This window comes from Gigantopelta aegis, chromosome 3, assembly GCF_016097555.1.
Source record: "Gigantopelta aegis isolate Gae_Host chromosome 3, Gae_host_genome, whole genome shotgun sequence".
NCBI classification, from domain to species: domain Eukaryota; kingdom Metazoa; phylum Mollusca; class Gastropoda; order Neomphalida; family Peltospiridae; genus Gigantopelta; species Gigantopelta aegis.
This window is the reverse complement of record NC_054701.1, coordinates 63,549,377-63,621,465: the sequence shown is the minus strand read 5'-3', so window position 1 is coordinate 63,621,465 and position 72,089 is coordinate 63,549,377. Positions and strand designations below refer to the sequence as shown.

Sequence of the window (72,089 nt, the reverse complement as noted above, 5' to 3'; positions counted from 1 at the left end):
GTATAAATACTATTGGATGTTTTGGTGGGGGTTTTTAACAGAATAAAAACAAATAAAAAATATATTGTAATGTTTTTTCATTTATAACATGAATATCTCATCCAGTTTCCCTTATTTTTTTAATCGAGAAAACAGGTCACTTCCTTGTTCAATTTTTAAAACGATCACCGAACTGGGTCATTGGGCTTCTCGCCCATCCAGCTAATAATAATTCCAATCGATCTTGGTCTTCCGTGATGACGTATTTTTATGAGGTTTATGGAAGGATAACGCTTGGTTTTTTAGTGACGTCAGCCAATCAGAATACAGTAAATCGTATAAATTCGGAAAGTTTGTAATTATATATATATATATATATATATATATATATATATATATATATATATATATATATATATATATATATATATATATATATATACACATACATATATACATACATACATACATACATACATACACACACACACACACACACACACACACATACATACATACATACATACATACATACATACATACATACATACATACATACATACATACAATAAATACAATAAATACATGTATTATTTAAAATTCATCTGAGTAAGCTCTTTCTTTTGTTATTTACAAAATGAATGTACCATTGTCGCCGGATGATGGGGAGGGGTGAACCTGTTTGTTATATATTCGCCTTATAATTGGAAACGCAAACGTTCCATACTTTGGGAGGGGGTGGGAAATGTTGTTGTTTTTTGTTGTTTACAATATTAAACGAAATCATCCACCTGCAACGCAGTTTCAGTTTTCAGGTGTGCTATACGAAACTCCCTGAAACTCGAACTATTTCGAGTTCGAGTTTAATGATATAAGTCGGATTAATTAATATTACTCTTGACTTCTTGTGATTAATAAATCAATGTCCTCTAATGGCGTTGTTAACCAGAACAAACTTTAACTTTAACTTTAACTTTAACTTTAACTTTAACTTTCTTGTATTTCTGAATCGCCTAACATACGTGTACTTGTATTTCTGAATCGCCTAACACACGTGTACTTGTATTTCTGAATCGCCTAACACACGTGTACTTGTATTTCTGAATCGCCTAACACACGTGTACTTGTATTTCTGAATCGCCTAACACACGTGTTCTTGTATTTCTGAATCGCCTAACACACGTGTACTTGTATTTCTGAATCGCCTAACACACGTGTACTTGTATTTCTGAATCGCCTAACACACATGTACTTGTATTTCTGAATCGCCTAACACACATGTACTTGTATTTTAGGTGTATGTGTGACACGGAACTGTCTCGCCAACAGCACAATGACTAATACGTCAGCTGTAATTTATATTCCGAGGTAAATATTACCCATCGAAAGGGGCGAGACGTAGCCCAGTGGTAAAGCCCATGTGGGCCCATTAGGGTGGGCCCAATAGGCTATTTCTCCTTCCAGCAGCCAGTGCACCACAACTGGTATATCAAAGGCTGTGGTATGTGCTATCCTGTCTGTGGAATAGTGCATATAAAAGATCCCTTGCTACTAATGGAAAAAAATGTAGTGGGTTTTCTCTCTAAGACTATATGTTGCAATTACCGAATGTTTGACATCCAGATGCCGATGATTAATAAATCAATGTGTTCTAGTGGTGTCGTTAAACGAAACAAACTTTAACTTTACCCGTTGAAATGCATTGGAGTGTCCTTTATAATGATAATTATAATTTATTAATCATCGGCCATTGGATGTCAAACATTTGGTAATTTTGACATATAGTACCCACTACATTTTGCCATTAGTACCAAGGGATCTTTTATATGCACCACCCCACAGACATGATAGCATATACCACGGCCTTTAATATACCAGTTGTGGTGCACTGCCTGGAACGAGAAATAGCCCAATGGGCCCACTGACGGGGATCGATCCAAGACCGACCGCGCATCAAGCGAGCGCTTTACCGCTGGGCTACATCCCGCCACAAGTCATTTGAATTCGGCAAACTCAAATTGATTTTTTAGAATGTTGTGAATATTACCATTGCATATAGTGCAATGGTTAGAGCGCCTATCCAATAATACAGTGCTCAATAATTAACTGTTAAATAATGATCCAACTTCTTGGCCGATTCTGTGAATTATACCTCGGACGTACGACAGTCGGCGACATGTTGAATCCATTTTATTTTTAATACCGAAGACTTGTTTACCGACACCACAGGAACACATTGATTTATATGTGGCTAAAACTCCTACATGTAGCGTATCAATCGACCATGGATATAAATACTGCCACCCCTCACCCTTAAAGTAAATCAGAAACAAATTGGGGGTAAAGCTGCTCATTTCAGAGATAACGGGTAGCGTCTATGACTACCTTAGTTCCACACAAAAAAATGTCATGTGCTATTTTTAGTAGTACCCCAAACATGTTTGAAGCACAATGGTAGCTGGCCCCGTGCTTATAAACCTTAAAGTTTAGACTTTAATAAAGCCCAGACTTTAACGTCATGGCAACGCCATTCAAATAGCATTACGTTAAATTCTGGACTTTATTAAAGTCTAGACTTTAAGTTTTATAAGCACGGCCCTGGTAACATGACACTAGTTCCAATTAAATTACAGGAATGTACTGGCCAGATGAACCAACATTTTATCACAACGAACACGGTCACATTTATCACCAATGACAGGACACATGGTATTAACTGCTCTATCAAAAGTTAGGTACACCTCGAACTTTGACCCAGCCGGATGTTATTTGGTTTAGTACTACCTACAAAAGTTATAATCACAGTTTTGTTTGTTTATATTGTATATAATTTATGACAAAACCTGAAAACTGTATCATCATTATGATTACCTGTTACTATAGAGACGCGTTGAACATAAGAAGGTTGTCCTTTTAAAGATGAATAATTATAATTTTGACATATTAATTGCATTGAAACACTTGAAATTTTGAAATAGGCCTAGACTAAATAAAATCGATTATGATAACACTTGTCACGTGTAATGGTATCATTTTTAGTACAGACTGTTTCAAATTGTCTGTGCAAATTGTTTGTGTATGAATATATTGTCAAAATTAAATGGAGAATAATACATGAGTGGCGTTAGATACTATTTATCTCACAACGAGTTGTTTTAAAATGTATCTAACGAGCGAAAGCGAGTTTCATACGTTTTTAAACAACGAGTTGTGAGATAAATGGTATCTAACGGACATGAATGTATTATTCTATTTCTTACATATCCTCAAAAACCAGGTTTTAAGCAAATTTTAACATCTGTTTCTACTAAAAGTTAGTTACAGCCGTTGCACTTGTAGCTAACTTACACGTCACAGACACATGATTGCCAGGTTAACTATTATACGTCACAGTGTAATCTATTTCCACCGTGTTGTTTTTTATTGGATGCATGGCACTGGTGACCTGGTCATCACCTAGGAGTAGCCAGTCGTATGTCTTAAAATTGTTAACACACGTACGTGTGTAAACAACTCATGTGTTATCAAAAACAGCGCATGATGTTCTCACCAACGGGTGTGTAAGAAAACTTTTTATCCTACAAAATCCGACTTTTGGAAGTTTATCATATAGTAATAGGTTATTAAAATGCCGATAACGTTTTCATATTTTTTTTATTTCATAGTTTCATGAGTGAAACAAAAGATGTTGGGTATAATTTTGATCAGGACTTTTGTTTTAAAGTAACTAATACTTTTTATTTTAAAACACAACTGTTGATAACAATTTCAAAAGAAGTTCTTGTTTTTGTTTTTCAGTTCCTAACCGGTACCATACAAAGAGGACACCTTCATTATCGGTTGATGTCATCCGTTTGCGCCCATGTCTTAAGTGGCCATCACTTCCCTGTGACAACTATCAAAGTAGACAAGATATGTCTATATAGAAACTCATTAAAACATGATCTTGTTTTATCTAAAGTTGTATTTGTTTGTTGTTATTGGTGTTTTCTGGGAATATTGAGTTTTGTTTAACTGATTTTTTTGTCACTAGGTCAAAAACAAATATATAGTCCACCTCTAGTCAGAACAGTTTCAAAACTTATGCGGTGATGCGTGTGTGGTTTTTATTTTTTTATTAATATTTTATTGTATTTTATTTTTAAATCATGGATTGGACAGAAAAGGTGGTATATACATATGAAGATGTTGATTAATAGATTCTATCACCGTTGTGGGGTGTAGATAAGGCAATTGCAACCCAAGGGACAACAATAATTATTAATGTTTTACTACTATCATTTTGTCTCATGGGTTCGAATTGCATTCGCGTAGGAAACGGGGAGCAAGGCATGTGCCCCCCCCCCCCCCCACACACACACGCACACGCACTTTTCGGATATTTTGCTTCATATTTGCTTTATAATAGTGTAAAAGTGTGTAAATATAAAGGTGTGCCCCCCCCCCCCCCCACACACACACACACTTTTTGGCACCTTCCTACGCTCGTGAATTGTCGTATCTATACCACAAAACGGTGATTTGTTCTTTTATTTGCCCACTTAATTACAACAAAACATTTGTTAAGAAAAGGTCTTTTTTTCTTGACCCATTCCTAAATTCTTCAACCACAAACTCATTTAATTATACGTGAACAAAATATAATCCACATTATCGACATAAAAATGTAATAACTTGACAATAAATATCAAGTTGAAAATATTATTTTTAAATTTGTTTTTAAACAAAGATTCCTTACAGAATCAGCATTTTTTATTTACATATTCAGCAGGGGCGGGATTTTAAAACAAGAAAAAGGTGGGGGGGGGGGGGGTCTTAGGTCTTTAATGGTAACCACGTGAACAATAGAACCAGGTATCTGGTGTCGTGGTTAAGCCATCGGACATAGGGCTGGTAGATACTGAGTTCGCAGCCCGCAGTTTTAACGACTAGGTGGCTAGGTTTAAGGCCACTACACCCTCTTCTCTCTCACTAACAACTAACCCACTGTCCTGGACAGACAGCTCAGATAGCTGAGGTGTGTGCCCAGGACAGCGTGCTTGAACCTTAATTGGATATAAGCATGAGAATGAGTTGAAATGAAAAAAAAAAGTCACACAACATATACAAAAGAAGGAAGGAAATGTTTTATTTAATGACGCACTCAGCACATCTTATTTACGGTTATATGGCGTCGTCATATGGTTAAGGACCTCACAGATATTGAGAGAGGAAACCCGCTGTCGCCACTTCATGAGCTACTATTTTCAATTAGCAGCAAGGGATCTTTTATATGCACCATCATATACAAAGATTGCTATCATTGTCGAAGTTAAATAGACTCAGTCTAACAGGGATTTTTACGATTCCCAACGCACAAGGGAACGTATCCATATTATGCAAAAACCGGATATACGTTTTCCATTAGACATTTCTGCGCTGTTACCTAGCTAAATGCTAAAAACCTTAATAATCTTGTAAACTTTAATTCAAGAAACAATCTGATGAAATATAGCTCTAGACTATATAAACAAACAAAATAATAATTAAGATAAACCACACACACACACACAAATGAACAAACAAACGAACAAAACACACACACACACACACTTCCACCATTCCTTTTACTGTTGCATACATAGATATTAAGTTAATTAACGCACTGGCGCGGGTATAATTAAATCCTTTCTGGCCTCACAAATTGTCCTATGGCACCGAATCGCCCGCAACTTTGCAGACTTGCCACGATACCTTTTGAGTTATTGAGACATCCATAAAAAGGATGCTATTTAACCCGTGTATGTATGTATGTAAGTATGCATGCATGTATGTATGTATGCATGTATGTTTATATACTGATACACAATGAAAACGCAAAAACAACTTTTCATTGCAAATAACGACAAACTATTAATGAATTGATGGATATTTAAGAATTGACCGCAATTATATATTGGTTCATGCAAGTATGAACCGAAAAAACGATTTGCACATTGTATGATCCCGCGTAGCGGGTCATACGAAAGTGTGCACATCATTTTTAGTAGGCGTGGCTTAAATTTGTTCGGTTCATCGAGATATGAACGAAAAAAAGTAAGCACCTCTGGACCAATCAAATTGCCGTAAAGTGTATAGACGCAAAGAAAATTTAATTATTGTAATATGTAATATTAATGGCTGGTATTCATGAGATACATTCACATGGAAACATGGCCAGTTATCACCAGTAATCGAGTTGCATTCGTAATCGAAAAGTTCAACGCACACACACACACACACACACACACACACACACACACACACACACAGACAAACACACACCTACACCCATATCAAGGTCAGTATCTGGTGTGTCCACCATTGGCCCGTGAGCAAGCGTGAAGACGACGGGGAAAGGATTGGCACAAACATCTCAAATAAGCCACAGGAACGTTCCTCCACTTTTCCTGCAACGCCTGTGCAAGCTCAGCGACGATACGCGGTGGTGGCTGGCGGTGACGTACACGACGTCCTAACTCATCCCACATGTGTTCAATTGGGTTCAAATCCGGTGAAACGGCGGGCCAGTTCATAACGGTGATACCGGCTTGTTGCAGGAATGTCTGGCTAATTATTGCAGTATGTGGACGGGCATTGTCTTGTCAAAACAGAAGGAGACCTCATGGTCTTCGGTGTCGGCGCAAAAGTGGCTGGAGAACTGGTCTTAGAATAACGTCAACATAACGCTGGGCTGTAAGGGCATCGTGGACAATGATGAGATCACTCCTGAAATCACAGTTGATTGCCCCCCATACCATCAGACAACCGCCGCCAAACCGATCACGTTCCCTCACACATCCGTCACGGTACCGTTCATGGAGTCTCCTGTACACACGTGCTCTTCCATCGGCAAAGGAGACAGAGAAACGGGACTCATCTGAGAAAACAATGCTCCGGTAAAAGGTTGGTGGATGATTACCATTCTGAAGAGCAAACTGTAGTCTCGCAGCACGATGTCGCGGTGTCATGATGTTACCGTTGTACGGGCGTCTGCATATGAGTCCAGCCGTTCTGAGTCGACGGATGACCGTCATCGGATGGATATGCCTTCCATGACGTCCTATCGTGTTGCTTGCTGTCATCGTCGCAGTTCTGAACCGGTCACGGAGGTGGTGTCATCGAATCTGCCGATCTTGGCGTGGGGTCGTAACGGGACGTTGACCAGGTCGAGGTCGATCACGGACACTCCCGGTATGTTGATGACGTTCAACAAGTCGTCCAATAGTTGATGGATGGACTCTGAAGGTTCTAGCAACTTGGATTTGCGAAGACCCCCTTGAACCATGCCCAACGCTCGCTCCCTTTGTTTTTCTCTGAGTCGTGGCATTCTTAATGTGACGAGGAATATGACACCGTTGCGTGACTTGTATGTGTCCACATACTGGCATTTCACGTGCATTGCATGCAGCATGATTGAGCATGTAGTGAACGCATTTCACACCATTTTGTGTGTTTCTGCTATTGTATGTGTAACGAGAATAAAACCAGGATTAAAACCCAGATAAAAGTACAAATCAATGGCTTCCTCTCATAAATTGTTATTTTAAGTCCAATAAATATATTTTTCATTAATCACAACAAAATATTGAAAAATATCTGTTCTGCGTTTTCATTGTATGTCAGTATATGTATGATGATGAGTTGTAAAAGTTACGGCATTAAAAACTTGTAACTTGGGTGTGGGTGGGATGGGCAGGTTTTCCAAATGTGTTGTCATTTCCACCCAGTGAACTATTTTAATATTAACACTGTTGAGAGGTGCTTTAGAACTAATTAATTCTGCATTATAATTTCAATTATAAACGGGTTTTTTCTATGCATACCAGTGTGTTTATTTTCCATCTTGTGGAAAGTAAAATCACTATCAGGGTTCGAAATTCATTTAATTGGCTGACATTCCTGCCGGACAATCGGTCCGGTAAACTTCAAATTCTACCTCACCGAACCACAGCCTGCCGTAACAAACATGATCATACAGTTTCTTACACTGATAGCACATGGTTGTTTACACACGTACGTGTGTTAACAATTTCAAGACATACGACTGGCTGTTCCTAGGTGATGACCAGGTCACAACTGCCATACATCCAATGAAAAACTACTCGATGGAAATCGATTATGACGTATAGTTAACCTGACAATCATGGGTCTGTGACGCGTACGTTAGCAAGTGCAAGTGCAACGGCTGTAAATAACTTTTAGTAAGAAAAAAGATGTTAAATTTTGCTTAAAATCTGGTTTTTGAGGATATGTAAGAAATATAATGATGCATTCGTGTCCGTTAGATACCATTTATCTCACAACTCGTTGTTTAAAAACGAACCCAACTCGTTTTCGCTCGTTAGGTACATTTTAAAACAACTCGTTGTGAGATAAATGGTATCTAACGGCCACTCATGTATTATTCTCTATATAAACGTAAAATAATTCACTGTCCGGCGGAACGACACGCAAAAATATATCAATGCTCGTGGTGATGTTGCCCGGCGATATTTCGAGCCCCGACTATAGTAATTACAAATAACTGAACACGGACTAATATTTTGGTTGACAACCTTTGTTTATCACGTGACATAAGCAGACATAGTTTAGTTAATCTACAAACCTGTAACACATTTGGATACAGTGACATTTGAGTGAAACATGAGTCTGTGACTTTGAAATGGTGAAATACCCTCTAAAAATAGACTAAAACTCGATTCCATAACTGTTACTTCTCAGACACACGTGCGTTTTTAAAAATATAAGAAATGCATTTTGTGATATTAAAAACACCACGATGACCAAAACCCCTTCGAATGCACGGAAATTGACAATCTAAACAAAATCTAACTAAAATATGATTTAAGTTATCACAAACGGTTATAATAGTCAAAAATATGCCTTAGTCTTTAAAAACTAGATATGTCTCTTTAATGCGAGTGACAGTGAGCAGACTATGTATATACCATGAATTGATTAACAGTACATATGTGAGAGAGTATGTCAGATTATTTGACTGCTGGCCAGACAATCCAGTATACTAGTACTCAACTATATTTTACCATTGTCTAACCATAATCCTTAATATCGTGAATGGCTGTAGATATAATTACTTCAAACTCGACAATCCGTCAATGGCTAGTGAAGTTAGCAAGTAATAACTGCTAGTTACAAGCTGAACTGAACTTCTGAACTGAACTTTATTTACACTCAGGCCGTATTCTACGGCATATGAGTACATGTTTACATAGAACAATTAATACATTGTGACAAGATGGTGAAAATACAATATCATACATAAATACAAAAACACACAGAAAATCAGCCAGAGGGTTTGAAAGTATCCATAACTAAGTTACAAAATATAGAAAAAAAATTAAGGACACCAGCTTTTTTGAGTTAAATAATTTATAAAATTTGTATATATTTGGTTTTGATTGACAGAAAGCGGGTAAATAGCGATTTCATTCTTAAAAAACATGCACGTAAATATATAATGAAACTCATCTCCGATGTCGTAATTTTTACATAATGGACATATTCGAATGTTTAGTGATACATTTGTCCATCTGCCAGTTTCAATAGGAAGATTATGATTTGAAAATCTGAATCGTAATAATGGACACCAGTGTTTTTTCTCTATAAGTGTGAGATATGTCTCAAATGCAACAGTATTTTTTAATAATTTATAATTTGAAGCTTTGGATGAGTTATTAACGTGGTGTACCATGATTGTAAGTATTGATCAGTAAGCCTTGTAGAAATAAATCTTTTCAACAAGGAACAACTAGTAATGCCGTTGCACTGTGAGGACCATATATATGTACAGCCAACATCATCTAAAATTGATTTTACAAACATAATCCATTTATAGACTAATAACGATAACTTGGACTGTTTTCCAGTGATTAATCGATACCAGAAAGAAATCATTCTTAATTGTACAGTGATATAAACTGCATAACGTCCCAAGTTCTCCATGGTGTTGATTTCCTTACAGGTAATAACAATTTTAAAAACTGGTTACATATTTTTTCCATTACAGGTCTGTTATTAACTTTTGCTAATGACGGATGCACAGGACAAGACTCTAATTAGGTGTTGTATTTCCTACGAACAATTTTCTGGTAAGGGGCCTTTAATGGGTGTAAAGCTTGACAGAATCCCGATATATGTATATGAGAGAGAGAGAGAGAGAGAGAGAGAGAGAGAGAGAGAGAGAGAGAGAGAGAGAGAGACGGATGCTAGTAATATTCTAATTTATTGTATGGTTTTCATACATGAATTTAATGGGGGTTTTAACAAACAACAAAACACGTGCTCTGTAACCCATACGCTTTCAGTTATATTCCTTCTGAATACCATATACACATGTGTATGTAGATAGATAGATAGACAGATAGATAGAATTTATATTATTTCTCGCTACCACCCTTACAACGAAGCTATTGTCACAACCGTGCTTTAATATTAAATGTAATTTATTATCGCTTATACCTGTAGTTCATTTGACTGGGTAGTATAACGCATATCAAGTGTTTGCAGTAGTGGTCTCTAAGTGTGTACAGATAACACAAGTCAGCGACGATTCTAAAGATATGGGAGAGTGTTATTGATTTCTTTGTGATAGATTGACGACGAACGTCAAAAGAGATGGCCATGCCGAGACCAAACAAACGGGCACCTAGGAGCCATAAAGTCAACAATTAAGCATTCTCTGCTTCTCCTAACTTCTCGTAAGACGGAGAATACATTTCGAAAAGAAAACTAAATTTGAAAATGCAGCAGACAAATAAAATATTCCTTTTCTTGGCTTTATTTGGAATGTTTATTGCTATTGCTGCAACAAGTCGAACAAAACGAGCCGTTCCCATCCTGTGTACGGTAAAACACGAAGATCCACTTTTCGACGCGACTTTAAAAAGTGAACTGGACAAATCGACGAAAATTGTGGAGTATGAATTAAAGTTCAAAGACTATTCGCCTGACTTTTGGAATGCCATTGGTGGCAAATACTGGTTCAAGCCGACTCGATGGTACTACTCCAGAGTGGACAGAGCGGAGAGACTACTGCTTCTTTTTCAGTACTATTACGGTTTGATGAGACCGCTTGTTCAAATCGGAGTCAACCACATGAACGTCCCTCTCGTTGTCGAGCCAGCTGGATGTCTGCTGACTCTGTCTAGCGATCAACTACAATTCTTACTGCACAACCTTGTCTTGGAAAACTTCGATTTAACTGTGAACTCCACAGAAGGACTCTCGGCAACGGAAAGCAAACACTCGTGTACTATGCGTATATTTGACGAAAATGGCTGGGGAAAACTGGTGTATAACTGCTGCACCAGACTGGAAAACGGCGACTTGGATTGTGAAATAGTAGCAGACGATAATTGGGTTTGGGTTCTGCGTGGGTTCATCATTAGTCTAGCCATCCTTATTTTTCTATTTTTCCCCATTTTCATTCCAAGAAGATACAAAAGATCTATATTCAATTATTATCCTCCCACTGGACTTGCCTTCAATATTTTAAAGACTGGAAATCCACCAAAAAAGGTCACGAAAACTCAAGTTGTAAACACAGAGCGAATCAAAAGATTAACAGGACTATATCAAGAAGTGAAGAACATGCCCAATAACACAGTCTTCAACATTAAAGTACGTAAAATGGAATTTTATGTTTCTTACGATCGTCTGCTAGCCGAGAACGAAGCCCCTGTGGGGATGCTAAGGCTATTATTCAACGCTCTGATCAGGTGCAAAATCCGCCATAGTGACCCGCTTGAAACCTGCTGCAACACCTCAGTTTTGGGTGAATACAGCTGTGGGCGTGGACCAAGATGGTATCGACTGCTTCAGCTGGCTAGAACCCTTTTGGTATTTACGGCGTTTCTGCTTCCTGCAGTTCCTTTCATGTACAGCCTCTGTGATGACCAGCTGGAATCTAGACAAGCGGCTCAGGTTATACGGGAACTTGGCTTGAAACAGAGTTACAATTTTGATGTTGGAATTATCTGGGGAAAAGTCATCGTTGCTATTCTTAGCTTTATGTATTTAATTCACGTAACTGTTGTCATCATCGATGAAGCTATGGACCAAAGCTTGGGTAAACTCTACAACGATCTGATTGAAGCGTCCAGTGCTGACGTGGCTCTAAGTGAAAGAATAAAATCGCTTGGCAGATTGGTAAAATACACATTTCTTCCAGTTCAAAAGTTTGGATTTTACATTATACCATTTTGGCTCGTTATTCTTCTGCTAAGTCCAGTGGCATTGTGCCTGTATGTTGTCTTCACGGCGCCTACGTTAAAACTGTTTTACCATGTATTTTCGCTTGTCAAGAACTGGGTTCAAAGAAGTAGGACTGATAACGTTGTCTGTAGGGAATCTCGTTTCGACTTGGCTGAAAGGATAACATTCAGTTTAACACTTATTTCAGTTTTTGTAATGCTGGCTATAGACTTCGACTTCTTGCTTCAGCTGACTGCGGTCTTCATTGTTAATATGTTGATTAACGTGAAACTGACGATGCGGGTCCTGCCAGTGGTTATTCTTGTGCTTTTCTACATAAAGGATACATTTAACGGCGTGAGTTCCATGTACTATTCCTACCACCAGACTATTCTAAAACAGGTCCAGAGTTTGGAAAGTGATGATATAAAACAAGAAGCAACTAAAGACACCTCAGAACAAGAAAGAAAAATATTTCAAATTTGCGGCAATTTGAAGCAGACAGCTGAATCCAATAAAGAGACACCTCCAATGAAAATGAAATCTGGAAAGTTTAGACTGAAGAATAATCGCTTGCGCATGAATACCAAAAGTTTGATTCTGTTTTTGGATAACGATGACACCCCATACGTATCGAAAAAATTCTTCTATCACACAACCGACATCGAATGTCCTGGGGTACCCGGGTATGTGGAAGAGGCGGTATTGCGAGCGTTTTTCGACTTTCTGAAAATTGTACTCTTTCTTGCATTCATACTGATTGTGGTTATGGCGTATGGAGACACCCAGTACCTATCTCCCTCGGGACAATTCTTCGCAACATTCATTTCAGGCTTGATTCCATTATTTTTGAGGAAATTCTTCTTGAAAGTAAGGGCAGCTCCCAGTTTGGATACAGACAGCCTTCGATTTCAAACCCACTTCGTACAACGATTGGACAGTTTTAAACAGTCTTGGCCAATCAACGACATCGTTGTTGACTCCGTATCACAAACTGCACTTGATACGCAAACAATTAAATCAGGGGCGAACGGACTGGTTATTTCTAAATGGAACATGGATGCGAACTCGAAGTCACAATTGGATGATTCTTCGGCAGACCTGGTTATTGACATTTCCAGCCGGAACCAGAGAACTGAGCAGATAGATGACGAAGCTGAATGTTGCTTTTGTTTCTGTTTTAACTGCAAATGTTTCTCTGGGTCAGTAAGTGATTACCCGTAGACCTGTAAGGAATATTTGATTTGGGTGTCTTCTTGTTTGTGTGCGTGTTTCTACTTCATAGCGATGCTACGTTAACTTCATTATCATTATTAACGTTATTATTTTGTTTAGTTTTCTTTTGTGTAAAAACAATTCTTGGTTATTTTTGTTTTGTTTGTTTGTTTGTTTGGGTTTTGTTTTGTTGTGTGTTTTGGGGGGGAGGGTGTTGTTTTTGTAGGTTTGGATTTGTGGGGGGGTGGGGGTGTTGTTTTTGTTTTTGTGAGTGTTTTGTTTGGGGTTTTTTTTTTTGGGGGTGGTGGTGTTATTTTTTGTTTTCTTGTGTAATTTAACGTATGTTCTTAAGTAATAGAAAACAATTTTAAAAGATAAATAAATAAAATTTTAAAGAGACTCTTGGTGGTAGTTGTGATGATGAAGATATATTTTTGTACTGGTCTGTCTGGATTGCATGCATCGAGTCGGCATAAAAAAAAATATAACAAAATCTACAATCACTATATAGTTCTTTTTGCGATCACTACTTCAATATGTTATTTTAAGTTTTGGTTTTGCAATTTATTATTATTATTTACATGAAATATATTGCTCCTCACCCTCTGTGTGATTAATTTTCCAGACTAAAATAATATTGTGTGAATTATGAAGTAAAGAAATAAGTTAATTATGTCACTCGAAAAATAATATTCATTTGGCACCCGCTAAAACTCGTGTCAAAGTAAACAGTATTTCAATCGGGAAATTATTTGATAACAACTGGTAACGCGTTTATTATCCTCTATACATGTCCACAAATGATAGGTGTGCGTGCGTCCGTCCGTCCGTCCGTCCGTGCGTGCGTGCAATCATGTTTCACAACTTTCATAAAGTTGGGGTTTTTTAATAGGCCCCTATTTATTTACTTTTGTTGGCATAGGGGAATAACTGAATCATGAATTTTATTCACAAAAATATAAATATGATTTTTATATTTTCACTGTAACTAAATTACAGTGAAAATATTACTTTTCACTGAGTATTACTTTTATGGTTTCTGTATATTTTTTGTGTTTTTGTATGGTTTCTATATATTTCGCAGCTTTCTAACCAGCAGACCTTCATTACACCAAGGCCGTTACACAGCGGCGTGTAAGGACCATGAATGACATACGACAGGCCGTGGAGTGTACCGATGGTTTTTAAAACATAGCAATACATGTATCAATTATCAGCAAAGAAGAAGAAGGAGGAAATGTTTTATTTAACGACACACTCAGTACATTTTATTTACGGTTATATGGCGTCAGACATGTGGTTAAGGACCATACAGATATTGAGAGAGGAAACCCGCTGTCGCCACTTCATGGGCTACTCTTTTCGATTAGCAGCAAGGGATCTTTTATATGCACCATCCCACAGACAGGATAGTACATACCACAGCCTTTGTTACACCAGTTGTGGAGCACTAGCTGGAACGAGAAATAGCCCAATGGGTCCACCGACGGGGATCGATCCTAGACCGACCGCGCATCACGCGAACACTTTACCACTGGGCTACATTCCATCCCACATGACATCTTCGTATTTTACAGACTTTACTACGCCAGTTGTGAAAATTACTAGACCATGTGTTCCCTTCTTTCTTTCAATCCTTCATTCAACTTATTTTCGTGCTTATATCAAATTAAGGTACAAGCACGCTATCCTGGGCACACGTCAGCTTACACCTATCCCAGTGAGTCGTTAAAACTCGCTCTTGGTGGAAGCCGATACCGGGCTGCGAACCCAGTACCTACCAGCCTTATATCATGTTCGATGGCTTAACCACAACACCGCCGAGGCCGGTTCTTTCCACCAGGCTGGCTGTCTATATGGCGGCAGTAGATCAGCAAGGGATTTTTTATATGCACCATCCTACACAGGGTAGTACATACCACGGCCTTTAATATACCAGTCGTGGTGCACTGGATGGAACAAGAAATAGCCCAATGGGTCCACCGATGGAGATCGATCCCAGATCGACTGTGCATCAAGCGGACGCTTTACTACTGAGCTGTATCCCAACCCCATAATAAAGGAAAGAAAGAAAGGTTTTATTTAACGACGCACTCAACACATTTTATATACGGTTATATAGCGTCAGACATATGGTTAAGGACCACACAGATTTTGAGAGGAAACCCGCTGTCGCCACTACATGGGCTACTCTTTCCGATTATCAGCAAGGGATCTTTTATTTGCGCTTGAGTAGCCCATGGACAGCGGGTTTCCTCTCAAAATCTGTGTGGTCCTCAACCATATCTGACGCCATATAACCATAAATAAAAGGTGTCGAGTGCGTCGTTAAATAAATATTTCTTTATTCATTGGCTCGAGGAATGTATGGAGCCCATTGAAACATCTCTCAAATTGGGTGCGATAGGTTGTAGAATGAATCCCCTCAGTGAACCCGATGACCACCACTCCACCCCAACAACCAGTGCGACAAAGTAAAGCTGTTTTTAAACATTACTAGAGCACATTTATAAAACAATGTGCTTAGGTGTCAATCGTTTTGCATTTTAGCACCATCTGCGTCTGCATCAGAAATGACAGATGGGTTACGGACTTAGGATGTATGCCACCAAATTAAATCTCAGACAATAGTAGCATAGTATGTGTCTAAAACTGCTACACGCAGCAACTCTTATCAGCAAATACACATGGATACACTTTTGCCCCTAACTCTAAAGAAAATTGTAATAAAAATTGGGCGTTAAACGGTAGAAATATATCTGCACGCTTCTTCCCCATTATAGATATAAAGAGAGAACTTCACACTAACCCTAAAGTTTTAAAGTGTGTGGGGGGGGGGGGGGGGGGTAGTAGGATATTTTGCACAAGTTACTTGTTTCAGACATAACAGCTCTATAGGTCCGCACAAAAATTGTCATGCTCGGTGGCGAAGTGGTAAAGTCATCGGACTACAGGCTGGTAGGTACAGGGTTCACAGACCTGTACCGGCTCCAACCCAGAGCGAGGTGTGCCCAGAACAGCGTGCTTGAACCTTGATTGGATATAAGCACGAAAATATGTTGAAATAAAATGAAATGACCTGGTTGGTTTAACTTAGACCTGGTGATATACCATTTGCTACGTTTAGAATTTTGGCATGAACAGTTATCAAGATCTTTGGTTCCACCATCGCACAACTGCTTCCACCGTACCTGCAGCAATCTTCCAATATCATCTTATGTGTCTACACCACAGCCAGTTGGATGTAGACGAAAACGTGATGGCTGTAGGCTAACCGTCTCAAACTTTTTATATTATCTCCACCCACAACTCTTGATTACACCACCAACAATTTGAGCAAGAGACTGAAGATGAAGATATTAACAACAAAATAGAATCTTTCCAATTGCATAATCAATTTATTAAGTTCTATGAACAGTTATGTTGATTACATTTCAAATTCAGAAACCTTCACTTGCAAAGGTCCTATAATTAAAACGGTCTATAAATGTATCCAATAAGCAAAATATTTAAAATGATAAATGAATAAAGCAAGCTTGTGTCTGCTGTGTATTAAAACTGAATTACAATGATGTTTAAAGGCATATTGTCACAGACCACTGACCTATTTAATGGTCTAACAAAGTATTACCTGAACAAAAATAATTTGATTTGTCCCTAAATGTACTTTATTCAACCATCTTCATAAGGACATTTTGTAAAAATAATTTAATTATGGCAATGGTCCATAATTCAAAACCTAAAATTGACGAGAAGGATGACATGGTTTCACTCCATCATGGTTCAGTGAAGGTGATGTGATAGCTAGATTTGGTTTCCAACAATTAATGTAATTTTTATTTATTATCCATTTTTGGAGAAATAAGGTCCTTAAATCAGCAACAGTTTGCCTTTAAAATGTAGTTTCAGAACATTACTCTAGTTGTCTAACAAATTGCATTAAGTATCTAAGGTTGGCGTCTAATAAACAATACTATACTACACACCTAATAACAAACAGTAAAATAAATCTTTGTTCTGTGTTCTCCATAAATATATAAAGATTTATATTTTAATTATTTAAACACATGTATGACAAAAGTGAATTTTCTGTACAATTTCCCCCTTTTGTTTAATTCTTGATAAACCTTCAAATGTGCATTATTGAGGTCACAGGTGCCATAATTAATATTTTTTACATTTATTTGTGATAAATAACTACAAATTAAGCGATCCACACATAATCTCTGTGTAAGTAACTAGAGAATATCAAAATATTAATGAGCTGTAATTTGTCATAACTGATGACTTCCTAAGAATTCTGGATAAAAAATAAAATAAAAAAATAACAAAAAAGCTTATAAATTAAAAACAGTAACCAGTCATTTATGGAGAAGGAATTTTGGATGCAAAACATGTATGAAATAGCTGTGTCATGTCACCCTCTAGATTTTACAACCAAAATTAAACTTTTGCTACTATAATTTTTTATTTATTTCAAAACTGTCTAATATTTTAGTGATAAGCAGTCATTAGGCAACTATGATAGAGCCCCTTTTATGAGAACATTTTTTCATGCATTAATGACAAAAACATATCAAAAACACACCAACATAATCTTACATTTTGTCATGCAAATGATGAAAAAAAAAATCACAAATTATTTTTGATAAAATAAAGATATTGTACATCTGAAAGTACAGATATATTATTTTCCACCATTAAAAGTACTAGTTCTACAAAACATAGACAGACACCCAAAAACATTAAGACAGCTGGTACATACCGATTCTACCAGGCATAATCTCTTAAACAATTACTGGAACAAGTCATCATTTAATGCCGAAAAAAAGTACATGTTTACAGTGACTACGAGAAAAATCCACTTCTATATGAAGAAGATGTTTATTCACAGAAAAATGAGGCACAAAAAGCAAATCACTCAAGACAAGCTACTGTTTCAACATTTGACAGTTATTTCTATTTTTCAAATATTTTCCATTTTCAGAGCTCTGTTACATTTAGAGAACTTGATTAAACAAAAATCAAATTTTGTAGATTGAATGATACAAGGTTCATGAGCAATGAAGATTAATCAACTTGGATTATACGAACATTATGTCTATGTCTATGTGTATGTCGTGTAAAAATGTCATGCAATGAGTTATCAGATTCAATGTACAGATCAATGCACTTTTAACTTAGACTTTTTCTCCTTCATAATAAAACCTATACATTTAGAGTACACTAGTCAGTCTAGATCAATCCAAGGTCACAAAAATTATAATGAATTTGACCCATCTTGCAACATGAATAATTTAAGTAGTAAATGTTGGTACTGGTATTGACAACTGCAATGTATGAGTGTGGCATAAATAATCAGTGTTCAGTTAGTCAGTTGATACATCTCAAGAATATTACCAGCAACCAGGGTCCATCCTTATAAAACTTTACATTCTGGACTTAAATCTCAAATAGGTCACACTCATACACTCTGCCATGACGGTGAAGTCTCAGACTTAACTTTGAAAGTTTTTTAAGTACAGGACTAGATCCAACAATGAAAAATGGGTATACAAATACTGAACTAGTATGATTATAAATAAGTCAAAGATGAAATTTAAGAGAACAAAACTCAGTCTGCACTTTGCTTACAGTGTGAGTTTTGTTGCATGTTATTCTTAAACACTTACAACCCTTGGAGTGATAAAACCTTATGCTTTACACTATGGACACACAACCAATGTAGGGTATACAGAAATATACAACATCATGTATATACTGCAACAACAAAAAAGGTTATTGGTTAATTTAAGAGGGGTTTTTTCCCGTTTTTACAAGTGCATAAAGTGCAGCATTGCTATTTTGTACAAAAGATCAACCAATGGAATGATTAGCCAAACATGCAGGCAAGAAATAAAATTGTTATAGCTTTGATACATAATATAATTATTGATTTCTATATGTTACCTTTTGGAGCACTTTGACAAATCCCTTTATGAACAAGTTTACAAAGAAATACTTTAGTTTTTTCATTTACAAAATCCAATATTTTCCATTCCAAATACAGTAAATCATGAAATGTAAATGATCTTAAATGTTAGCAAAGACCAATTTCTAATCAATATTGCTTGATTTATTACACTATTTCATGAACTTCACACAGCATGGCCAATTTATTACTTTAGCCTTTCGTTTGGTCTTGCTAAATAATATTCAGTGCTCAACATTATTTCATCATTTACAGCATCTATCAAAAGTGTTACATTAACACGTCTTTAAGACAATCTTACTAATTTCATGCAAGACTTGTAAGGCAAAAGTGTTTATAATCATATATATAATATCTGCAATTATACATATGACGATGCATAAAGTTCCCAGGTATGATGAGTAAGAGTTGAAAGCTAGCATGAATGTTATACAATCCCCAGTCCTCACAATAAAATACAGCGTGCCTTGTTCTTTTTGCGGACCTGCAGTGCAGCTCTGGTTGCCGTTTCAAAGACCTCGCGGACGCCTTCCTTGGTTTTGGCGGAGCACTCCAAATAGGAGTAAGCGTTGATCTTCTCCGACATGGCTCGTCCATCCTCTGGTCGAACCGGCTCCTGTTTCATCTTCATCAACTCGCGCTTGGTGTTTTCGTCATTGCGTAGATCCTTCTTGTTTCCCACCAGGATTATCGGCACATTGGGGCAGAAATGGCGGACCTCTGGGGTCCACTTTTCAGGGATGTTCTCTAAACTGTCAGGACTGTCCACAGAGAAGCACATTAGAATGACGTCTGTGTCTGGGTAAGATAGAGGTCGAAGTCTGTCGTAATCTTCCTGGCCAGCCGTGTCCCACAGTGCAAGTTCAACCTGCAAACATGAAAAAAGTAAAGTTACATGCAAATTTATACAATGTATCAATGAAAGAATAACTGACTCAATGGATGAGATATGATGGATGGGATGAAATTTGGTTAAACTTAAGGAGTACTAGTATGAAAAATAAGCAATCTTTGTTGGAAAGAATGAATGAATGTTTAATGACACCCTACAACGAATAAAATACATCGGCTAGTGGGTGTCAAACCAAGGTAAATGTGGAAATGAAGTTGTTGAAAACATGCCTATCAAAAGTTTAAAATTGAAAAAAGGCTATTACAAGAATCGACAAAAACAAATCTGATTATTTCTACTTTATGGAGATGGCCATCTTATGAAAGGAATGATCTCCATATCGTCAGCGAAATGACAAAACCTCGTAACTACACTTTTCAAAATTTTACAGGAGCAAAAAAACTTTAAAATATGTTATTTTGTTATAGTTGTTGTTATGCGAACATATTAACAGTTAATAGTGATAACTACTTAATAGTGGGTGTACCATGTGTGTCAGGTCTACAAATGTAGTTACGACATTTTACACCTGAAATGTCATTGAAAATGTCAGTTACGACATTTTGATCTAGAATTTAACACAGATTGAAGGAATGAGGCAAGATCTATACATGGATTAAATACACATGCAATCAGGTGTAATTAACTGGTTTTATTTACATGTAATCCATGTAATGTGTGAACATAATGCAATGCTGAGCGTCATGTCCACACTCTAGCTTCCCGCTTTGTAGATACATTTTGTCATTTTGTTTCTTGGACCAGTTATAATACGACTATTTGTAATGTGACAGTCAACCACTTTCTAATAGGCCGATAGTTACGATCTTTTGACAAAAGCAGAATATGAACATTTTAACTCTGGAAATTCCAAAAAGTGATTTCTCGCTAGAAGCGTAGTTACAACCTTTTGTCATTTCACCGACAATATAACTGGATGTGACATGACTGCCAGAGTATGTTTATTTGACCTGTAGGAGTTTATATAGAGAATGGAGTCCAAGAGCAATTTCTCCTGCAACAGCAACGGTGGTAAATTTGCTGTAAAAACACCATTTATGGGCTATATACTGCAGGCGTTTCAGTTTGAGCTGCTGAAATAAAACACCTAGTGGGGTAATGATGAGGTGATAAATAGCAGTTCATCTAAAAAAAAAATTGTATGTTGAAGATGATGGCAGTATAACAAGCAATAGGAATTGGTGTTTATGTGGCCTCTATGCGAAATGAAATCAGATGTCAAAAACCATGCGGTACCAATCCAGATTGACCAAATCTAGCATCACAGAACTACGGCATATCATAAAATACTGTTTGTTTCCAGTTACCTGCCCGACCATAATTTGAACCTGCCGACCCTAAAACTGTTTTTGTATATCCAATTTTTTTTTTTTAATATAACGATTTCCACGAAAACATTCCAAAACTCTCACAAGCACTAATTTGGTGTCATTTAGGGGATAACCTACTGTGTTTTCCGATTTGCGGACATATATCAGTGGTTTTACTGTCGCAAATTTAGTTTTATTGGCGACCCGTTAGCCACGAAATGTTTTCTTCTAACAATTGATTAATGGAGTTACTTCCCTTCAAATTGAAGTTCGGTAACTTTCGTAAGATATCGGGCGAAGAGTCGGAAAATTGTTTTCACGAATATATGCGATCTTTTCCGATTTACTCTATATCTAGCGTAGTGTGGTGTTTCGATTAATAATAATAATAACTATATTTAATTATTTACTCCAGCGACAAACTGACCGAGTAGAAATTTAGTGACCTTCTGATAAACTAGGGGAGGGAATGTTTACCGATACTGATGGAGTTTACTGCCAAATCAAATGATTAAATATGTCAGTAAGATCTCGATGCGTTTTGTTATTTTTTGTAAGTGGTCACTGGGAACTTCGCTGGTTTCCGCTAAAAACAGTGTCAGAATGACCATGTGTTTGACGTCCAATAGCCGATGATATTAAAGATAAAAATCAATGTGCTCTAGTGGCGTCGTTAAATAAAACAAACTTTACTTTTCAACATTCGTTTGAGCATCCTGAGCATTTGTATTGCATTTCTATTCATTGGACCAATTGATTGCTTTAAACCAAGTGTGTACTTTAATACTGGATGCATACAAAATAAAACTAACATTGCAAATTATAAAATTGGTAAGTCTACCATTTCTTAGATACACTATAGGAAAGACAATATTCATAAAAATTCAGTTTTCATTAAAAGAAATTGTTATAACTTATTTACTGGTTTCTATCCAATTAAGGTTCAACCAAGTCTGTCCTGGACCAGTAGGAGAAGTTAAGTGTTAGTATGAGTAAACCTTCTGCCTATTATTAAACAGCAAGGGGTCTTTTGTATGTACTCTCCCACAGATAGGTTAGCACCATATTGCCCTCAAAATCAAAATGCCTTGCTTTTTATAAATTTATAAGTTGCCCATGTAAAAAGAAGCCTTTAAACACACCTATGTGGATAGTACTACACATTTCCTTTTTTTAATTAAGTTATGAAACAGATATATAGAAAATAAAATGGCCATAAGGTTTTTGTCCTTTTGAAATTTGTATAATGTATAAAATATGCCCCCAAAACATCACTTTACCATGCATTACCGTATATCTTCGCCTGTAGTCGAGTCCCTAATTTCAAGCCCTGAAAACGTATTTTTTTTATTGACCCGTTTATAAGTCGACCCATGAAAAACAACTTATAAATATTGAAATATTTCTTATTTTCAGCACATGAGAACAATAATGTACAATATTTGAACAAAAGAAAATTATTTTACAAACTTCGGTTTTCATGTTTTTGTACATCGCAATATAATCAGACTATTTCAATCAAACTAGCATTATTACATAGCATCAAAACGAAATATTCCCTTAGTAGAGAGTGAAAGCTGTTTGACTGTTACTGTATGGCACTGTACAGATGGTTTTGTGTACAGACAAAAACTTTATTTATAAACACTGACAACAGATCACTACGATAAAACTCAAAGTATCACGTTTTGCCGCCATATTAATACATGTAAGGAGGATAACTCTGGAAAGTACACTGGTTTTTGTACCAAATGATTTGTGTCCTATTGCTCTAGTGAACTGCAGAGATCAGTCTATTTTAAGGGAAAGCTCAGTAATATTCATGAAGTTAATCACTGACAAAACATTGTTTGAACAACCATTAATGCCAGTGACCAGATTTCAAAATAAACTCAGGCAACAGGTAGTTACTATTGTTTACATTTTTGCTATTAGTGATGACTGTTAATTTAACTAAGTGGACTGTTGTCTTGGCATGTGAGCGAGATGCCTTTTCGCATAACCAAAACCGTTATAATGCCAAAATAAATAGGTTATAAAAAATAAATGTATCAAATTAACATTTGAGTAAAAATACATGGCATACTTCAACAATAAAACTTGTAAAATAATCCCCAAAACAGTAATATATTTTGGTGAATTTTTTTTTACCCTCTTATAAGTCGACCCCCCAAGTTATAAAATAATTTTTGGGTGAAAAAAATTCGACTTATAGGCGAAGATATACGGTACTTCATTTCTAGGGAAAACACTGTGATGAATGGTATTGTTGGTATGCATAATGCATTTCTATACATGCAGAGGTTATTTTGGATACCGGTAGTCAACACCTTTATTTAATATACATAAATAAAATTATTTTCCAAAATAAAATGTTTTTCCTACCTACCTACCCTATATTTTTCCAGCATGTAATAGGAAACAAGTTAAAAAAAAAATCCGGCCTAATATAAAAAAAAATTATTTGATTAAATTGCTACGGCAAAATTGTGTCAAATATATATTGATGAAGATCTGAAGTGGTCCAAAGCTAAAATTTAGTATTCCTTAAATATTAACGTTTGTTTGTTAACTGCAGACCTCTTTCAAAAATACAATTCCATCCAGAAATAATTTTAAAGTTTTTAAAACATTTCGAACTGAAGGCAGCTAAAGAACAAGAGGATAACTGGGTAACATATGAAGAGATGAAAACCCATATTAAATCACTCTACAGATCTCCCAGACTGACTGTTGGTTATTTCCAGCTAACTCAGCATGAACAGGTGCTCATGTTCCAACTAAGGACTGGACCTGATAGGCTGAACCAGCACATGCATAAGAGGTTCCAGCTAGTACTCTTCCATGTGCTCCTGTGGAGAAGCAGAACAGATGACCAAAAATGTCATCCAAGACTACACAAACCTACGGCAGCCGAGGGAGACTACCTGGACAACTACAACAACACATCGAAAGAAGCTGTATGGTACCAAATGTGATCTAGAGGACAGTATAATTCAGTTACAGCTGGCCTCGATGTGTAGTTGTCAAGCAAACGAAAAGAACAACAAAACATTTAAATTTTTATCCAGTTTTAAAAATATACTTACTTTGGTATTTGTTTTCTGCTTCTACCGACAGCTCTTTGCACTTTTTACATAATTATGTAACTTTTTAGTTTTTAATTTAATCCCATTCATATACTTACCTTTGACACCCAGTAGCTGGATTGTCAAACATTCATTCATTAATTCTAAAATGCATGCATTTACACTGTTCTACAGTGATTTTTGGAGTTTTGATAAGAGGCCTAGCATTTTGTAATGTGTGGGATAAATATTCAACACCTTTATAAGAATGAATCTGACTTTGTAATGACTTGTAATATTTGTCGTAGTAAAATCTGCATTTTAATGATCGCAGATTTTTTAACTTGGACCATGCCTCAACTTAAGCAAAGTAAAGGAATGATGTTATTAAGACAATTTCTCTTGCACACATATTACGTATGAAATTTGTTAAATATTTAATCATTTTAAGAAGTTTGTTTTATTTAACGACACCACTGGAGCACATTGATTAATTAATCATTGGCTATTGGTTGTTAAACATTCAGTAATTCTTAGGCCTAGTCATCAGAGGAAACGCGCTACATTTTTCCTAATGTAGCAAGGGATCTTTTTATATGTACTTTCCCACAGACAGGAAAGCACATACCACGGCCTTTGTCCAGTTGTGATGCACTGGTTGGATAGAGAAAACCCCAATCAGCTGAATGGATCCACCGAGGTGATTTGATCCTGCGATGCAAGCACCTCAAGCGAGCACTCAACCGACTGAGCTAAATCCTGCCCCGTAATCATTTTAAAGTAAAAAATTATTTATATTTTTTATTAAGCTTTATTCATATACAAGAGCCGTTTCTCAAATTACAGATCAATGTTAGAACCACTATAAGCTACTAGGGTTCAGCCATCCAGCTCATGCACTGGGTTGCCTCAGTTAAATTGGATAATTCGTTATAAAAAACAAGCCTAACAAAACACGCCCAGATCAAATGAGAATAGGAAAACCGTATAGTGTTTTCGGATTTGCCTACGTAGATCAATGCAGAGTTCAAATTTTACCACGGCAACAATGGCAAGACTGGGATCAATCCTAGTCTGGTTCACAAAGACAGGTAGAAAAACATTCAACAAAAATACTGTGGGCAAGTAATACATGAAAGAACTAATTACAATTATTAATACATGTCATGAAAAAGGTCTGCCAGAGGTGGTCAGAAAAATGTTAGTTTGTTCTGTTTAACGACAGCACAAGAGCACATTGCTTTATTAATAAACAGCTACTGAACGACATAAAATTGTTAATTCTGAAGACCGTATTTCACAAAACCAATGCCCTTATGAACTATTGGTAATACCAAACCTTTTGATGGTAACATACTTTTAAGGTCACTGTATGCAAAGTTTTTGTTTCTCGTCTTTATTTTCGTCGTTGTTTTGGAGGTTTTTTTGTCATTTTGGGATTCTTTTGGGGTCATTTTCAGTGGGGGGGGGGGGGGGGGGTCTTGTTTTTTTCTTTTTGGGGGGTAGGGTGGGTGGGTTGGGGATATGTTTTCATGTATGACGATTGCAACTGAGTCCATTTGTAACAACAAAGTAATTAAAAATAAACAGATCTTTATAAGACTCAACTGCATCCTTGACAGACTCCGAAAACCATGTATGTTTGTGTTCTATTTCTGCCACATGGTACCCAACCTAATATTCCATTCATGGAAAGCTGACTTTTAAAAAGTATGAAGTACTGGAATATAGAACTTCTAAGTGTTATGAATGCAGGATATAGCTCAAGCTTTAGCTTAGTGTCAGGACACCAACAATGCTCGACAAGTGTTAAGTTTATTTTGTTTAACGACACCACTAGAGCACATTGATTTATTAATCATCATGTCAAACATTCGATAATTTTGAGAAAACGTTTTTCAATTAAGAGCCAAGGGATCTTTTATATGCACCATCCCATGAACAGGATAACACATACCAGAGCCTTTGATATACCAACCGTGCACATGAAATACCATGGTATATATAAGGCTATGGCATATACCATCCCATCTGTATTACTGGTAAACTGAATGCTAAAATAAACTTCAGTTTTCCATATTCAGAGGTGGCAGTAATTTTCCATTCATTTCACAAGATCAAGTAAGTACTTACCACCTAGTGTCTGTAATATACTTGACCGCGGCATTAATACTATTGACACACTAAATGCCTTTCAATGCAAACTGATATGAGTATGGTTAATTTCAGTTGTTGCTACACCAACTTTGGTTATGCAGCGCTTACAAACCATTCCACATCTGTATTTAGAAGTTGGAATTCACTTCCAGTTCTGTTGTTGTATTTTTTGGTGTATCAGTGGTGAATGATAGAATGCAGTTTGATTCGCTTCCAATTATGACTTAACATCTAACAAAAGAAATGATACAGTTCCACACATGACGTTATGCAAAAGCAACAGGACCATCATAACCATATTCGGTCTTCTCACTTTCCAGTTCCAAGTCAGCGACATCATATATACAAATGATGTATGGAATATCATTATGTTGCAAATCGAGTTTCTGAATGTGAATGTGAAAGTAACAAAGTAGAATCTACTAATCTAAAATAATCCACTACTTAATATTTTTTGCAATGTGTATTTTATACACTTCTTAAAATTGGATTAATACAAAGTATATGCATTTGTTTGTGAGGTTTTTTTTGGGGTGGGTGGAGTGGCTTCTCTCAAACAGTCTCCACCCACAAAAAAGAGAGAAAAAATTCAAGTAAAGCTGAAAGCCAGCACAAAGAAAAATTCAACAGTTTTAAGACAATATGAAAAGAATTTATTCCGTCATGATCTACGCAGAAGATATATACCATAATGACAAAACACACACATTGACTACATTATTTTATAACAAGGCCAAATACAAATTAGGCAGTAGCAAATAGTAACAAAAACAATTACACAATGTAATGAATGCATAATTATATATTCCCAATAACAGAAGTTCAGTTGTAATCATGTCATCTTTCTTCAGTCGATTATCCTGCCACTAAATATTTTATAATGCAATCACCAAACAAATGATAAAACTTTAAAAGGCTACTGTAACGAACTGCAAATTAATTTTCTCTTTAACATGTTTAAAAGCTACGTTTAAGAACACCGTATTGGTAAGTAAATGAGTATGGACAATAACTTGTATTAATGGGTTTAAACTTAGAACTGCATCTGGGATATTGTAAAAATTCCCAGTTACCAATTCAAAAAAAGTTTGTTCACGAAGTAGCGTTGGTGGATAAATTACTTAGCCTTGGTGTTGTAAACTGAAAACCTGTTGTTGGCCTGTGTGTTCTAGATCGAATATGCTTTTAGGTACATGTACATGCTGCAAAATCAAGTCAATAAATAATTTTTCTTAGCTTCCTACGACAGGCTAGTACTTAATAGGTCCAGCTGGATAATATAACATGAAAACTTATACACAACTTATACAGACTATGACATCCAATGAAATGTACTTGGGTTTTTTTTAAAATAATAATTATATTTTTTCCCCTTAAACCCCCCCCCCCCCCCCCCCCCCCCCAAACTACTGTACATTAGGTACATGTACAGGGCCAAAAATAATAATGTTGCATATTAAATGCAAAACAACAATGGCATGTTTTACTGGTGTAACACAAAAAATCACTAAACATTCTATAAACTGTTAATACCCCCATTAAATTTATTTTTTACAGTTACAATGTACCTCAAACATTATTAAAGAGCATCCAAAAATTGAATGTTCACACAATTCCATTAATACACTATTTTGAGTGAAGTAATGCACTACTCTCTACAAAGCAAGTCAATTACAATGCAATAGTGGCTCATGCGATGCAGTTTGATCTGATTGCAGTAATACATGTATTGAGTAAATAAGTTTGTACATGTATGTACACATCAGTCATTTTAAAGATTCCTATGAATTCAGTAACATGTAGGATGTGACAAGATGCTGAATCCTGGTGCCATTTTAAAAAAAAATCCATTTTCAGTCTTTTTATACACAGAAACAAATATATATATTATTCAGGGCTCAAAACAGGAAGTAAAATCTGACCTGTTGCTATTTTGTTAACAGCAGGCTAAAAGAAATACGTCTTGTTAACAAACAGCACATGTACATGTATGGTCTGCTGGAAATAGAATATGGGATAAGGGACGGGTTTAAAATGGTTTGTGAAAAATCAGAACCTTCAAGATGCATTTTAGAGAATAAAATTACAACAAAAACTATACTCAAAACAGCAGATGAGATGAGTGTACATACATTTGTCCTTTTTTTTCTTCTTCTTTTTGGGGGGGGGGGGGGGGGGGTGTTGGAGGATTGGCTGCTGATTTTTTTTATTTCACCCGCTAGATCCATTTTGAGCCCCGATATATATATATATATATATATATATATATATATGCAAGTTAGTGATTACTTTTAAAATTTGTTTTACGGATATTTAGTTTTTTTACTTGTACCAGCAAGAGATAGAAATGAAGGACTGAAACAGTACATACACGTAACATAAATACTGGGCTTATATAACCAACATAACCGGTGCTATAGATGAAGACAATAAAAATGATATAAAAAATTCTCAAACTAGAAGCTGGAAATCAAAGTTAAGGCTTATGCATTTGCAGTCTTTTTTTCTTTTTTTTTTAACTATACCACTGACATAAAGCACATATGGAAATAACCAGAGAAAATGTTCTTGTGGTTAAAAATGTGTATATGTATGCTGTGAGGCATTTTTTTTAACACCTTGTATACTTGACTGTACCACAAAATTTTACATTAAAAGCTTATTTACAATTAATAGTTTCAGACTGACATGTAGATTAGTGTGGTATTATGTGCATTTTGTCAAGTGAAACCACAGCTTAGAACAAGACAATAGTTGTTGCTATACAAATAAATTTAGGTATCACTCGAAATTAACATAGCCTTGTGTTATATACAATTTTACACATTTGCATGTGCAGGTAATAAATCTCATTGCACAACCAAGTAATAATTAGCTAACCGGCAAAAAAAAATAAAACCCACAAACAAGTCACGTGGCAGTGAAGAAACACTTTTCTCTAATTTCAGTTTGATGCAAGCAGACTGGAATATAACAATGTAACTATTTTGCTCTTAACAAAACTTTACAAAGATAAAACATTACAACCTACTATAATTTATTTTAAATACGTATCCTTCAAATATGTAATGATCAAATTTATCCACAAAACCCTTTTTTCTCTCTTTTTTTTAAAATATTTCTATTTTGCAAGAATCTATATATGACGTGAACAATGCAATTTTAACTTTATGTTCAGGTCATGGATCCGAACCCACAACCGACTAAACTTGTAAAGAGTAAACGAGTATAACACTTTAGACCACACATCTGCTTCATCAATTTAATGTATAATTTAAACTGTTAACATGATACAAATGATAGTAATATATTTAGACAGAATACAACAAGATTGTCAAATACTAAATTGGAAACAATGTCTGAGAAATTACTGGCCAAATTATTTAGGTTAGATCTGAAAGTGGTTATTGGTTTTATTTATATTCCTTGCCATTTCAACATTTTTTAAATTAAAAATTATAAACTAGTAGTTAAAATTTAATGAATAATGGCTTACGGTCAAAAATGCACTCAAAAGTGTGGATTCATATTTTTCACAATTCAACACTTCCGTATACATTTCCCACTACATAACTGGTATAGTAAGTATATTATGTTATATCTCAAATGTCCCCTAACAGCTTACCATGTCTGCCACAGGCCACCATGCTACACAATATCAATAGGCAAAATGATCAAACGTCAGATCCTTGTTTTACCAGATATGAAGGAATGTTAATAACATCGAAATACATGTATCGAGAAATTTGTACAACAGATACCAGTACCAGCTGCATCTGCATGTATATGCCACTGTTGTGTATTAAATTTAAAGAGATGAAAATACCTAAAACTTAAAAATTAAGAACCACCATATAAGTAAATTTGCCAAAGCCAATACTACCATTTCAAATGTATATCAGTAATTTAATGTCACACACTCCTCCCCACCCTCCATCATTTTCTTGTCATAACAAAATGGTATCAATACAGGACTAAACAGTCAACTCCATAAATACATTTTGCAAGGATCAGTATGATAAATAATTTTTATCAGGGCTGAATAGGTTGTCAGCTGTTGGTTAGTATATTCTGTACACCACTGCCAATTACATTGGAATGAAAGTTCAATTCTAGTGCTAGGACAAGTAAAGTACATGTAATAGGTTTTCCATTGCCACAACAAATCACACCAAATCAATCACTGGTGGTCCATCTTTAAATAAATTTCAACTGGCTAGCGCCACTGTTTTACTGTGGACAAAATACATGTAGACTATACTCAAGCTTTTAAATTTTAGCAGTGGTTTTATATAAAAGGCAGCAGGCAACAATTTGCTGCAAGATCAGACAGCCTTCTGGCAACTTTCTCAAAATGAAGCACAATAATTAGAAGAAACAAAAGAGAAGGAAAAAGCATTTTCCATATATTACAATAAACACAAATACAAAAGCATAGCAGTTATATAAAAAGCATTTCAGATGTCAAGTGTAATCAGCACTCTGTCCATGTGCCAGAAAACAATTTTTATAGTATACGACCAGGTTTTGATTACACAGTTGTACACAAATCATGGTTAACGATTCTGCTGATGCAGGGAAAGCAAGCTCCAAAATGTTTTTCTCAGTCTCATATCCACACCTGTTTGCAAACCAGTCGAAACATCACACACGTGCAATTAATGCACTTTATTTCATGTTGAGGCTGAACGTAAGCAGATGTATTTAATTACATTAACTGCATCTGATCTTCACGCATGAACTTGACAGTCACTGTCAACTACCATACTGTATGCTCTGTTCTTGAGATGGGTTCAAAAGATCGTTCCATATGCTGCAAAATTTTATCAGAAGAAAAAATGTTTGTCCTGCTTGCTGTTTCCTAAAAATATTGTGGCATGTTATAAGAGGTTGCACTTCAGAAAAATATACATGCAAATACTTGTGCACATTGGATGTGTATAATCATTAAAGCAAAATACATTTGTGCCTTTTCCTAGATCTATTTTGCAGTGCTGCCCTGGTTGCAGATTCAAAAACTTCTCGTACTCCATCTTTGGTCTTTGCTGAACATTCTAAATAGTGATTAGCACCAATTTTAGTTGCCATAGCATTCCCTTCTTCGTACTTCACAGGCTCTTGTTTCATCTTCAGCAATTCTCTCTTTGTGTTCTCATCATTTCGAAGATCTCTCTTGTTTCCAACCAAAATTATTGGCACATTGGGGCAAAAATGATGGACCTCTGGGGTCCATTTTTCCGGGATATTCTCTAAACTGTCAGGACTGTCTATGGAGAAGCACATAAGAATGACATCTGTGTCTGGGTAAGATAGAGGTCGAAGTCTGTCGTAATCTTCCTGGCCAGCTGTGTCCCACAGAGCAAGTTCAACCTGCAAGTACAAAGAACAACAAACCGATTAACACTTTTTAATAGATGATTGGGCTTTTTTAAACAAAGGTTGGAAAACAGTCAAAACACAGTCCTGAAAAAACATTTTTAAAGGATTTTGTTTTTCGTTCAGACAGAAGGCCCATTTGTGATAGATGGAATTCAATGATTTGTTTGTTTTCTTTCCATACATGTTAAAGTACAACATACAACTGTAAAGTCTTATTGTGTTAGAAATTCTGCTTTGAATTATGACATAAAAATTGAATAATGATTTTATTTTTATTTAGTAAAAATAGCATTTTTAAAACTTTAAGCAGGAAATCTCAAATAGAACCACTGAATGCATATTCAGTGTGTGCAACTGAATAAAAGGAACTGGCCTATTTGTGCCAGATTTAACTTTATTTAGGATGACATTGATATTCTAGCTTTCTTATGGAATGCTGATATTCAGTTAATTTGTTTTTTAAATTAAAGAAATATTTATTTAAAGAAACAAACTGGGAGGGAGGGTGGATTTTTATAAATTAAACAACTGTTACTAGATAACTAGCTTCATTCCATGTCAAATCAACAAATCGCCCACGCACTTCGGTCTCCGATTCACTTGAAATTTGTACCAAACATGCCTCAGTTGTCCACATGAACAAATCTCAAGTTTGAGATCTGTATTTCAAATAGTTTTGAAGTAATGGACATTTTCCTAACTATGGTAAGAGTTAAATTTAGCTGAAAATGGCCTCGTTAATTTTCCTGCTATATTTCAAGACCTATTATCTCAGGACATAATGGACTTAGCGCCCTGAAATTTTGCATAGGCACCAAGGAGGTTATAAAGGACAGTGAATGTAAGACATTGTTTTAGAGTCTGGAAAATGGGTGCTTGTGAAATAAATTTGCATTTGCGACAGTTTTTATGTATATCCAGGCATTCAGTATGACTGAAAACACCAGTCTGCTGTAAATCAGTCCTTTATAACCTCCTTAGTGCCCATGCAAAATTTCAGGGCTCTAAGTACATCATGTCCTGAGATAATAGGTCTTGAAATATGGCAGGAAATTACGGTGGCCATTTTTCAGCTAAACTGAACTCTTACCAGTTAGGAAAATGACCATTACTTCAGAACTATTTGAAATACAGAGCTCAAACTTGAGATTTGTTCATGTGGATAACTGAGGCATGTTTGGTAAAAAATTCAAGTGAATTGGAGACCGAAGTGCGTGGGCGACCTCAAATATTTGTTGATTTGACATGGAATGACCCTTAAGTCAATAATGACAAAACGTAAAAATGTAAAACATGCTACATACAAGTATATTAATGATAGTAATTAAAAAACTGCAATTCATCTTACACACATTGCCAATGTCTGTTCTAAGTATTAAAACAGCAACAATAAACGCAACAAAGCTAAATGTTTCATCTCTATCAAATCACAAATACACTATTATTGTCAAATTGACTTTTGTTTTTATTAAGACAGTTAACACACAATTAGTTTGTTATTGACAGCAAAACAAAACGTTTATAGTAGTGACACTCAAATATGTGTACATGTACATATGCACAATTCAAAAATTAAATACAAAATCGTTCAACTCTGGCTGCATCCAATACAGGTAAACAATACATCTTTTCTTTTCAAATGGACACTTCCACAACCAGTTCCAAACACAGTGAGACCTCATATAAATCAACACTCCAGTAAGACAGAAATTCCAACTTGTGGACAGTCGAAATAAAAACAAAATCCAGACACACTATATTTATTAATCTGAATCACTGACGAGATCCCACAATTCACTGTAAGATTATGACACAAAAAACCCAACAACCAAACAAGTAGCTTGCTCTCATTCATCACAGAAGATAGCAGACATCAAGATCAGTCCAATAACTGATATAAGCCAAAACCAAGTATTGTACTGCATGGGTGTCAACTTACCATTGTGTCAATACCAATTTACTGTACCGAGCAAATTTTGGTATTGAAAAATGTTCCTGCCATTTATTAAAACACTAACAATATATCTGACGAACACAAAATGGGTTGGGTATAAATCAGACGAGAGCCTTGTGTATGGAATTTAATTTTATTTAAATGAAATTAGCGTGTAAGCCCTAACTCAGGCATGCATTTAAAGCTGAGTATACTAAAAATACTGCTCGATATTGGTATAGTATCAATACCGAATACTGTACCGATACAGAGGTAAATCAACCCAACAATACCGATATCGAACCTCAAATTTCTACACTGCCCAGCTTTAATTGATACCTAGTTTAAATATAAATATAAATATCGGGCACATAAATATCACATGAAAAAAATAACTGCATTTTAAGCTTTAAAAACACACATCGAAAAACAAAATGTAAGTTGATTCAGGGTAGACAACTCTTTATGTTCCAGTACAAAAAATCCATATCAATCCATACTAAATAAAAGGATATAAGAAGTTTTTTTGTTTAACGACACCACTAGAACACATTGTTTTATTAATAATCAGCTATTGGATGTCAAACATTTGGTAATTTTGACAGAGGAAACTCCAGTAGTATGAAGGATCTTTCCCCCAGACAGGAAAGCACATACCACCAGTTGTTGTGCACTGGTTGGAACGAGAAAAACCCAATCAGTTGAATGGATCCACCAAGGTGGTTCAATCCTATGATGCAAGCACTCAACTGACTGAGTTAAATTCCGCCATTATAGTGTATATATTTAAGGTAGAGGCACTGATCTTCCGTTTCAGATTTTTCCCTTTTCCTTTTTCAGATTTTACAAATTCCAATGTTGTTTCCCCTGTTAAATCAATGGGAACAAGCAATGAAAACATGTGATAAAACGTCTAGATGCGCTGCATTAAACATTTGGCGTAACATACAAAGGTACTAGTGTCGTAGCGTAGCACAAGCCAATGTCAGTGTCCATAATTTCTAGTTCATAAAATAAATTTAAAATTAATAAAATGCACAATTTAAAAGCAAATAATGTTTTGGAAAAAAAATGGAAATTCTGTTTCAGATAAGGCATTTCTGCGATTCCGCAATCGTGGCAAATCAGTGCCTCTAATAAGATTTTACTTTATAGTAAAAATTATTTTCCCAATTACTTCTGTTAAAGGAAACATGTCACGTAAACCATATTTGGCACCAACCATGTACAATTAATTATAAATTGAATCACCTAAAAAAAAAAATTATAAAAAATTAATTACTTAAAATATCTCCATAAAAGAACCCCAGATAAGAGCTCTTAGCGGAAATTGCCGATCTTTAATGAGCAGGGCAATCACGAGGTCCGTGACGTCAGAGACGCGTCGCTTGATCTGAAGCCTTACACTTAAAAGCATTAGTCCGTACCACTCATAAAGAATCTAAGACTTGCACAGCTTACCAAAACAATGAGTGTTCGTTCGCAAAACGTTTTGCCGTATCAATATGAGCTGTTAGTAAATGAAGAAAGACACACATTTACTTACAACAGTGATACTGAAGAAAAAAACGGATAGCGAGTCGGAGGGTGGAGAAACTGATGGTGCCAGACCAGACCGGTCGACCAATTTACAGCCCGGAGCCCGAAAGCAACCCGGAGACAAAACCAAAACTCGGATGCTAATGCCGAGGTGTATACTGTTCATATTTAGCATAAAGATACACCTCGATATGATGTATTTAAATATGTAAAAAATATAAATGTAGGACAAACATTTTTGGGTGTTTTTTAAAAGAAAATGTCGCATTTTTTATGTTCGGGCTGTACATAATGAAATCTGTATGCACAGTGTAAACAAACGCTCTAATTTACGACAAGGCGCTTCACTTTCATTAACCTGGCTTGTAAAACAACATAAATGACTTGAGAGTATAATCAACTTTTAAACTAAATATATTTCTATTTGCATCAATAGAACGAAATGGGGTTATAGTATTTTTCTCTCATAAAAAAAAGTAGCATATTATTAGGCCTATTGGTAGGGTGCGTTAGAGTAAAAACGACCACTCACGATACCCAAGTGATAATTTTCTTTTCTTTGGTACTACGTAATTGGTCAGTTTTGTAATTTTAGATGGGAAAGTCTACTTAATCAAGGGTTTTACAGCATTATTTACAGTAATGAAGCAGGGCGGCTGATAATGTCTATTAACATTGTACTATAGTCGCGACAGGTTACGCCACAATACCCTGTGATCTTAAAAAAACTGGCACGTATTTTGTACGTATGTCTAGACCGTGGTAATCACTTACCTGGTCGATACCCTGCAATATACACCTGCCAATCAGGAATCACATGTGCAGGCCACGGAAAGAAAGGACCAATTAACTAAAACAACACTCCGATTCTCAAGTCAGCCCGTGGATGAAACATAATAGTTATTTCGACACCGACAGTAGTGGGGTTTTTTGTATTGAACTTCGTGTTGCTTTGGGGCTTCGGAACGTTTTTGTGACGTATTCCACCCGAAGATTAAAAACATTATTTAAAATTATTATTGTTTTCTACACGTTTTTTAAAAAGATATTTAAATACATCGTACTGAGATGTATCCTCATGCCAAATCCCATGTTTGTATATGCCATATTTAATTACTTATTGACGTTTCCTTCTTCGGACGGTGAATACAGATTTTGTTATGTAGGCCTACAGCCATAACATGAAAAATCTATTTTTTTCCAAAAAAATAAATAAATAAAAAATTCTACATTTTTGTTTTAACATATATAAATACATCATGCTGAGGTGTATCTTTGTGCCAAATATGTACAATGTACACCTCGGCATTCGCAACCGAGTACTGTTTTTGTCTCCGGGTAACGTTCGGGCTCCGAGCTGTAATTAGGCTGACACCAAAGTACTATGCGGTGTTGGTGTCCAATCTTTTCTTTTGCGATAAAATACACGCGTCTTTCTTCGGATACAATCCTTTGGAAAACCATAAAAAGACAATCCCGATCGTTTAAACTGTTTATTTTTACACCCAAAGGCCGCGCAGTACGGCACTGTTGGACTGAAAAGATCGTAAGCCCCTTACTCCATATATAAACAGTTAACAACAATGGAAGAGTACAGCGGCTCTGACGTCACTTCCCTTTTTTCCGAACGCTCACGAAGAAATATGCATAAATCGTACTTTGATACTGATTAGCGTAATTTCTTAATTTTAACTTAACTACACGTATTTTATTGTTATAAAGTTATTTGTATATTATTTTTATATCATTTTTCTTTTAAAATGAGCTATAATATGGTCTCGTGTCATGTTTCCTTTAATGAATGTATTTTTCTTCCTAATTTGTTTATACTTCAGCTGCTAAAAAATTTAGAACCCATTGATATTTTGCTATATTTTCAAACAGGTATTCTTATTAATGAGCTAAAAGTGGTAAAAATTGCATAGCAGCTGGCACTCAGCTCACATTTCTTCATTTACCGGAACCTCTCAACTTAATATTAAAAAAGCAAACTGCGTAATCATACATGGCACTTTCTTCAAACTACATGTTTGTTTCAATTTTGTTCGTTTCTTCTCTATAGATGTACAATTCTTTACACTTTCTTGCACCCATGCGACTTCCTTGTCCTCAGTTGGTAAGAAAGCTAGTTTGACCCACAGCACCAAACTAATCAGTATTAGCAGGGAAAAGGCATAGTATTTGAACTCTGTGCCCTTTAGCATTGACAAAAGCAGCCATGGAACACATTCCAAGGTGGCCCGATCCTAAAGCAGACAGGGAATGGCAGGTGTGTCTAATTTGTTGATGGGTATAGCAAGAAGTAAGGCAGAAGAGGCTAGTCAAAAGAGGAAGAAAAGAGAAAGGAAAATGGAGAGAAGACAATGGTATCTAAACCTACAAGTCTCTGTTGCGTCTTCCAGTTGATAACATGTATCTGAACCTTAACTTGATGTGCTTTTAAATTTCAGGACATCAATACTGCACACGAATTTAAATTGTATATCAATCTGAACAGTATTTTTTATATATTTTAGTTCTGCTTAAAGCTGGACATTGGCAGAAACAAAACTGTATGGTAATTATGAACAGCAATTTGTAGAGTTCAAAAAATGTTCATGGTATGCATTGCAATTCTAGAAAGACGGTGCCACAAAAAAGAATTAATGCTGCATAAGTGTATGAACAAAGTGGATTATGGTGATGGTTAGGTAACAAAATTTATTTAAATTTAAAAAAAACACACTAATTAAGTGAAAGGGTTCAATTAATTGTGTGTACATCACAATATGCAATGATTAGAAGTTTTGTTTTATTAAGTACTCAAGACGTGATCACATATATTAATTACTTCAGAAACAACTGATAAAGTACAGCCTGTCATTTAACCAAAGCAGAACTAAAATGATCTTGATGGTACCAAATATGCCATCACAATTTATTAAAAATGCAACAAGTCACATTTTTAAATACAATGAATATATTCAAATAGCATATAGCATTAAAGTTGTTATAAATACAGATGTATATAGTATTGTGGTCCGCAGGAATGCATAAAAGTACTTTTTAATGACACACCAGTGCAGGGAACATTTTGTTCAGTAGCACGTTACACTGCATGTTTCAGAGATTGCTAAGCATCAACCTCTACAACTTCCCACAGCAGTCAGCAATGCCTTGTAGATTACTGTGGAGTTTTTAGTTCTCCTAGCACTTCTTTTTTTCTGGCATGTTTTGCAGGCGTTGTATGTAAAACAATTCTTAAGTTATGTTAAATAGTAATTGCTAATTAATTTTGAAAACAAAATATTCTCTGAAGTGTTGACAATAAAAATGTTTCACTGACAAAGGAGAATATAAAGAGAGACTATAAATTTTACAAAGGTAACCTACTGGTTTACTATCAATTTTAGAAAAATTTATCTCTTTCCAACACAAAATATATCAAATAATGAAACTGCTTTATGCAAACATTTTCATGGCTAATGAAATTTGATAACCTGGGCCATAACAATGTTTTAATTGGCCTTCTTATGTTTCAATCCTGAATTTACGATTAGTAGTTTCTCTATTTGCCTTAATTGATCATCATAATCTGCCAATGCCAGCAGTGTTTGAAGAATAAATAAGAATACCAGTCCAATGAATCAATATAAGTTGGTGCCAAATTAAAATTACTGAATTTAATTTTATTAATAAGTGTTAGTCTGTCTATTAATTAAAATATTTGTGTAGTGGAATATTGCTCAATAGAAGTGGTTTTGACAACAAGCACACTATTTTGCTCGTCTGAGTAAATTTGAAATAAGTGCTACATACTTAAAACCAAAAACTGTTCAGCAACAAGCAACTAGATGTATTTTTGTGTATGAATAGTTTTAGGGCAAACTGGTAAAGAACCATTAACATTTGATTTAATATCAAAAGTGTACAAGCTCCCATTTATTATTGTAGTGTGCAGGCTGATTTTTACTCAAATTAAATGAAAATGCAACGAATCTGGATAACATTCAACTTTTTCATATTAGCTCATCAATGGCAAAATGTATACATGTGGTGTACATGTACATTATATAACATCTGTACATTTGAAATATGCCTACATAGAGCAAAGCAACCTTTTAGTCATTTTTATTTGTTGCAAAAGTCACTTTAAAAAACAATTGCTACAGGCAGGGTCAAAATCGCAACCGTCACATGATAAAGTGACAGTCCTACATGTTATCAACATAGCAGCTCAATCGACCAATGGGGGAAAAAAAAAGTATGTCTCTTATACTGTATGATGTTAGTACTAAACAGAACAGTACACGGTTTGAAACTGATATGGGTAGGTAACAATTGCTGCTCAAAATGCTTTCTGATAATCAACTTCACAAGCAGCAGAGTCACTCTTAGAAAGTTCCTGTAAACAGTGTCATCTCAATCCAGAAGTACAAGGTTTAGATTTAAGCATGCCTCTTGCCAAAACATAATTTGCAGATAAGTAATAAACACGAAAAAAATCACAAGTACCCTTAACCCGTAGGTGGTTAAGTGTTTAAACAATTTAAAATTGGATACTGCATTTAAAACAAATTATAAAAATGTATCTATTAATTTTCAAGATTTTGGGGTACATAATTTTACTTTTCGTAACCTCTGGAAAAAACCCTGAATTAAGCACATTGAGCATAAATGCACAACAGCGATCGATAAGCAGTTTCTTTTACAGTTGGAGCCCATATTGCAATGTTTTTACCAGAAGAGAAAGATAGGGGGTGAAAATGAATAACATTTTATTACATTTATAAGGCCAATAAACATGTTTTTTCAAGTTGTGTTGACTTTTTGTGCAATACCAGGCTACAAGTTTATTAAGAATATGTGCTTTCATTAATATCAGATTTAGGGTCAGAATATAAGAATGAATCACCAAATATCTATATTACATAATTTATCCATGAAAATAATTTTGTATGTTTGTGAAATCTTGTACTGACAAAGAGATTGTGCAAGTATCTTTCTTGTTGTGAGAGTACACACACAATTACATGTATGGTATACATACTTATAGTCTTCCTACCATTATATATTAATTTACCATCATCAAAACCCAATAGTTACTGGCATCATAAAAATGTGTTGTTGCTTTTTTTCTTGTTTAATAAATATATGTATTTATACATTGTAACAAACTATTTATAGCCAGTGTACACGAAGTGTTAATTTATTGTTATTACACACTGATTTGGGTTTTTGGGGTTGTGTATAAATTACACAAGTAACAGGATTTTGGAGGTCAAAAATGTGGTATGGAAAAGGCAGTAACTGAAGAGTTTTACTTACTACTAATAAAAGGTTATTAATTTTCAAACACCATGCAGTTAGGACAATGTACATTCTTTAAAAACAGTAAATTATGAATGCCCAGTGAACTTGTAAAACATGCATAAACCAGATGAGAAATGTGGCAAAATGTTGGAAACGCTTTGAAAATCAACAGTACATGCCCAAAGAGTTTCAAAATCATGCACAACAAACTGGCACTCACCGGAAAACTTAGGATCAAAGAAGAAAAGTCAAACTGGCTTCTTCATCATGTTCAATGTCAAAATTGATGCCGGTTTTGTAGAAGCAAAACACTGATAATGTTTTACGGACATTTTTAAAGACACTTTTTACAGCTACATCGCGAATCAGGGTTTTTTTATTATACAAGTATGCAACCAGTGGAAGAACGAAGCCAAACCACCTTCATGTTGTTGAGAAGCACTAAAACAATAGAGCTAAACACAGGTACAACTGCTATACCATATATCACAAGTAAATAAACTCAGACATCTCTCCTTATCCTATTCCTGCAAAATATATTTCCACACAATTCAGCACTAAAAGTAAATACTGCCACACAGGAGTCCCAAGGTCCTTAATGCTGAACCTGAATGTCAAAAGTTCTTAATAAAACTGCAACATCACCTACCCATATAATAAATGGTTATTAATGAAAAACAAAACCACATCTAGTTTTAATAAAGGGTGTTTTCCGTATCAAGGGATACTGCCAACTACCTTGATAAATTATACACGTTGTTTGCAATTTTTATAACAATGTACCTTAACTCTTCAACTTCTGAAATAGGTCCCACTTCAGAAGATTAATTCAACCCCTGCAATTGCCCACAGAGTTTTTAATTCTCCATGTCACTTTTTTTGCTGTGGACTTATTACATTTTTTTCACTGCAGATTTTTTTTTTGCCGTTTACATTTTCTTAATTTCAGAGGTTGATTAATTTAACAAATATGTACAATTTTATGTACAAGCTAATCATATATATCGAAAAATATTATGTCAAGAGTCACAAAATTGACATGGACAACATATTAAAAAATTAAATAATAAAAAAACCTACTCAACATGAAATTCCAAGTTCAATCTCAAGCTTTGTGAACACATTGGTAAATTATTTAAGGGGGTTACCCGCTTACATCATAAATGGGTTACACAACTTTTCTATTCTCAAAACCCTTTGTACATATTTGCCCAGAAAAATTACATTATGGGTCAACGACTGTACACACCACTAGCGACATCTGTGAAAAACAAAATGACACCAATCATATGTGGTAATTAACCATTTTCAATGTCAATGAAATAGGCTTCAAATAAACACTCATTTGATGATGCAAATGTATGGCCTCCACATCTACTGGTCTTACAGCATTCTCAATAAAAAGTATTAAAAAATGCTGGTTATGTACCATGTAGAACATAACCATTTATTTACCTCTACAGAAATGAAAATCAATCGCTGAACTGATTTTAGAATGTTCTGTGATGAATAAAGACATCAAACAAAGGAATGATTGGTACTTTGTTTAATCAGCCGCACTTGGATCATAAGCATATTGGTCTGAAGATTTACAAAAACAAATCTTCAGACATAAGTTTTTAACTGGCAGCAAGGGGACCCCATGTACATTTTCTGACAAAAAGAACAGTACATACCACAGTAGACATCCCATTTCGACCAACATAGAAGATTGATAAAATGTGTAGGCTTTTAACACTCTAGGACTGACCTACATTCTGCTTCATCAAAGAATGCTTTCTACTACACAAAAGATATACTCCTCACCTGCTTGTTATCAACTTCAATATCTGCTACATAATTTTCAAAGACTGTTGGCACATAGACTTCAGGAAATTGGTCCTTGCTAAAAACTATCAGAAGACATGTTTTACCACAGGCACCATCTCCTACTATAACTAATTTCTTTCGTATAGCAGCCATGATTCAAACCTGTCAAAATAAAATAAGAAAAAAGAGAACATTAATTTCACCACTTAAAAAAATCATATGTAATTGAAATGACCACTATCAAGGCTAGCTTTAGGTGAGCAGAAAATTTCATCAAATTAAACTTCAAAACTTGCAGAAACCCTTTTTTCTTTTTTGCCCATTTTTTTAAAATCCAAAACTTGCGAATTTGACGAGTGCCAGAAATAGCCCTCATTATACAATCCCAGCTATTAACCATGGCAACACCACAAAGACTGTAGCACCATATCTTGGCTAACCACAAATATAAAACGACAATTTAGAAGAACCTGTTTGGATGACTTTACCATAAAAAGTTAAACACAATGGCTGCTAAATATTGAATGAGTTTAAGGCTGATGACTGACACTTGCCACACCATTGTTTTGGCTTCATGCACAACAAATGTAACATTTTACTGAAATTTGTGTTGTTTCATTTGTCAATTTGTCCCTTTCGAACTTAAAACATATATAGATCTATAATATTGTAAAATAAAAACAGATCAACAAGTACAAAGCATTGTTTGCTCAATATGGAACTGGGAAGTATTTTAACAGGTAAGTCAGGGAACATTCATTATATTCAGTATCGTGTCGCGATTTGCTGCACAAATTTAAAACATTAAACAGAAAACAATTTCCCTGTGATTAGACCCTTTTAATGTAGCAAAGCATAGTAATAAAATACTGTGTGCACCTGATGGTTCTGTTAACAGAATGCTAGAAAACTTTCACAAGTAAAATTGCTTCTTTTTATAATGTGTCAGATTGAGTGAAAATACAGTAAAATGTTTCATTTATAGTGTATGTAGATGCAAAACTGATGGTGATGCAAGTGTCTGTCTTCATCAAACTTATTTCATAGCTTTGTGGATAATTTTTTTTTTAAGGCGAGAACGGTACGACATTCTCTACAAATGATAGTTATTTAAACAAAATAAGATACACATGTATACAAGTATCAATACAATGAGAACAGTAATATGAATGAATAACAAAGTATTAGTGTCTGCGAACAGACTTTATAGTAATAAAAATAATAATGTAAACTTGTTAATGTGTCATAACACGATATACCCCATAGTTACCAGGATGCGAACTTAAGAATTCGTCTCCCACAGCAATTCTTAAAAGAACTGACACGAGTTAAACGGCACACTAACTGCAATTTTGAGTTTGCCCACGGCGATGTTTTAAAATGTGACATTTGCAGCAAATATACATGACTGAAAAGTTATTTTGCTGTATGTAGACATATTTCAAACGTGCAAATGTTAAATACTGGGATTATAATGTACACCAGGTACATTTTGCCATTGTTGTGCTGCTTTATCACTGGCACAAAAGTGCCGTCAGTAATGCTCTCTACCTACAGCAATTTTTATTTCAAAGACGGCAATTGCAGTCAGTGCCATCACCAAGTCCAAGCCCATGGTAATCACTCGTATGTTTCATGGGCGTACATGATGGGGGGGGGGGGGGGTTCGACCGAACACCCCCATAAATCGCTTTTTTTATAATTTAATATATCTGACATTATATTTACTCAACATAGAAATATATGCCCAATATCTCTGCAATCTATTTTGGAACCCCCCTTTTCAAAATCCTATGTATTGGAACCCCCCTTTTCAAAATCCTATGTACGCCCATGTGTTTGGTATTTGTACATGGGTTACCAGACAATATTTAAAAACCTGATGTTGCTAGCACTTAATATCAACTAATTTAGGCAAATTGATTGATTATAAAGTAGTCAGGCATTGAATTTAGGAAATATTTCTTAGGTTTCCGCCAGAACCATAAACACAATTTATTATAGGATTAAGTTTCATAATCTTACACTGGGATTTGCAGAAACACAACATCATGCTAAATTTGCAGCCTATATATTTTTCAGGTATATGAGGTTGGAATAAAAATCATGCATGTATTTAATTTTCCATATGAGTGTGGTTAACATCTGCGGTGACGTCATGTCAACATGGACTCCCTTATATCCCACTATTCACAAAATAATGTTCTCCAATCTTTCTTTCCCCAGTAATATCATAAATTGCACTTGTATAGGGAACTAATGAAACATTTAGCAATTATCAAAACTAATCCACAGTTTGATCAAAACAAACGGGAAGTGAAAAGGGGGTCATTACCATAAAAGGCGTTTGCGCTTAATCACCTAAAACTTAAACGTTCAACAGTTAAAAAAACACGTAATATTCGATTAAATAATATAAAAAGGTTAACTGATACCGCATACCAATTGAAACTCACTAGATATGGGCCGTTGTACCCCAAAAATTACCAATTCTTGTGTTTTTAGGCGTCAAACCCGATCAAAGGATTCAATCAACGGTCAACCACACCTCAATTGAAGCCTAGAGGGGGATCTAGCAATTCCAAACGGAATTTATGACGTATTTCCGGTTTTGGAATACTAAACCTTATACTTCAAAAAATAACCTTAAGTGCGTAAATTTACAAGTGCATTGTTAAAGAGTTAGTTTGTTTTGTTTATCGACATCACTAGAGGGTATTGATTTATTTATCATCGGCTATTGGATGTTAAATATTTGATAATTTGACATATAGTCTTAGAGAGAAAACCCGCTACATTTATCCATTAGTAACAAGGGATCTTTTATACGCACCATCCCACATAGAGGATAGTACATCACTGCCTCTGATATACCAGTCGTGGTACGCTGCCTGGAGTGAGAAATAGCTCATTTGGCCCTCCGACGGCGGTCGATCCTAGAGCGTCCGCGCATCAGGCAAGTGGTTTACCTCTAGGGTACGCCCCGCTTCATGCGTTGATTAGAACGTCATTCGTTATTTTATTTTTTTTATAATAGTGGACAAGCCAACATAAAGCAAAACACATTTTGATATATGCACATTTGCATATTAAAAACAATCTTCCATTTTAATATCATTCTAATAGGATCATTGAACAAGGTGATCCCCGTCGATGGGCCCATGGGGCTATTTTTCGTTCCAGCCAGTGCATCACGACTGGGTTATCAAACGCCGTGGTATGTGCTACCTTGGGTGTGGCATGGTGCATAGACCTATCAAAGATCCCTAGCTTGCTACTAATGGAAAAATGTAGCGTGTTTCCTCTCATAGACTATATGTCTGAATTACCAAATGTTTGACATCCAATAGCCGATGATTAATAAATCAATATGCTCTAATGGTGTCGTTAAGCAAAAACATATTTTTTTTTTTTTTTTAATGTGCAAGGTGGATCACAGTTTCACTTTGTAATAAAAATAATTTTACATACATAGCAAAACGTGAATAAAAAATAGGACTACACAATGTTAAAAACTATTTTGGAAGCAATACATATGGTTAATAAATACTTGCAACATAAAATGATTGTCCTAATAAAAAACAAGCACTATTTTTTATTTATAATATCAAACTGTGCAACATTGATGGGTTTTTTTAATTTTACAGCATGGTTCTGTCACATTTGATAGTCTGTACTATCCCAAAATTACGTTTCATAATTCCATAACTACACCTTTTCCATACGTTATATGCTAACGATTAAATCCCCTGAAGTTGTATAGGGCCTCCTGGTATATATATTAAAACATACTGTAGATTTTTCACTCTATGATGATTGTTTTGCGTTGGATGTATCTTGTAATATGCCATTTAAAGGTAGGGTCAACTCCAACAAGAGCCTTATGTGTTGGAAAGATGCATACCCGGACCACCAACACATACTGACACTTTAGCAAATGAAAAACGCGTAATTTTAGAGTTAATAAAAAACCATGATTATTCCTGCTAACTGGGGGCAGCCATTTTGTTTCATTTTTGTGATGTCCGGTGGGATAGCTTGGGGCGAAGTGACGTCAGCTCCTGACCATCTACTGTATGTACAGTGTAAACAAAAGCAGTAATTTTCGACAAGGCGCTTCTCTTTGATCAACCTGACTTGTAAAACAGCATAAATGACGTAATAATATAATAAACTATTTAACTAAATATATTTTAAGTTGCATTAACGGAACAAAATGGGGTTATAGTATTTTTCTCTGTTTAATAATCCAAAGGAAAAATGTACACTATTACGCCTATTAATATGCTACGTTGGAGCAAAAACGACAACCCACGATACTCAAGTCGGCAAGTGATAATTTTCTTTTCTTTGGGACTACGTAATTGGTCAGTTCTGTGGTTGTAGATGGAAAAGTCTACTTAATCAATAGTTTTACAGAACTATTTACAGTAATAAACCATGTCCATTACAATTTTAGGGGCGACAGGTAATATTCCACAATACCGGTATGTATTTTGTGTCTAGACAGCGTCAATTAATTGGCTCGTCTGGTTACCAATCAAATACACACCTGCCAATCAGAAATCACAGGTAGAAGCAACTAACAGCATAGACCAATTAACTAAGAAAACACTCCGTGTATCATTTCAGTACGTAGGTTAATGCATGGGAAAAACATTGTTAATTGTTTCGACTTGTTGTGTAGCCACTTTGACAATGGTATTTTATTTTGTATTGAAAAATAATATATATAGTGCTGGATATACTTACTGTTGGCTTACTGGGATGTGTATTATTACAGAACATTGCAATGTATGACTATTTATTATCCCGCAAAAACTAGGTAGATTGTGTTTTTTTAGTTCTAAGGCTCATTCCTGACGTGACGCGTTAAGTATTACGTAATCACCAGCTCGCCAGAGGGCGTACTCACTGAGATGGTACAAAATGGCTGCGCCCGTTATATATAATAGTCGTCACATTTAACCGTTTTATTAATTAACTATACGATTATACGTGTTGATATTAAGCAATAATGTGCATTATATATCGTTAAATATGCATACCAGGCCAAATGCCTTAATTGTCCTCTCCTTTAAGGGATTTTCGGAGTCGCTGAGCACGATTCCATGGTGGAAAAACCATTTTGTGTGAAGTGTGTGATCAGAATGTATGGTTTAGGTGGTACTAGGCTAAACGTTACTGAGTTGTACAGTATAGCGTTTACTGACGTTTGATTATATTTGTTTGCACAGCCAGATGGAAACTTCATAACGAGGAACTTCCAAAAGTTTCACTATAATAACCTTTTTTATAATAATGCATCTATGAAAACTCACTACACAGATTCACCGTTCCACTACTGGAGCAAAGTGTTGTAGGTTGAACCTCTTTCCCCTCTTTCCCTCCGAGTCCTGACATCGCAGTGGGATCGCGAGTCCATTATATAAGCTGGCTCACTGTCCATGTAATAGATTTATAGCAATCAGAGTTCATGACAGGATATCTAGGATAAATTTGTCAGAGGAAGTTTTGAAATTGTGGTACTTAAAAGTTCTCACACTTGGTCCGTCAGAACAGCAAGCTGACTGGATGATCATAGTCCTCGTTCTCATGCTCATGCTGGGTCTCAAAAGATATGAAAGGCTCATGAAAACTTTAGCGGGGGAGTGGGGTGGTGGCACCCCAGTAGATACCTCATGTTACCTTCCATTAAATTATATGGTAAATGCGTTGTGAGGTAAGACTGGATATTGTGTGGAAAATTTACCAACCGGGAAGAATAATTAGAATAAGTAATTTTATGCAAGAAGAAACGTGGTTCTGGTAGAGCATTGCGTGGCCGTGGTATCCGAATACGGGACGGGATTTAGCTCAGTCGGTTGAGTGCTCGCCCGAAGTGCTTGCGTCGCAGGATCGAACCACCGCGATGGATTTATTCAACTTATTGTGGGGTTTTTTTTTCCATTCCAACCAGTTCACCACAATTGGTCAAAGGCCGTGGTATGTGCTTTCCTGTCTGTGGGAAGTGCATATAACAAATCCCTTGTTGCTAATGGAACAAAAATATAGCGGGTTTCCTCTGATGGCGATACTAATCAGAATACCAAATATTTGACACCCAATAGCCTATGATTAATTAATCAATGTGCTCTAGTGGTGTCGTTAAACAAAACACACGTTTAACTTGAGTATCCGAATACTTCTAAATTGGAATACCTTCTACATTGCTAGCTTTCATGTTTAAATCGTTCAACCTTCTGGAAGCTAAGGTATTTCTCACAATCTCTTAATGAAGGTGGTGTCCCTCCCCCTCCCCATGAACATAAAATTTTAGTACAATAATTTCACTGAAAGACACTCAAGTACATTTCTGTCCACTGTACTGCTGCTGATTTTAGTGGGTTTTTTAGACGTAAGCAGTGAAACATGCTGATTATATGAAGGGAAGATATATTGACCAGGCCTGGAAAAATGCTTATATAAAATACCCTGTTCTGTTAAATGTATGCCGTGTAGCTGAAGCAGGTTTTCTCTCTCACATAAGTTAGCTTATCAGACAAAGCTCTTCCTTTCATTTTCTGGTAGGTTCCAAGGATTATTATTTTTCCACATACCTTTTCAGGCTGTGACACAGTCAGGGCATTTTATGGTATGAAAACCAGACCGGTCTGCAAGAAATTATGCCGGGGGGAAGGGGGGTTAAACTGTGGTTATTGAAATTCCTTGGGTCGGAGAGGGAGGTGATCCAGACTGTGGTTATTGAAATTCCTTGGGTTGAGGGGGGGGGGGGGGGGGGGTCGGGTCATGGTCGCAGAAAAATATATTTAAGTAAAGAAACTACATTTTGAGTAGGAGAATCAGCCTTCCAAATTTCTCTCTGCATGGAAAGTGTGGCAGGTATCTATCAATATATATATATTCTTTACCATTCTTTACCATGCTCGCGCAAGGCTTTTGGACTGGTATGCATATTCAACGATATATAAACACATTATTGCTTAATATCAACAAGTATATTAGTATAGTTAATTAATAAAACGGTTAAATGTGACAGCTATTATATATAACGGGCGCAGCCATTTTGTACCATCCTAGTGAACACGCCCTCTGGCGAGCCGGTGTTTAGGTGAAACTATTTAACGCGTCACGCCAGGAACTGCAATGACGAAACAAACGTAGCTTCTTCTTTTTTCGCAATGTTCCGTAATACTATCCATCCCAGTAAGCCAGCAATAAGTATATATTATTTGACAATACAAAATGTCGAAATAACTGTATCATGTTTTGTCCATGCAATAATCTTCGTACTGAAATGATAAACGGGAGTGTTTTCTTAGCCACCTGTGATACCTGTAATACCGGCCTTGGTTGGACAGTGGTTAAGCCATCGGACTACAGGCTGGTAGGTACAGGGTTCGCAGCCCGGTACTGGCTCCAACCCAGAACGAGTTCTTAAGGGCTTAATGGGTAGGTGTGTTGGGTACTACACTCTCTTCTCTCTCACTAACCACTAACCAACTAACAACTAACCCACTGTCCTGGACAGACAGCGCAGATAGCTGAGGTGTGTATGTGTGTGCCCAGGACAGCGTGCTTGAGCCTTAATTGGATATAAGCACGGAAATAAGTTGAAATGAAATGAAATGTGATACCTGATTGGCAGGTGTATATTTGGTAGGTAGATAAGCCATTCATTACCGCCATCTAGACACAAAATTACGTACAGGCGGTATTTGTTTTTAAATGACAGGTTATTGGGATATACCTGCCACCCCTAAAATGGTAATAGACATTATCAGTCTTCATGCTTTATTACTGTAAATCATTCTGTAAAACTCTTGTAAAAGACTTTCCCATCTAAAATCACAGAACAATTACGTCGTCCCAAAGAAAAGAACATTAATTATCACTTGGGTATCGTGAGTGGTCGTTTTTGCTCCAACGAAGCCTACCAATAGGCCTTATAGTATGCATTTTTTCTTTGATTTTTTTAAGAGAGAAAAATACTATAATACCATTTCGTTCTATTAATGCAAATTGAAATATATTTAGTTAAATAGTTTATTATATTATCAAGCCATTAATGTTGTTTTACAAGTCAGGTTGTTGAAAGCGAAGCGCCTTGCTGTAAATGACAATGCAAATGTTTACACTGTGCATACAGGAGTTGGTAGGAGCTGACGTCACTTCGCCCAAAGCTAGAATACCGGACTCAGCGAAAACAAAACAAAATGGCTGCCCTCAGTTAGCAGGAATAATCACGATTTATTATTAACTCTAAAATTACGTGTTATTCATTTCTTAAAGTGTCAGTATATGTTGGTGGTCCGCGTATGCATCTTTCCAACACATAAGGCTCATATCTGAGTTTAGTTCCCCTTTAAAGAAAAATGCTGAAAATGTCTGCTAGTTCTTAATTAATTTTGTTGAGTATATAATGTGCACTGTTAAAATACGTTATTGTATTTTTAACATAGCATCTCTTGAAATACACACAATCAACAGTTTATATTAAAATAAAACTAATATTTTAGAACAGAATACAAAAATAATTTTAAAATTGTTGTCTGTCCTAAAATGAACACATGTAGCAATATTAAATAAATAGTTTGGATGAACATGTTATTTATTTTAGATATATTTATATACACATATATATATATATATATATATATATATATATATATATATATATATATATATATATATATATATATATATATATATATATATATAATTACTCTTGTACTTTTGACTAAGCCAAGTCGGACTATGATCGCTTTACGCTACCCCGCACCCCATCTGCTCTGCCCGGACATCTGAGTTGTATTTTAAACAATTGTAGTTTATTTTTTTAATTATTAAACAAAACATACAACAAAACAACAACACCATTAAGATCAGCGAAATCTAACCAATACGTGTACAGCAGTATAGTTCATCGGCAAAATATGCGGTTTAGTACAATTAATACGAGAAAGACAATTTCAACCAAAATAAAACAAGAGTGGTTTCCCTTTTTATTTTTGTTTTGTTTTTACTGCTGTCATTGTCATTGCTTGACAGGGTCGAATAAATCTGGAAATACTTTTATTCGACCTGAAACCTTGTTGTACAAGTTATGTCAATCCATACAGTCCCGTTTTGTTTCACAAGTCGAACTTTTTGTGTTGTCAGCGACTTGGTAACTGACCTGTGCACACTTCACTTCAGTTTTACATTCAGTCACCAGTGGATTATGATAATGATTGATTTGATAGACTGAAAATTAATGCACCAAAAGTGAGAGTTTAATCAACCTAAGTTATAAGATTCCCAGTTTCTGATCTATTAAAAAAAAAGCAGGATTGAAACAAAAATCCAGCCCACCTTCTACTTCTAGGATAGGCCTAACGTTTATGTTTGTGGAATGTATTGATGACATCTAATTTAAAGTGATGGACCCTATTTTTTTAAACACTACAACGTATTTTTCCACTAATAAAGCTGTTTTTTGATCATTTAAATTAGAAATATTTTCATTTTATTGTTTACAATATTAATTTTCGTACATCTGAAGTGGTTCTAGTCAACCGAACCAAGTTTTTGCAATACCCCAAAATGCATTTTTTTTATAAAATTGTAAAAAGCACATCTGAGAAGTAGTAATGGTTATATATATATTCTTTACCATTCTTTTACCATGCTCGCGCAAGGCTTTTGGACTGGTATGCATATTCAACGATATATAAACACATTATTGCTTAATATCAACAAGTATATTAGTATATTTAATTAATAAAACGGTTAAATGTGACAGCTATTATATATAACGGGTGCAGCCATTTTGTACCATCCTAGTGAATAATTTTTTTTTTTTTTTAAAATGGTTATCGAGACAAGCTCTAGTTATTTTTAGACAGTATTTCCCTGTTTAAACATCACATACTTTAGCTTCTCACTGTTATAACCTTATTCAAATGTGTGTTGCAGGTTTGTAGATGAACTAAATTTACTGTCCATTTTAACGGGCTGAAAGTGGAGTCTGTGCCTTTAACTGATGTCATAAGGAAGGCAATATATGGGTCATTTAACTTGGGCATTACACACATTATGGAGTGAAATGTAAATCAGTGGAAAAGCACTCCCCTGATTTACACTCAGCAGTTGTCAATTTGTGTAGTGTTTTCCCTAGCTTGTTTTAGCATGGTCCAGCACCATGCCTCGGTAGTCTAGCACCATCTTGCCTTAATCAGCGCCATGCTGCCCTGAGATTAAATGAGCCTTTTTCAGTAATTAATTCTAAAATTGCCTTTATAAAACACCCCAAAAGGTATTATTAATTAAAAAATATGCGTTTTATATCTTTTGCCATTCATTTATTAAAGCAAGCACATAAATTACATTAATGTTTAATTTAATAATAAAAAATGGTATTTTTAATGAAAAACAAGTGCCCCGAAAATGGTGAAAATGCCCCAAAAGTGTTTGGTCTACCATGCCTTGCCTAATTTCTAGGGAAATCACTATTGTGTATTACCAGCCAAAAGTGTTTGGTCTACCATGCCTTGCCTAATTTCTAGGGAAATCACTATTGTGTATTACCAGCATTAATTAATCTACGTAAGGGTCCTGCTTGCTTTTGTATATTAAATAAATGTTTATGGTGTATGATACAGTTATTAGCCAAACCTTTATATTCTCTGACATGGTGGTGGAGATGTGGCTCATTGATTCAACTGATCATGTGTAATGTGTCAAAGATTCAATCATCCTCTATTGACTTGTGGATTTTCCTTCACAAATGTATTTGAAAGTTGGAGGGGGGGTACGGTCAGTGCAGTGGCCCGTGGAATGGAAAATTTGAAGGGCCTGAGGTAAAATATCTGACTGTTGCCCCCCTATTGGGTTATTATTAGTTTTTGTGTTAAAGTGTGGTTCACTCTTTATACCTGTATGTATCAAGATAAAGGGGTTGGTAACAGACAGAAATCTTTCCAGGCCTGAATCTGATGGGGGTGGGGAGTCGGGGACATGTTTCGCTGAGAACATTTTTAATTTCAAGTGTTCAAATATGGCATTTCCAGTCTTCTGAGCACAGTAAAAGGGAAATACAGTACATGTTCAGTGTTTGAGATTAACGGTATCCCGATATCCCAGGGATACCAGAATTTAATTTTGGATACCAGACTTCAATAACCCAGTATCCCACCAGGATACCATATAATGTTTTTTGTTTTTTAATCCTGCATTTTTATTTTTCACTGAAACAATGAAAGTCGTCATTCACTAGTGAAGTTAAGTAACAGTGTCATCCACGTTTGTTAGATGTTATTTATGAATTTCATTTAAGTGGGATACTAAATTATCAGGTGGGATACCAGATTTTGAAATGTTAGTATCCAACTGGAACTGGGATACTCTATATTTAAATCAGTTCAGAATTTTCTTATTAATAGTAAGCATTTCGAGATCATTTAACCATTCTAATTGTTTGCTATTTATTCTTTGTTTCTTCTACACACTCCTCTCTTCTATTCCCCCAACTATTCGTGTTATCTTTATTGTAATATTGTTCTAGCCATCTTGATGTATAACATGTATATTTGTTAAATGTAGGGAGAGGCCTTAATATAGGCACTTGCCTGTTGACCAATCCCAAATTTGATTTCCTGATAAATATTGTTTAAACCAACTGGGATACTGCCCAAAATTTTTAATCTCGAACACTGATGTTGGGGAATGGCTGCTGAATCTGGATTCCTTTTTAAATAATTTTGTTAACTTTAGATAGGCATCCAAGAAAGTAGGAATTTATTACAAAATACTCTGTGCAGTATTGGTAAATCTTTGTATAGTATCAATATTCATGCCTTTTGAGGCTTTTTAAAAATATAAAATAATTTTACTTTGTTTTCAGTGGTTGGCAATATTTCAGTCTAGGCAAAGCGTTGTGTTAAGATCTCCATACATTTATGTATATTTAATTTTTACAAATATAAGAGAATAACATCCATTTGAACATTGTTTTGTTTAGTTTTGAAAGGTTCCATTCATATTTTCAGACACAATGGAGCCAGAACATCTCTTGTGGGAAGCCGTACGATCAAATGATATTGAGACGATGAGACTTTTACTGGGTTGCACCTGTGGAAGATTCGATCTCTCTAGCATCATAGGGAAAAGAACAGAACAAGGTTCAGACTTAGCATGTTCTGCTGATGTGTCTCCAGACACTCTGTCAACAGTCTGTGGATGTACGTCAGTTCAGGTGAACAAAAAAGAGAATGGACTATCCACTCTCCATCTTGCCATCATTAACAACAACATGGAGATGCTGACACTACTGATCCATCATGGAGCCATTTTTTCGCCGTGTTATTTTTCCGATGTAAAATCTCTGGACAGTGATGATATATATTTCTTGGAAGAGTTTGGACCACTGCTTTCGCCCTTAATACTTGCTGTTGCTTTTTCTGATGCCCAAATTGTGAAATTTGTTTTTCAGAAGTCTCCAAGATTTGATCCGACAGCATTAAGATTGGCTTGCAAGGTGTGTCAGCTGGAAAGTGTTAAAGTATTGCTTGAAGGAATGAAAACTCATGCTCAGATGTCAGAGAGAACCTCAGTCGACTCTGCGGCTTCCATGTCTCCCCTGATGTACGCTACTAAAGGTAACTGCAATGTGGAAATGGTAAAGCTGCTGTTGGAACACGGCTGGGACGTGACAGTAAAAGATGCAGATGGGAACACCCCTCTACACCTGGCCACTGTATCAGGTTCAGAACCAATAATCCGGCTGCTCGTCACGGCGCTGAACCGAGCCAGGGCAACTCCGTGCACTGTGAATGTTAGAGAAAAGTCGCCATTTCATCTGGCCTGCAAATTTGGACACTGCGCTATTCTGAAACATCTGCTGCAGCACAAATGCTCCATTAGCTGCGATTCAGCAGCCAAACAGGATCTGCTACACGAAGCAGCAAAATACTCTCAGGTCAATGTCGTCAGACTGCTTTTAGAAAATGGACTCAATGTCAACCAGTTTGACAACTTTGGTGAGGGTTTTCCCCCCCATTATGATTATCTCCCTTAAACATTTTTATAATTGGTGTAACTTATACTATAAGTTAACTATACAGGCATCTGAGGAGTGAAAATTTGGGTAATACATTTATAGGTTACACAAAAATACATTCAGGTAACCCTTTTATTTTTTTATTTAACCCATTATGACCATGTACATGGTGTTCGAAATTTAATATGCTCAAACAAAATTATTCTCATAGTTTTCAGAGACCTGCTGTAAAAAGTAGTAGAATGAATGAACGAAATGAATGAATGAACGAATGAATGAATGAATGAATGAATGAATGAATGAATGAATGAATGAATATAATTAATAAATGAATGTTTATAATGACATCCCAGTATGAAAAATATATGGTTATATGCATGTACATGTAAAGAGTGGTTCAACACAAATGTTGGTTTATGTGATATTTTCAGCAAAGACTGCACTTTTTGAAGCTGTGAAGGCTGATAACTTGGAGGTTGTGGAGGTGCTGCTGAATGCTCATGCAGACCCCAACATTCCTTCTGCACCTTACGAGAGTCCCATTCTGTATGCAGCAGAACACAGCTCACCCCAAGTTGTGGAAGCTTTACTCAGAGGTAGATACACACATAACAGTTTTACAAATAGCCAAGTTATGTATGGTATATTTAGAGGTTGTGGAAGCCTTGCTCAGAGGTAGATACACACATGATAGCTCTATGCATAGCCAAGTCATGTATAGTATATTATTTAGAGATTGATTCACAGCTCACCCCGAGTTGTGGAAGTTTTGCTCAGAGGTAGATACACACACAACAGCTTTACAAATAGCTCTACATAACAGAGGTAGATACACACACAACAGCTTTACAAATAGCTCTACATAACAGAGATAGATACACACACAACAGCTTTACAAATAGCTCTACATAACAGAGGTAGATACACACACAACAGCTTTACAAATAGCTCTACATAACAGAGATAGATACACACACAACAGCTTTACAAATAGCTCTACGTAACAGAGATAGATAGACACATAACACAGTGTTCGAGATTAAAAATTTTGGCCAGTATCCCAGTTGGATATTAACATTTCAAAATTTGGTATCCCACCTGAGAATTTAGTATTATATGGCATCCCGGTGGGATACTGGGTTCTCGAAGTCTGGTATCCAAAATCAAATTCTGGTATCCCCGGGATATTGGAATACCATTAATCTCGAACACTGCATAACAGCTTTACAAATAGCTCTACATAACAGATGTAGATACACACACAACAGCTTTACAAATAGCTCTGCATAACAGATGTAGATACACACACAACAGCTTTACAAATAGCTCTGCATAACAGATGTAGATACACACACAACAGCTTTACAAATAGCTCTGCATAACAGATGTAGATATACACACACAACAGCTTTACAAATAGCTCTGCATAACAGATGTAGATACACACACAACAGCTTTACAAATAGCTCTGCATAACAGATGTAGATACACACACAACAGCTTTACAAATAGCTCTGCATAACAGATGTAGATACACACACAACAGCTTTACAAATAGCTCTACATAACAGAGGTAGATACACACACAACAACTTTACAAATAGCTCTGCATAACAGATGTAGATATACACACAACAGCTTTACAAATGGCTCTACATAACAGATATAGATACACACATAACAGCTTTACACACAGCCAAGTTCTGTATGGTATATTTAGAGATTGATTCACAGCTACCCCAAGTTGTGGAAGCTTTGCTCAGAGGTAGATACACACACAACAGCTTTACAAATAGTTTTACATAACAGATATAGATACACACATAACAGCTTTACACACAGCCAAGTTATGTATGGTATATTTAGAGATTGTGAAAGCCTTGTTGAGAGGTAGATACACACACATAACAGATCTACACACAGCCAAGTTATGTACGGCATATTTAGAGATTGTGAAAGCCTTGCTGAGAGGTAGATACACCCACATAACAGCTCTACACACAGCCAAGTTATGTACGGTATATTTAGAGATTGTTTCACAGGTCACCCGAGTTGTGGAAGTCTTGCTCAGAGATAGATACACACATGTATAAAGCTTTACACACAGCCAAGTTATGTACGCTATATTTAGAGATTGATTGCAAACATATTTTCCGGGCTTGAAATTAACAATGTTTAGCACCGACAGCAATTGTCGTAGCAGCGATATGAGTTGTCATGGGTCAAGGGCTTTACTGATGGCAATCTTTTGCTGGTGGAAAGAAATAATGGATCACACCAACACTAACAACAAAAAGTGACTGCAACAAAAACCCTCATCCACAGGCATCGAAATAAGCATTGTGTCTGGTAACCCATTTACAGGTTACCACAAAATATAGCCTGGTAACCTATAGGTTACCACAACTATATAGGCTGTTTTCCGGTACGTTTACATTTAAATTAAATGTTCTTGCAAACTAGTCGGCACACATCTAGCTGATGCTCCTAAAACGCGGACGTTCTGAAATTGTATCAGAAACGTAGAAGTCTGGAATGCATTGTCTGATTTACGTTCGGAAACGAAACTACTGTTCGTTGAAATTTTTGTCGAGACTCAACTTTTCTTACATGTGGTAACCTCCCGGTAACCTGAACGACCGTTCTTGACTTATTTCGATGCCTGCATCCATAATGTTAGGAAGTCAGTTGCACAGTATCAACTTTCAATCCCAGATGACATCTTTGTATTTTATACAGATAGTGTGACGTTAACAAATAATTAAATTTGGTTAGTCTTTCTCACAATAAATCTATGTCTGTGTGTTACATGGGTTATTTATGTAACATCTGAACAAGTATGATGCCTGTCAACATTTACATAATAGGTTTTCCTCTACATATTGGGTTGAGAGATCATTTAAATACAGAATGAAATTTTATGTTCTGGAACAGCACTTGAAGAGGTGTATGAAAGCTTTCATGTTCCTTGGAAAAAACATCTTGTTTTATTTGATACATAAATCTGCATTTTAGAAGGTGCTGATGTGAATACTACAGACGTGGTTGGAGTTACTCCCCTTATTTATGCAGCCAAACGATGTGCTGACAGGAAGAGCTCCAAACAGGAAGGTAACTCTTGTGTTAGGAAATGGACCCGAAAACAAGGCATGTAAACAACTTTCATCATTAAATATAAATTTGCACTTCTCTGGTAGCACTCATTGCTGCTGTACTTAAATCATTTGCAGTTTTTGTCCATTTTGATGTCTGTCCCAGATTCGGTCTCTGGCTATCTAGAGATGGAACCCGGCACAGACATGCTCGAAACCTTAGTGGTGCATGAGCATGACAAAATTATCCACTCCGCTCTGCTCCATTTTGATGATTTTATGAAGCTCATTGCTACCACAGATTGTTCCAGCCAGAGCTCTACAACTGGTGTAATGAAGACCGTGGTATGTACTGTCCTATCAGTGGGATGATGCATACAAAAGATCACTTGCTGCTAATTGAAAAGGATAGTCCATATTGGTGGCAGCGGGTTTCCTCTCTTATCTGTGTGATCCTTAACCATAAATATGACTGACGCTATATAATCATAAATTAAGTGAGTCATTAAATAAAATATTTCTTTTTTTCTTTTGCTTTACAACAGAGATTCCCGTTTTTGTCCATGTATTGAGCCATCTGACTGTGACACCATGAGCATTTGTTTAAAGTTTTGTTTAAATTCATATATGACCACATTTCCACTTGTATTTGTTTTTTTAGCCCATATGTTTACAAATATCATATACTGAACAAAAAACTAAACTTCCGATTTGTATATATAGTATTTGTTGTCTTAAAGAATTCATTGTGTAATGAAATTATATAGGTAGTATTAGCCTTGAGCTGTATTATCAGGATTCATGAATTTTATCGATTATTTTTGCACTGTTAATCATCGACAACGTGAAATTCAGTTTGCACGTGCATGCATGGTTCGACATATCCCATGTAGTATTCGGTCAATTTGTTTTACTTGTCTTACTGACATTGTTGTCAAGTGAACAAAAACGCTTCAAAATTTGTAAAAAAAAATTAACGTTATTTACATTGTAGCATTTTTAGTATGCCAAGAATACCCAATAATTTACACGAACGGGCGATTGGCATGCTTGATGCTGGCATGTCGACAGAAGACGTTGCAAGGCATGTTGGGAATTCTAGTCGAGCAATACGAAATCTTCGCGTAAGATTTCGAACGACAGGAAGCACCAACGACTTGCCACGTCGTGGACATCCGCATGTTACAACGTATGGTCAAGACCGCTATATCATGAACACACATTTGCGCAATCGATTCCAAACTGCCACTGCTACTGCTGCTAACACACCTGGGCTTCATAATAACCGAATCAGTGGGCAAACTGTTCGTAATCGCCTGCGGGAGAACGGTTTACATGCACGACGTCCTTACGTCGGATGCGTTTTAACGCAACGTCATCATCTAAATCGTCTTAATTGGGCACGTGTACACACTCGTTGGATACGGCGACGCTGGAATACCGTTCTTTTTTCAGATGAATCCAGATTTTCTTTACAACGTGGTGATGGCAGGGTGCACGTCTACCGTAGGAGAAATGAACGCTATACTGACTGTTGTGTTCTTGAATGAGATCGTTTTGGGGGTGGGGATTGTGTCATGGTCTGGGCAGCCATTGCCCATGGTTATCGTTCACCACTAGTCATCATTGATGGCAATTTAAATGCTCAACGTTACCGCGATGACATTCTCACTCATCACGTCATTCCTCTGTTCCATAACAACGCCAACATCTCGATTTTTCAGCATGATAATGCCACCTCTCATACAGCTAGAGACACTGTAAATTTTCTTAGGACAAATAACATTGATTTCATTGATGACTGGCCCGCTAAAAGTCCTTATCTCAACCCCATCGAGCATGTCTGGGATAGTCTGGACAGACGATTGAGGCGTCATCCCAACCCACCCGCTAACGTCAACGAACTTCGTCAAGCGCTCATTCAGGAATGGAACAATATTCCACAGGCAGAAATCAACACTTTAGTCAATTCTATGCGCCTGCAATGCACTGCAGTGGTCAATTCAAGAGGTGGTCATACCCGTTATTAAGTGGGTGGGTTTTTTTTTAACCCCTACCACACTTGGTCAAAATTTCTCCCAGTTTCTGTTAACCTATGGCCATGATTTTTGCACCAAATGATGCATCATGGAACACTCTTTAAACGCATATATAACAATTATTCCCCCGGTTTGTTTTCATCAAGTTATGTTCAAGCAAAGTTAGCGGAAGTTTCTTATTTTGTTCAGTATATATGTTGTGAATATTTTTGTGATGCATTTGCAAAAAAAAAAGTGTAAAATAATTTCAAATTTCAGCTTTTATTTTCTGCCTCTGATTAAACAATGTTCTGTGGGTATTTTCACATTCTTGTTTTTTTTTCTTTTTTCTTTTTTGACAGATATTACAGCTTTACTGTTGCGATATGGAGCAGACATGACTCACAAATATCTACACACTCACACTGCACTGAGCATCGCGGTAGCGTGTGGAAACATCAGGTGTGCAAAAGTTCTCATTGAGGCTGGAGCAGAGGTCAGAGAGACTCCAAGATCTGGAAAACTCATGCTGCTCCATATAGTCAAAAACAGAGGTAAAGAATTCAGTCAGGGTGGCCAAAAGCTGTCTGGAAATATTCAGAGTTCGAAATCAGAAAGGACTGTTTCTTTAATGACACCTCATCACATTTTAAACTATGTCTTTAGATGATTATTTTGACATTCTTGTGGATGTGAGAGAGAGAAAGAGAGAGAGGGAAGAGGGAGGGAGAGAGAGAGAGAAGAGGGAGGGAGAGAGAGAGACAGAGAGAGAGAGGACAGACAGAGACAAAGATGACAGAGAGAGAGGTATCTGTTATATGTTGTTGTTTTTTATACAGGATTGTACATATCATGGCCTATGAAAGTATAGGTCTTGGGACACTCTTCCAATAAACAATGTTTGTTCAGTGTTGCTCGCAAATCATTTGATCAATTAATCGAGTACATGCATGACCCGAGTACAATACAATACAAGAGTTACTTCCCTTCTAGTTCCAGGAACCATGGTATACTAATTTAAATTATATATGAGGAAAATATTACTGGAAAGATTTAAACATTTAAAGTTATTTTTAAGTTTAAAAAAGTAATGTCTCCAGCCTGTATAGCATAGCATTAGATTTATTATCCCAAAGCACAATGTACATTTTAACTGACCATCGATCAGTATATGCTAAGTAACAATTTCACAAAATTTGAGTTGATCGCTTTATGATGATTGCAGGATTGATCACCCTCAATGGACTCAAGTATTTTCCCATTCCAACCATCAGCAATAATTTGTACAACATGGTATGTACAGCCTTGTTCATGGAATTGTGCATATAAAAAGAGGATTGCTACTGTACAGGTTTCCTATCTCTTGACCAAGTGTCGGGATTTAGCTCAATCAGTTGAGTGCTCACTTGAAGTGCTTGCATCGCAGGATCGAAACACTTCGGTGGATCTATTCAACTGGTTGGGTTTTTTCTCATTCCAACCAGGGCACTACAACTGGTCAAAGGCTGTGGTATGTGCTTTCTTGTCTGTGGGAAAGTGCATATAAAAGATCCCTTGCTGCATTAGGAAAATGTTGCGGGTTTCCTCTGATGACTACGAGTCAGAAGCTGTAGTTAAAAATATGCTGAGTTGTTAAAGAAACATTCCTTTCCTCCTTTCTTTGTGTTTGGGGTGAGATCTAACGTATTTGGTGCTAGTCTCAGTTGCTTGGGACATAGGATCGAGCTCCCTCAGTGGACCAATTCTCTGTGGGGTTTTTTCCATATCCCATCCAGTGCCCCATAAATGGTATATCAAATGTTTTGGTATGTGCTGTTCTGTCTGTGAAAAAGTGTATATAAAAAAGAAAGAAAGACACGCTTCATTTATGGGCATCAGACATATGGTTACGGACCACACAGATATTGAGAGAGGAAATCCACTGTCGCCACTTCATGGGCTACTCTTTCCAATTAGCAGCAAGGGATCTTTTATATGCACCATCCCACAGACAGGGTAGTACATACCATGGTCTTTAATATACCAGTTGTGGTGTACTGGCTGGAACGAGAAATAGCCCAATGTAGCATGTTTTCCATGAAAACTACATGTATGTGTATATATTTTAAAATGTTTTATATGCAATAGCCTATGATTAATAAATCAGTGTGCTCTAGTGGTATAATTAAAGCTTTTTGTTTCTGTTTCTTTGTCAGTCTGTGTTTTATCTCTTATGGGGCGGGACGTAGCCCAGTGATAAAGTGCTTGCCTGACGCACATTCAGTTTGGGATCGATTCCCATCGGTGTGCCCATTGGACTATTTCTTGTTTCAGCCAGTGGTATATCAAAGGCTGTGGTATGAGCTATCCTGTCTGTGGGATGCTGCATATAATAGATCCTAATACTAAGTCATACTAACAGGAAAATGTAGCAGGTTTCCTCTCTAAGACTATATGTAAAAATTACCAAATGTTTGACATCCAGTAGCTGATGATTTATAAATCACTGTTCTCTAGTGGTGTTGTTAAACAAAACAAACTTTAACTTTTTATCTCATTAATTCTGTGCCAGGGGTCGAAATTTATTTTATATTACCACTATTGCAACAGAATAGTGAATTTTAAGAACCATTATTCCTTCAGAGAATGTACTATCCCATTAAAGAACTACAGTTTAGGCATGTACAATGCTGCTTGCCTGACCAGTTACTGTTTAATGTTACGCTACTCAAACCAGAGCCATGATCAAGCAAGTGTGTCAGTGTATGCAGCAGTGAGAACTTTAATCAATTGCACCCCACACATTAGTTTTGTTCAATACAATTGTTTGAATGAAATTTTCATTCATAAGTAAAAAACATTTTCGAGAATATCATAGAAGAATGATCAAACGAAGATTGAATATTCACGTGTGAATTTTGCTATTCTGTGTTTTATTACAACTTTTTACCTTTTCTGACACCCAATAGCTGATGTGTAATTTTGTCCTGGGGTGTTGTTAAACATTTACTCATTCATTCATTTGTTACAGTTTTCATGACGGGATACTGGAAAACTTTATTTACTATTCCATTTTAAAACAGTATTTTAGGAATAGTGGAATAGCATATATTTCGACCCCTATGTGCATATTCTAAATGCATATTATCATGCTAATTTTAAAACTAAAACCATTTCAGAATGTGCTGAGTTGCTCTTGAAACACGGTGTCCCAGTTGACCACCTCAACTCTGCACACAAGACCGCACTGATGATCGCTTGTCGAGACAACAAAGTCGACATGGCTCGCTTGCTGATGGAGCATGGAGCCGACGTCAACAAGACGACGCTCGAAGGAATCAGTCCTCTCTTCTACGCTGTCAACAATGGTGAGTAGTGGCTTTCATTACATAACATACCTATTCAATATTACTATAACAGGGCTAGCTCTGGCACTTGCCAAATTTGCAAAACAATTGGCAAATTTTATTTCTATTTGGTGAAATAATTTCATGGAATAGTTGATATTTTATTACAAAATAACCGAGTTTCTGCAATTTTTTAAGTACATGTATTAGAGATAATTTGGCGAAATTTTCTTTTTACACAGAGCTAGCCCAGTTATAGTTATAAAGACATTTTCAAACCGGGTGATTACATTTATCTGTATCACATTTATGTTCGATCTGGACCAGAACTTGTAAACACTGAATTCCCTTTTTATTTTATTTTTATTGCCTTTTAGCGCCTTTTTATTACTGACGTCATGTCTGATTTACAAATTAAGTCGCATTGTATTTGAAACATTATACAAGGTTGCCACAGAGTGTGATTCTTAATGTTACGTAAATCCATGAAAGGAGGATTGATTAATAGATTTAAGAAAGAGTAGCAATGGCATTAAATTAAAAAAACGTTTTTGTAAAAAGAAAAAGAAAAAAAGGTTTGTAATAAATACAGATTTCACGTACATTGTTTTCGCTTCCTATTTATAGCACTTGTTAATTTTGTGGTCTCATGGTATATATTCTTGCACAAAATAAACTTGTGCAATAAATAGGAAGCCAAAATAAGATATGTGAAGTTCTGTATATTTATTACTCACCTTGTGAATGTCTGGGCATGTCGTACAAATTTTGTTTGCATCTGATGGGGCATATTAGTAGCAAAATGACATAATTTCGGGAAAACTGTGTGCATTCGCATGTCTCGTGAAGTAATGTTGGAAGTAATTGTCAGATTTTGCATTATTTGATGGTGGGTAAATAAATAAAATACCACAATCATTTTCGCTAACATTTTTATGAAACTCATGAAGTTCACATTTGTTCAGTCAGATACTAACATGAGAAATTCATGTAAAAATTATATCTAGCGAAAACAAATGTGGTATTATATATATGCTAACAGTATTCAAATCCTGTTTCTCTTATCAATAAGTGTCTCATATAATACTTTTTCTGTAATGTTACAAAATACAATTTGCACAGTTTTATTTTTCAGTAGATATTTCATTTAAAGTTTAGGCTCAGCATCTCAGATATTCTCTTTGCAGGTTCCTATTGCAACATAAGCTCACTTGGACATCCAGTTATTATTTACATCATAGAAATAAAGTTTTGTTGCATGATTTTCTGTGTAATTACCCATTTTATAAACCCACCCCTAATTCCTGAACAGCCATATTTCAATGGAATTGTTAACAGAGTGACTAAATAAAGCACATTATACAATAATTATTGTAGAATGAATGTGTTTTATATTATATTTATTAAGATGGGCAAGGCAAAAATAAGGGAAAAGCAAGTTGGTGAAATGTTTTATTTAATGACGCTCTCAACACATTTTATTTACAGTCGGACATATGGTTAAGGACCATACAGATATTGAGAGAGGAAACCCGCTGTTGCCACTTCATGGGTTACTCTATTCGATTAACAGCAAGGGTTCTTTTATATGCACCATCCCATAGACAGGATAGCACATACCACAGCCGTTGATATACCAGTCATGGTGAACTGACTGGAACGAGAAATAGCCTAATAGACTCACCGACGGGAATTTATCCCAAACCGACTTTACCACTGGGCTACGTACATCCCGCCCCTCAAGTTGGTGGATTATTAAACAGACATTCCTTACTGCTTTCAGATTCGGCTGTGTTGGTGAAGGATCTCATCATGGCCGGGGCTTGCAATGTCAACGACCATCTGCTCATCTACTTCAGAAGTCTTCTCGAACTGGCCCTCTTCTTGAAGGCCAGCCACCACGTCTGTCACTTACTGCACCTGGCTGGAGCCGTTGTAAGGTCCAGCTTCCCAAGTTTCCGTGCCCTGTACAACTCATCCAGTTACCTTCATTTCATTAACATGACTGTCCCTCCGGAACTGTGGCACTGTAAACTGTGGGCCAAGTTCAGGACGAGAACGAGTTTCAGTGGCTATGATGGATTGGAGGAATCGTTCATGGTTCACTCAAAAATGATGTCGCTGGAAGAGAGATGCTGTCACATGCTGAGAAAATATCTCAATTTTAATAAACAAGCGATGAGGACATTGTCTCTTCCACAACATGTAATCAGCAAATTAATGATGGAAATATATTAAAGTTGATGTCTTGACTCTTGTCTAACCATATTTTAACATCATTTACTGATCCAAAATACAAACACAATTACAGTTTTAATAAACTTGTGTGTTATCGCTATCAACAGTTAACATTATTGTTAGCAGCCTTCGTACAATATACAAGTATTTTAGGTGACTTTTTAAAATACTTTACAGGTAGTACTAAACCAAATAACTTCCGGCTGGGTCAAAGTTCAAGGTGCACCCAACTTTTGATAGAGAAGTTAACACCACAAGTCTTGTGATTGGTGATAAATGTCAGTGTGTTCATTGTAAAAAAAAAAAAAAAAAAAGAGTTTTATTTGGGCCAAAAATGTATGCAGTTTTATTTGGGGTAACGTTCTAGTTCTGCACAAAATTTTAGTGGGTTTTTTTTACAGGTACCCTGTACATGTTTCAAGCACAAGGATACTTCACACAGTGGTACTAGATGAAATAAAATTCCATACGTTTTTTGCCCAGATGGAACTTTTTTTTTTTTTTTTACAAGAAACACTCACATTTATCACCAATGACAGGACTTGTCATCCTAACTGCTCCATCAAAAGATGGGTACACCTCAAACTTTGACCCAGCCAGAAGTTATTTGGTTTAATACTACCTTAAAATGGAGAATGATAAAATTATTTCTGTTTCATAGATCCGGAGTATATAGCAAAACAATATTGAAGAATTATAAAAAACCAATGTGGATGGTCTATTGTAAATTGTTAAATAATAAAAGTAACCTCGATAGTGCATCTTTAAAGATTACTGAACAAAAAGAAAATATATTAATTATATTTCTCTCTTGTTTGTACATATTTAGATATGCCGTAAAAAATTCCCGAGTGCTGTTACATAGTGACATATGAAGTGGAGATAGCTTTAAAAATTCCCGAGTGCTATTCACATACAGTGGTGTATTTATGGAAAATAGCACCTATGGCAAGCACAGAAATTGCACCCGTTCAAACATCTGACACCCATATTTTAGATAACGTCCCACTTTAATAGAAACTGCTCAGTGGCGGCACCCCAAGGCACGTGCCATACCTGCGATACCCTATGTACACCACTGTTCACATATAATAAAAATTTTCCAGCTTAAAATAACTGGAAGGGGGGTTGGGAACAGTCAGAGTTTAAAAACAAACAATGTACAATAATGCAAGAAACTTCTCTTGCAAGACAAAAGTGCACTTTGAATTTACAATGGCTCTCATGGTAGCATATTTATAGTGACCTTGATGGTGCAAATGCTTTAATATTCAGATGAACCATTTTTGTTTCCCTTTCATTTATTCAATTTACAGTGCCTAATAAAAATAAGTCTATATTCTGAGATTTGTAGTGAATTAGTGAAACCTCTCAAAACCAGACCCTCTGTAAACCAGAATTCCTTCAAAACCGGATGATTTTCGTGGCCCCTTTCTAAATATCTGTATGGAAGAGAACCTTTGTAAACTGGATCTCTCTTAAAACTGGACTTGTTGCTTGGTCCCGAGGGTGTCTGGTATAGAGTTTAACTGTATTAAATGAGAATTAAAAAAAATGTCTTTAAAAAAAACCCCAGAATGTGACAGTTTCACCAAAAAACCCACAATGCAAACAATGTTTGGGTAGCACAAACTCCAGAAAAATGTGGAGGATTGTGATCATTGCAGATGTAGTCTTTTTTTTTACCAAATGAGGTGGTCCTCATTTATTTTAACAACCTTGTTTTCCCTGCACTTTCTTTTCTAAGCGATTGATAATACATTACCCAACACATTTGTGGTTGTAAAATAGTTTTATTATTCTGTGATCAGCAGTGAATTGTAACACGGTATATAATAGCATCAGCTGAATCACTGGTAAAATACGTATCTGTAAAGTAGTTTTTATAAACACAATACTCGTTGACATAGGTTGCATATAAAAAGAGTAAGCTATTCCATATATATATTCACACAAAGGAGGGGGTGGGGTATAATGCAATTTTTTTTTTTTTTTTTTTTTTTTTAATGCCTGGTGGATCAGTTAGTAGTTGGGAAGGATTTGTTTGGGTTTTTCTTAATAGTTTTTAATTAACACATTTTGTGGGGGGGGGGGGGGGGGGGGGAGTGGGGTTACATAGTGGTATTATATGTTCATTTAGAGAATTTTCATTAAGCTGTTGATAAATTTAATCAAGTTGTTGATGCATGCTTTTTAAAATCGACTGTGCAGGCATGAATTGCACACTCTGTCTCTCGTATTACCCTACAATATACAGAATATTTAAATTTATTCTGAAGGGAGGTGGGTATTAAAAACAAATTGCATTAAGATCCCCTCTTCATGTGATAATTTCTGGAATAGCCCTCATATTCAAGAAAATTTGTCAGGTAACAAGAATATGCAGTAACACTGTAATACATATACATTAAAGCAGTAATCACTATTGTCTATCTGTATTCCATATAATTACATGTATGTGATTTGCTACATATATACAGGTGGTGTTTAAGACTAAAACATCACAACGTTTGGTATGTGATGCACAGAATGGTGAAAAGTGTGATACTGCTACATATATACAGGTGGAGCTTTAGACTAAAAAATCATGACGTCTTGTATGTGATGCACAGAATGGTGAAAAGTGTGTAGGAAGCATTAATTCTCAATACAAAAAGTCCCCAAAATCCACTCCCCAAAATGTAGTGTATAACCCCACTCCCAGTAAAACACATTGCATAAATACTGAACATTTTCCCAAACAGCTCCAAGCCATTTTAAACAATCAAACCATTCCATTTATTTCAAAGGGTACACAGTTTAAAGTTGGTGTAATGTACATGTGATAGACATCCATGAAAAACTTCAAGAATTGTATACAATTTTTAAAAAACTTACCGACATAAATTTTTAAAAATATCATTGACTTTATATATCCATGAGTCTGAAGGATGTGCAGTTGGAATACTATTACTTGCTGAAGAAATCTACAAAATGTCAAAGCCATCTTTAATCAGCAGCACAAGTTAAATGAAATAGAAAAATTCAAACCAAATGACTTTGATCTTGCCCCGAAATTAGATTCATAGGTCTTGGCAGTACTGTTGAAAGACTCCTGCTCAAGACTCATACCAAATACGATTTAAAGGCTATTATAAAAACATGAACAAAATATTAAAGAACTTTTAAATGACCGTGACCTTGAAACATTCATGATACTCTTGACCATTAAACATCAATGTAATTTGATTGGCTGAGAGCTTATGGTTTGTTGTGAGAAATAGGACATGTTCTAATCGTCATAATTCCGTATAAGACTAATGTTGTTATGATTTAGGTGTTCTAACAGGAGGATTTGATTGTGTACGACAAGACAGTGAGACAAATCGTTTAATGAAACCACCCATTAAATAATTTGAGATTTTTATTTAAAAGAAAAGAGCAAATATATTGCAACATATAACGTAATAGAATGATGTTTGATATAAGAACCAAGAAGTGGAAAGTGATTATATATGAACTGTTGACCACATTTTAACCTACATTTAACTAAATGATGATGTGGTCTGGCAGCAAAAGGAAAAACCTCATTCTTATTTAATGCACCTTGAAAAATGAAAATACTAATATACAAATTATTTAAAACATAAATAATGAGCATGGCACATCTCAGTAACATTTGAGTTACCGGTATTTGATAAGAATGATGAACATAGTGAGTCTTTCAGAAGTGATCACATTTCAGGTAGGCCAAGGGGGTAGGGGGAGAATTGTAGCAGACTCGTGAAGCAAAATATTGTTTCTTTCATTTGAGGAACAAATTAGAAAGTAACTATTTTCTCCTTGGTCGATGTACATAAAGGTTGGTAATTTGCATAAGTGTTTGGTAGGGGGCGCTGTTAGTGCACTATATAAGGAGGTGGCAATGTGTTTTTTATCATCTCGGTTGTGGTGCACGCAATTTACACTGTTTTGAAAGTATATCTCACATTAAATTTGTGTTGTCTTTTTATAGGTTGACGAACCGTGAGAATATGCTGAAGGTGAACAGTCACTTCTACAATCTCTGGTCAATACTCGCTATATACTTTAATGTAGTATCTCTAGTAAATAAAAATGTTTGTTTTGTTTAACGACACCACTAGAGCACATTGATTTATTAATCATTGGCTGTTGGATGTCAAACATTTGGTAATTTTGACATACAGTTTTAAGAAGGAAACCTGCTACATTTTTCCATTAGTAGCAAGGGATCTTTTATATGCACTATCCCAATCTAGTAAATAATGACAATGATATCTGTTTAAACATAGCTCCCACATTTTAAAAATAAGCATATATATATATATATATATATATATTTATTGACCAAATACCAAACATATAGGGCTGAATTTACAAAACCTGTTTTTGACTTGTACGAATCTAAGTACATGTTTTTACAACAGCAGCTGCTTTACAATATTTATACATCTGCTTTTAAGAAAAACAGGCTTCATAAATTCAGTCCTCTTTAAGTTTTTAAAATGCTAGCTACAAAGGTATCATCAAAATAATTTTCATCGACAATCATGATACAGCTATTTTGGTGATATAAATCCATTAAAAGCAGTGTTAGAATTATTTCTTTTAAGGATTGTCTGTTATTTCTTTTATGTTTTACGTTTATCCGGGGTATGAACCCCCCAAAAAAATCATCCGCAAACTGTGAATCGGTGAAGCCATTTTCACATACGTTTCAAATACAAATGTAGTAAAAGTAAAAGAAATAACAGACAATACTTATAACTAAATTTGAATCATACTTGCTAATAATAGCAATAAAGTTCATATTTTATTTTTCAATTATTTTGGGTCCATAAACAATAACACTCAATAAGACATCTTGCCCATATAAAATGACGTCATCAAATATGACACTGCCTGACAACATAATTTTTACGTTCATCGAGAAATGAACAAACTCCCATTACTACATCTGGAACAATTGGATGACGTAATGGAAATTTAATTATTTATCTTTAAACAATAAAAAAATTCCAACTGATTGTTTTAAATCAAAACTACTCCAATTTGTAATAAACAGAATATATGCATGTTAGCCATACTACACTGTACATTTATGACATTTTGTCCAAATCCCATCATCAGAATTATTAGCACATATGATGTACATGTATGAAATCTGCACCTGAATAACCTCTGTTTATAATATAATATATTACATGTACATGTTTTTCTCCATGTTAAAAACAAATAAATATTTATACCATGTTGGTTGTTTTCTTTAAAAAAAAATACATACATTTTTAATTTGATTGTACTTTACTCAAGATATTTTATATTATCTCTCGAACAATAACAATGTTAAAACCTCTAATCCAGTAAACAAGACAAGACTACCAGAAAAACACAATTTATAATGTATAGTTTATATACCTTATCTCTCTTGGCATCAAAAAAGTGCTCACAATTAAAAATGGATTTAAACTACTGATTATGCTCTTTGTATGATGTTACTGGTAGCCAGTCCCAAAATACTTTTAGTCAGTATTCAACAGTGACGTCATTGCTATTAATTACATCAATATATGCAAG

The 72,089-nt window shown here is 35.7% G+C and overlaps 2 protein-coding genes across 4 annotated transcripts; one reads left to right on the top strand and one right to left on the bottom strand.

Annotated features, from left to right (window-relative positions):
• Positions 1-16,806: 16,806 nt before the first annotated feature.
• Positions 16,807-45,389, bottom strand: LOC121368415 (ras-like GTP-binding protein RHO). The gene is made up of 4 exons (XM_041493140.1): positions 45,256-45,389; positions 42,797-42,961; positions 31,841-32,217; positions 16,807-20,274 (listed from the first exon to the last, which is right to left on the bottom strand). Exons 2-4 carry the CDS (start codon positions 42,950-42,952, stop codon positions 19,845-19,847), a joined length of 963 nt encoding a protein of 320 aa, XP_041349074.1. The 5' UTR covers positions 42,953-42,961; positions 45,256-45,389; the 3' UTR covers positions 16,807-19,844.
• Positions 45,390-51,799: 6,410 nt separating this feature from the next.
• On the top strand, positions 51,800-66,584 carry LOC121368414 (ankyrin-1-like). Of its 3 annotated transcripts, XM_041493138.1 has the most exons (8): positions 51,800-52,066; positions 54,829-55,034; positions 55,272-55,818; positions 56,270-56,434; positions 58,854-58,949; positions 61,311-61,502; positions 64,107-64,295; positions 66,058-66,584. In XM_041493138.1, exons 2-8 carry the CDS (start codon positions 54,834-54,836, stop codon positions 66,510-66,512), a joined length of 1,845 nt encoding a protein of 614 aa, XP_041349072.1. In that variant the 5' UTR covers positions 51,800-52,066; positions 54,829-54,833; the 3' UTR covers positions 66,513-66,584. The 3 variants fall into 3 exon arrangements, with proteins under 3 accessions (XP_041349072.1, XP_041349073.1, XP_041349071.1); XM_041493139.1 differs by having other exon boundaries at positions 54,829-55,437; XM_041493137.1 differs by having other exon boundaries at positions 54,829-55,818.
• Positions 66,585-72,089: the final 5,505 nt, after the last annotated feature.

What these genes read in the sequence shown, in the direction of transcription:
- LOC121368415 (XM_041493140.1), bottom strand. Translation starts at nt 42,952, where the DNA reads ATGGCTGCTATACGAAAGAAATTAGTTATAGTAGGAGATGGTGCCTGT. An exon ending in TTGAAGTTGATAACAAGCAG is followed by an intron (nt 32,218 to 42,796) that starts GTGAGGAGTATA and finishes TTGTACTTGCAG; the next exon opens with GTTGAACTTGCTCTGTGGGA. An exon ending in GAATCTGCAACCAGGGCAGC is followed by an intron (nt 20,275 to 31,840) that starts ACTGCAAAATAG and finishes ACTTTTTTCATG; the next exon opens with TTTGCAGGTTGAACTTGCAC.
- LOC121368414 (XM_041493137.1), top strand. Translation starts at nt 54,834, where the DNA reads ATGGAGCCAGAACATCTCTTGTGGGAAGCCGTACGATCAAATGATATT. An exon ending in GAAGAGCTCCAAACAGGAAG is followed by an intron (nt 58,950 to 61,310) that starts GTAACTCTTGTG and finishes CTTTTTTGACAG; the next exon opens with ATATTACAGCTTTACTGTTG. An exon ending in CCATATAGTCAAAAACAGAG is followed by an intron (nt 61,503 to 64,106) that starts GTAAAGAATTCA and finishes AAACCATTTCAG; the next exon opens with AATGTGCTGAGTTGCTCTTG.